Source organism: Ziziphus jujuba, chromosome 1 (genome assembly GCF_031755915.1).
Source record: "Ziziphus jujuba cultivar Dongzao chromosome 1, ASM3175591v1".
Classification (NCBI taxonomy): domain Eukaryota; kingdom Viridiplantae; phylum Streptophyta; class Magnoliopsida; order Rosales; family Rhamnaceae; genus Ziziphus; species Ziziphus jujuba.
In genome coordinates this window covers 36,613,053-36,682,289 of record NC_083379.1, presented here as the reverse complement: position 1 = coordinate 36,682,289, position 69,237 = coordinate 36,613,053, and the positions used below count along the sequence as shown (strand labels likewise).

At 32.0% G+C, this 69,237-nt stretch overlaps 9 protein-coding genes and 1 non-coding gene across 18 annotated transcripts; 5 read left to right on the top strand and 5 right to left on the bottom strand.

The window, feature by feature from the left end:
- Positions 1-9,480: 9,480 nt before the first annotated feature.
- Positions 9,481-12,343, top strand: LOC107431377 ((-)-germacrene D synthase-like). The gene is made up of 7 exons (XM_048466089.2): positions 9,481-9,705; positions 9,800-10,082; positions 10,472-10,847; positions 10,949-11,167; positions 11,267-11,405; positions 11,507-11,755; positions 11,862-12,343. The coding sequence occupies exons 1-7, from the start codon at positions 9,565-9,567 to the stop codon at positions 12,153-12,155; spliced, it is 1,701 nt and encodes a 566-aa protein (XP_048322046.2). The 5' UTR covers positions 9,481-9,564; the 3' UTR covers positions 12,156-12,343.
- A 7,673-nt stretch (positions 12,344-20,016) lies between these two features.
- Positions 20,017-25,731, top strand: LOC107431359 (organic cation/carnitine transporter 4). The gene is made up of 2 exons (XM_016042250.4): positions 20,017-20,577; positions 24,460-25,731. Exons 1-2 carry the CDS (start codon positions 20,151-20,153, stop codon positions 25,659-25,661), a joined length of 1,629 nt encoding a protein of 542 aa, XP_015897736.2. The 5' UTR covers positions 20,017-20,150; the 3' UTR covers positions 25,662-25,731.
- A 1,596-nt stretch (positions 25,732-27,327) lies between these two features.
- LOC107431323 (uncharacterized) lies at positions 27,328-28,350 on the bottom strand. Its single transcript, XM_016042212.4, has 2 exons — positions 27,772-28,350; positions 27,328-27,605 (listed from the first exon to the last, which is right to left on the bottom strand). Exons 1-2 carry the CDS (start codon positions 28,227-28,229, stop codon positions 27,548-27,550), a joined length of 516 nt encoding a protein of 171 aa, XP_015897698.3. The 5' UTR covers positions 28,230-28,350; the 3' UTR covers positions 27,328-27,547.
- A 5,189-nt stretch (positions 28,351-33,539) lies between these two features.
- On the bottom strand, positions 33,540-37,662 carry LOC107431313 (organelle RRM domain-containing protein 2, mitochondrial). Of its 2 annotated transcripts, XM_048467308.2 has the most exons (5): positions 37,416-37,662; positions 34,985-35,053; positions 34,802-34,908; positions 34,678-34,715; positions 33,540-33,910 (listed from the first exon to the last, which is right to left on the bottom strand). In XM_048467308.2, exons 1-5 carry the CDS (start codon positions 37,561-37,563, stop codon positions 33,835-33,837), a joined length of 438 nt encoding a protein of 145 aa, XP_048323265.2. In that variant the 5' UTR covers positions 37,564-37,662; the 3' UTR covers positions 33,540-33,834. The 2 variants fall into 2 exon arrangements, with proteins under 2 accessions (XP_048323265.2, XP_015897689.1); XM_016042203.4 differs by lacking the exon at positions 34,678-34,715 and having other exon boundaries at positions 37,416-37,660.
- A 1,312-nt stretch (positions 37,663-38,974) lies between these two features.
- LOC107431334 (putative beta-glucosidase 41) lies at positions 38,975-43,063 on the top strand. 4 transcript variants are annotated; one of them, XM_048469758.2, is made up of 15 exons: positions 38,975-39,101; positions 39,212-39,309; positions 39,471-39,629; positions 39,742-39,808; positions 39,929-39,987; positions 40,482-40,557; positions 40,635-40,706; positions 40,789-40,876; positions 41,134-41,389; positions 41,499-41,614; positions 41,717-41,940; positions 42,043-42,074; positions 42,171-42,273; positions 42,355-42,463; positions 42,773-43,063. In XM_048469758.2, exons 3-15 carry the CDS (start codon positions 39,513-39,515, stop codon positions 42,969-42,971), a joined length of 1,518 nt encoding a protein of 505 aa, XP_048325715.2. In that variant the 5' UTR covers positions 38,975-39,101; positions 39,212-39,309; positions 39,471-39,512; the 3' UTR covers positions 42,972-43,063. The 4 variants fall into 4 exon arrangements, with proteins under 4 accessions (XP_048325715.2, XP_024933453.2, XP_015897708.2 ...); XM_025077685.3 differs by having other exon boundaries at positions 39,010-39,309; positions 40,644-40,706; XM_016042222.4 differs by having other exon boundaries at positions 39,012-39,309.
- A 2,453-nt stretch (positions 43,064-45,516) lies between these two features.
- Positions 45,517-50,560, top strand: LOC107431388 (mRNA cap guanine-N7 methyltransferase 1). 3 transcript variants are annotated; one of them, XR_007242118.2, is made up of 13 exons: positions 45,517-45,921; positions 46,387-46,526; positions 46,622-46,690; positions 46,770-46,841; positions 47,332-47,433; positions 47,610-47,666; positions 48,205-48,343; positions 48,748-48,812; positions 48,896-48,946; positions 49,056-49,118; positions 49,429-49,651; positions 49,764-49,825; positions 49,968-50,044. XR_007242118.2 is itself a non-coding variant. In XM_016042280.4 (13 exons), exons 1-13 carry the CDS (start codon positions 45,846-45,848, stop codon positions 50,061-50,063), a joined length of 1,116 nt encoding a protein of 371 aa, XP_015897766.1. In that variant the 5' UTR covers positions 45,521-45,845; the 3' UTR covers positions 50,064-50,560. The 3 variants fall into 3 exon arrangements, 2 of the variants coding, with proteins under 2 accessions (XP_060674762.1, XP_015897766.1); XM_016042280.4 differs by having other exon boundaries at positions 45,521-45,921; positions 49,429-49,552; positions 49,968-50,560; XM_060818779.1 differs by lacking the exon at positions 49,968-50,044 and having other exon boundaries at positions 49,429-49,602; positions 49,764-49,801.
- Positions 50,561-51,450: 890 nt separating this feature from the next.
- Positions 51,451-53,312, bottom strand: LOC107431398 (uncharacterized). Of its 3 annotated transcripts, none has more exons than XM_016042300.4 (4): positions 52,862-53,312; positions 52,416-52,599; positions 52,137-52,230; positions 51,451-52,052 (listed from the first exon to the last, which is right to left on the bottom strand). In XM_016042300.4, the coding sequence occupies exons 1-4, from the start codon at positions 53,218-53,220 to the stop codon at positions 51,745-51,747; spliced, it is 945 nt and encodes a 314-aa protein (XP_015897786.3). In that variant the 5' UTR covers positions 53,221-53,312; the 3' UTR covers positions 51,451-51,744. The 3 variants fall into 3 exon arrangements, with proteins under 3 accessions (XP_015897786.3, XP_015897777.3, XP_015897792.3); XM_016042291.4 differs by having other exon boundaries at positions 52,416-52,611; positions 52,862-53,307; XM_016042306.4 differs by having other exon boundaries at positions 51,451-52,034; positions 52,416-52,611; positions 52,862-53,305.
- Positions 53,313-58,003: 4,691 nt separating this feature from the next.
- On the bottom strand, positions 58,004-59,464 carry LOC107431343 (uncharacterized). Its single transcript, XM_016042231.4, has 2 exons — positions 58,914-59,464; positions 58,004-58,251 (listed from the first exon to the last, which is right to left on the bottom strand). Exons 1-2 carry the CDS (start codon positions 59,344-59,346, stop codon positions 58,199-58,201), a joined length of 486 nt encoding a protein of 161 aa, XP_015897717.1. The 5' UTR covers positions 59,347-59,464; the 3' UTR covers positions 58,004-58,198.
- A 4,374-nt stretch (positions 59,465-63,838) lies between these two features.
- Positions 63,839-63,910, top strand: TRNAT-UGU (transfer RNA threonine (anticodon UGU)). Its single transcript has one exon. It is a non-coding gene; the product is annotated as a tRNA-Thr (tRNA).
- An 848-nt stretch (positions 63,911-64,758) lies between these two features.
- Positions 64,759-67,056, bottom strand: LOC107431272 (DAG protein, chloroplastic). The gene is made up of 5 exons (XM_048467663.2): positions 66,647-67,056; positions 65,605-65,702; positions 65,456-65,521; positions 65,168-65,344; positions 64,759-65,036 (listed from the first exon to the last, which is right to left on the bottom strand). Exons 1-4 carry the CDS (start codon positions 66,988-66,990, stop codon positions 65,172-65,174), a joined length of 681 nt encoding a protein of 226 aa, XP_048323620.2. The 5' UTR covers positions 66,991-67,056; the 3' UTR covers positions 64,759-65,036; positions 65,168-65,171.
- Between the last annotated feature and the right edge of the window lie 2,181 nt (positions 67,057-69,237).

The following is a 69,237-nucleotide window of genomic DNA, read 5'->3' as shown; positions in this document are numbered from 1 at the left end:
CATGCTCTTTCGTAAGAACATTTAGTAGTTTGGATTATATATATATATATATATATTTCAAAAAAATCTATTTAAAAAAAATAAAAAGAAATGATAATTATATCAATTAGTTTTCTCCTCAATATATATATATATATAGGGGTGCTACAGAGAGAGCCTCTCCGCACCACATGGAGAGAGCTTCCCACAATGTTAACGTCCATTTTCATTTCATGAAACGATGCGTTGGCACTGCTTTTTACATAGCCCACTAAAACATGTCCACTCTTTGATAAAAAACGCAGGTCATCCTCTTTTCTTTTCTTAAATCCCTAAACCAGCTCTGCCGCCCAATAGCTCATCCACCACTTTTTCTTCTCTATCACCCAGCAGCTCGCCATAGGCATTATAGCGCTCTTTCGCTCTAATTTTTTTTTTTTTCTCTCTAATCTTATGTAAGATTCTTTTTCTCTCTCTCTCTCTCTCTGCATTTTCTCTGTAATATGTGGTCCTTCATTACACACAATCATATTTATCTTTCAAGAAAAATCATAAAACAGGGAATCATATACATAATATTCCATAAAAAAAGTTTTAGATTCTTTGATGTTTCAATTTAATGATCAGATGGCCCCAAAAACTAACAGTGTTGAAAAGGATAAAAATCTTCATTGACTATACGAGGCTTATGATAAACCTCACACAACAGATACTGCCAGAATAACAAAGAATACAACAGATACTGCCAGAATAACAAAGAATATCAACCACCTAAAATATGATGACAACCCGTGTGGCCACCCGTGTGATAAAGGTGAAGATATCTAAAGGATATGGGATTGTGTAGAGATAAGGATAAAGGGATTAGGGGATAATTATGGTTATGTTACGTAGTACGTAGCTGTTTACTATCTATATATATGTATTATATGATCTCTGTTTGTAGTATGTGAAACAGAGCTTTTTTTACAAGGCATTATTTCTTAAATATTATTTTGTTAATCTTGAGCTTCATCAGCTTATTGTCCTTGAAATTTGTGTAGACCTGTAAAAATAGAGAGTAAGTCACTTTATACACCTATTTTTACATTTATTAGTGCAAATGCTACATGGACGTGTGTTTCTTTTTCTTTTTTTTATTTTTTTTTTCTTTTTTTTCTTTTTTTTTTTTTTTTTTTGGAAAAAGGGGTGTCAACGCACCATTTCATTAAAAGAAAATGAACGTTAACGTCCGTGGGAAGCTCTCTCCATGTGGTGCGAATAGGCTCTTTCTATAACACCCTTGTACATACGTATATTACAAGGATTACAATATTTCTTTCTGTCTCTGCATTTTCTCTGTAATATGTGATCCTGCGTTGCACACAATCATATTTATCTTTCAAAAAAAATCATAAAACAGGAAATCACATACATAATATTCCATAAAAAAAGTTTTAGATTCTTTGATGTTTCAATTTAATGATCAAATGGCCCAGAAACTAATGGTGTTGAAAAGGACAAAAATCTTCATTGACTATATGAGGCTTATTGTCCTTGAAATTTGTGTAGATCTATACAAATAGAGAGTAAGTCATTTTATACATCTAGTTTATCATTTATTAGTGCAAATACTATATCACACATGGACATATGTTTCTTTTTCTTTTTTTCTTTTTTTCTTTTTTTTTTTTTTTTTTTTGGGAAAAAAGGTGTCAATGCACCATTTCATTAAAAGAAAATGGACGTTAACGTCCGTGGGAAGCTCTCTCCATGTGGTGCGAACAGGCTCTTTTGTAACACCCCTGTATATATGTATATTATAAGGATTACAATATATTATAAGCTAAAAAGAATAAGAAGTTTCAAACAAACCTGATTGAACCCAAGATTTTAGATATATTTTTAATGGTCTTCTCAAAATATTAAGGAATTGAATTTTTTTTTTTTTAATTTTAATATTGACAGAAGTTTATATGATGTTAATTTAAAAAAAAATAAAGCCAATATAAATAGATGAAAGTTTAACTCAAATGTCAAAACACAAATGTCAAAACATGTTCGTATGTGAAACAGTATCCACTTCTTCAATCTATCAATATATATATATATATGTATACCAAAATATGCTTATTTAATCAATTAATTTAATTATTTCATTAAAGAAAGTTTAAAAAATTTAATTACATATTTCTTTTTAGTAATGTGACTACACTGGTTAACAGATACAAAAATTATTTCATGGAAAATCGATAATATTGTACCTTAAAAAGATCGAAGTTAACATTTTACATCTTAAAAATTATGTTATGAAAATTTACATTTTTAAATTTCATTTTACTTGCATTGTTGGTCTTAAATTATATGCATGTTACATGATGAACTTTTTTTTTTTTTAAATGAAAATCCATTTTGATTATCATATTTACCTTTATTATCCGAACCCAACAAACTAAACCTAAATTTCAGCTCATCAAAAAATAAAAAACCCAAAAGCCAAAGATGAAAATATCAGTTGAATCAGTGAAACACATAGTTTAATTCAAAGAGCGTTCGTATCCTTTTTCTCCAAAAAAGTTCTATGTGAATTAATTATCTCAAAAAATTATCCACCAAGTACATAAAAATTCCATTCCATGAGCTAATTACATAATCACCTAATTACTCCATAACATAAAAAAAACTTTCGAAAATTCAAGAAAATGGAGGTAATACAATATAATTTCACTAAAAGACAGTGCATGAATAGTAATACCCAATTACTGCAAATTCCACAAGCAAAATCAAACCAAATTAAAACAAGAAAAAATAACTCATTACTATCCCAATAGAACGATAAAATAATTTCCGAAAATTTCCTTCAGAATCCATCAAATTGCAGGAGGATTTGAAAAGAAAGGTACAATTCTTACACCTCATTATTCAGACCCAAGAAGGAAATTCTGAATTTCATAAAATCTTTTAGTAAAAAAATTCCAAAAAAATGATAAGCCCAATTGAAGACACCATCCATTGACTGCTGATTCAGTTTCCTTTCGCACCTCTCGACGTAGCCTTCCATCTTCCTTAATTTCTGAATCAATTCTCACCTTCTTCCTTAAAAGGAAACATCAATTGCGATTTAAATACTAGTGAAAAAATCACCTAGATCCATGAAATTCAAGACGAATAAAACCCCAAATTTTCGACTTTTTTTTTTTTTTTTTTAATTGAAGACCCAAATCTTTGACTGAGTTAAGGCAAAACAAAAACCAATTGTTGAAACCTATCCCATAATTTCTTTCCGATATTGTAATATATTGGAGATATTGAGGTTTAAATAGATTGAATTGTTTGTTGTTTTGATGGTTTTGGTGATAATGGGACCCATCAGATGAAACCCATAACGTGCTATAATCCCTGATTTTCCCCCAAAAAAAAAAATAAGAAAAAAAGAGGTGAATCTGAACAATGATGTCTTAAATGGTCATGGGTGGAAAATGATCAAGTTCATCCCCTGCATTAAAGTCACATGCAGTTTACATGTGCATGCCGTTAATGATTCGGACATAAAGTTAAAAAAGGACTCCTACTGCTTTGTTTGAGTCAGTTTAGGATGTAATTTATGTTAGAAGAAAAGTTAAAAGATGCATGATGTAAACTTTAATATAATTTAACATGGATTCCTATTAATATTCCTTATTTTAATGAAAATTTCAATAAGAATTTTCGAAATCTTATATAATTATACCATATGCAATTTTTTAATACTTGATTATCAATTTACAACAACTCTTACTAGCTTTTCATTAAAAGAATAAAACAGAAAACAAAACACAAAACAGAAAAACTTATTAATTAGCTGGCATGCGCGACAACTGTAAGTTATTGTATATACTTATTTGTAACAATGGCTTGGACATGATAGGCTGTACGCGCATTTGCTTCCTCGCTCCCTGAAACTCCTACAGCATCCACACATTATATTAGCTTAGGTTGTAATGCGATAACTTCTAAAGAAAACCAACTTTAATTATATTATAGAAAAAATAATTGCAAAAAGAATTGTCTTGTAAATTATCAGTTTTTAAGTGTTGTATGGTATGATTTAATATTAGTATTTGAATATTTGATAGATAATAATATTTAATTGTTATTACTATATAGGATTTATATAAATAAAGAGTACATTGTTTATTATTACCTCTTTATTCGTAATATTATTTTTTATTATTATATGTAACATATATTAATGAATATTTGACACAATTTTTATTTTCATAATAGTTATAATAAATGATCATAAAAAAATATAATAAATGAAATGAATAAATAAAGAATAATAAAGTTGATTATATCTATTGTTTGTGATTTGTCAATAGTCCCCAAAAAAAAAAAAAAATAGAAGACCATTTTTTTAACATGAATCCATCAGCATTGGTAAATCTAATAGATTAGATTTATAATTTTATTTAATAAAATACCATTAGGTTTAATTAGGATAAAAATGATGTTAACTTTTTAATATGAGTTAAAAGTGGTATTTAACTATAGAGCGTTAGAGGAATTAAAATTAGAATCTCAAAAGCTTGTAGACCGTTAGAGAAATTAAAATTAAAATCTCAAAAGCTAGCATTTTACAGCTTCTCAAAAACAACTGTTAAAAAATATAAATTTTTATAAAATCAAAACTTTAAAATTTTATCACACACTTATTATTATTACTGGGAAAAAAAAAAACTACAAATTAAATGAAGAAAGATCAAAGCAGCACGGAACTACAACCATAAAAAACCTTAAATATACAACAGAGAAAAAACACATAACAACAAAATATACCACAAACTACAACCATCCAAAACTAGCTCTGTCCTAAAGCCTTGTCGCCAAACAGATGAACAAAAAACCAAATTCTCAAGAGGAGCAGTTTTGTTCTTGCACGTCTCTCGTCCGTAGCACGATTATAATTTCGTAGAATCCATTAAAACGTAAACGACAAAAAACCAACAATTACACCTTTAACTTTGTCCAGTACATTAGAAAAATCTCTTTTAAACCCAAAGTTAATTCATAGCATCACACTTCACCACATTCTAAAGCTCATATAGCAGTATTCAAAAATTAATAAAAAAATTTTAATATTAAAAATATTAGATCATCTTAATATAAATTTGACTGTATATAAATATATATATTTCTTGACAAAAAGAAAAAAAAAATTATTGGATTTAAGATTTTTGATGAAACTTTAGTCAAAAGATCCAATGAGATTAGAGTTTAGATTTTTCTTTTCTTTTCTTTTGTCATTTCTTCTTCATTTTCTTTCCGATTGATAGTTAAATTTCGAAAAAGAGAGATCCAAAGTCAATTTAAAAAATAAAGATTAAATGCACTTACTATTCTCAAGTCTTCGTATTTTGTTTGTTTTTGTTTTGTTTTTTTTTTTTTTTTGTTTTTTTTGGGCGAATTTACTATTCTCAAGTGTCATTTTGTTAATGTGCATCTAAATTTATTTTATTTTATTTTTTTCATTCATTTACCACCTCAGTATCCAAAATTTGACAACAACAAATATGAAAATTTAAATTTTTTTCATTCATTGGCCACTTCAGTATAGTCTTCAAAATCATACAAATATGGAACAAAGTCTTAGAATTTGACAACAACAAACTTGAATTATTTTCATTTTTGCAAAAAAAATTTAAGAGATTTTTTTTTTTTTTTTTTTTTGAAAATAAAATTTGAAGAGTTAAAGTTGCAAAAGCGAAACAATCTTTGCTGTACAGGATTAATTAGTTGATGGAATTAAAACTAGGCAAAGAGAGTTATAATTTTCAAACAAATGTTGGACGCAATCGCACATTATTCTTGTGACATTTTCCTTCTAATATTGAAACAGATAAATTATTAGGGAGTACTGCTTCATAAAATTTTCCATCTAGCTCCATTTCTTACATGGTGAACTTAATAAGACTCCCGACATAAGAATCAAAATTATATATGGTCCAAAACATGCATGCTCACTTGATATATTGATGCAAGAGAGATAATTTTTGATAAATTGATTTTTTTATTTTTTTTATTTATTTCTTTTTTGTGGTAACATCAGCAATGTTTGCGTGTTTTATTTGAGTATTTTTATTTTTTATTATCTAATTAAATCCATTCAATTGAAAATTTTATTTATCAGAGTATTTATAGTAGGCAATGGATTTTCATTATCTAAATTGAAGTTAGGAAGACAACTGAGATTATCCAGCGACATGCTCGATGTCATACCACATTTTTGAGACTGTGAACACTAGTCATACTTTAAATAAAAAAGCTACAAATAACTCAAAAAAAAAAAAAAAAAAAGACCTTTATCATCTGGCCCAATCTAGATGCCCATCTGAACATCAACAGGGTAACACTCGACCATTTGGGTTGATTTAGCTGGGTTTTGGCTAGCCCACTTCCCTCTAAATCCAATAACTTAAGGCTCATATTATTTGTGACATTAGCTGTAATTTTTTTTTTTTTTTTTTTTTTTTTACAAAGGCCCTTAGCTGTATTTATTTATTTATTTATTTTTCGAAAGATTAGCTTTATTTGTTAATAACAGTACTTTCATTTATTGAATAATTTCACTCTCAAATTAATTACCTCCAGGTTGGGTTCGATAAAATTTCTAATTACCCCATGTATCAAAAAATAATTATAAATGATAATCGATTGAAAATAAATACCAGGGATTTTTCTGACTATATCTGTGTCCTTTAATTTATAAATATGGAATAATAAGGATGTTTCCAGCAGACAAAATTAATGAGTAAATTTTTTTGTGTGAATTAATTAATCAACTAATTATATTTGTAGTTGTTGACCACTCAAATTAGGTAACGCCGTGCTATATAGCACTGGATTCCACAAACACCATGCCATTCTTACAACAACTTTAGAATTTTTTTCTTTTAAATGATAAAAAGGATTTTTTTTTTTTAATAAATTTAAACATGTTAAAAAGACCCGAAAGCGAAATGATGTTTGCTTTACTGGATTAGTTGACTCAATGAAAAATACAAAAACAGAGCTATCTTTTCATAACAAATGGATGAAATTGCACATTGTATTATTGTTGCATAAAAACAAGAATATTCGTGCATGCCCACTTGACCAATTGGCCAGAGTAGTAAAAATTTACCAAGTAAAATGATTTTCGTTTTGTTTTTAAATCCAAAGCATCACCGTCCCTCATGATACATAGAATGAAAAAATAAAATAAAAATGTAACATCATCGTGAAGGTTAAATTTAGCAACCCAAAAAAAAAAAAAAAGAAAGATAGAAAACAAATAACTACTACCCAATTATCCATATATCTAAAACAATAAAATCATCAATTTCAATCCATCCAAACTTCCAATATTTCCAATATTTGTAGAATTCTTTTAAATTCTCAATTATCATATCACAATTTGTTTATCGTTTATCTCTTTACAAATATCCTTATATTAACCATATTTATCGTCTTTCATAATTCCCCCAAGTCAAGGGCTAATTGACCCTCCACGTGTCCAATTAAAATTGCAATGATGATCAATCCATATATATATATATTTTTATAAAACAGGAAAAGCCGAAACATATATCACACACATATCTACTCTATATAGGGCACCGCTTAATATGTTAAAAGCTTCCATGTGAGAAATGCTCTGAGAGATAAAATCATATTCAAATATAAACCCCAAACAAAGGAGGGAAGAAAAAAAAAATGCCCACCAACCCATCATCAGATCCCGATGACCTATGGTCACATCTTTTGTGTCCGGTGAGTAAATCAGCCAGAGAACCCGATTCCTTATGTGTAATGTAGTGAGACAAATACTCTTTTAGATAATTGACTATCTTACGAGTGCAACCGAGGCACTTCGTGCTGACCAGCTCCGCTTGGGCCCTGGAGGCGTTCCACACCATGGTCATGATCTTTACAGACCGTGAACCGAACTAGAGATGAATGGAGGGTGCTATTGGGTCCGGATGCGATGCAATAGTTAAGACCGTTTGTGGGCTCAAACCGGTTCGTGGCAATGGATCGGAGGACCCGGTGACTCGACCGTGGCTGAGCGTGGGATTTAGTTTGTGGTGAGAAGTAGAAATGTCAATTTGTCCCGCATAATTCGAAAATTGCGGTGTACCACTCCTAACGGGGCAGTTTTTGTAACAACCAGCTTAGCCCTGGAGGCATTCCACACCATGGTCATGATCTTTGTAGACCGTGAACCGGACTGGAGGTGAATGGAGGGTGCTATTGGGTCCAGATGCGATGCAATAGCTAAGACCATTTGTGGGCTCAAACCGGTTCGCGGGAATGGATCGAAGGACCCAGTGATTCGACCGTGGCTGAGAGTGGGATTTAGTTTGTGGTACCGTGGCTGAGAGTGGGATTTAGTTTGTGGGGTGAGAAGTAGAAATGTCAATTTGTCCTGCATAATTTGAAAATCGTGGTGTACCACCTCTAACGGGGTAATTTTTATAACAACCTAGACCACCCATATGAGATATTGTCCTCTTTGGATTTGGAAAATCCTTTTACAATCCAGTCCTCAAAGTTTTGGGAAAGGTATCCACACCCACTTATAAGAAGTATTTTGTTCTCCAACTGATGTGGGACTTTACAATTTTTTTTTCCAAAAATCGGTATCGGGGAATGGACTTAGGATAAATCTTTAAGTCCCGAATCGGGGACAGGCCAGGACCGGGGAATAAAGAACCCGGCCCGAACTCTCCTCGTATATATTTACTTTTTTTTATTTTTTATATCTTATATATTTAGACTATTATATTTTTTAAGGATGTATTTTATTATAATTGTAAATTTGGATCTTGATATATTTCATTGTATTTTTATTATATTTTAATCATTTTATTTATGAAGAAAAAAATTTATATAAATTTTTTTAAAAAAATTATATCAATTATAAAAATAAAATAAACAGAAAAACTGCTCTGTTCCATTCTCGATTGGATATCCACGTCCCCGCCCTGCCTTTAAATTCTCGATTGGATATCCACGTCCCCGCCCTGCCTTTAAAAATAGAAAAAAAACTGCAAAGATAAGATAAAAAATTTTCTATAGGAATGAAAACGGGATTTTAAAAATCGATCCGCGTCCCGTGACATTCCTTATAGAAAGTATACGGTTGGGCTGGTCCAAGCCGTGTTCTTTCGCGTATGATTGGCGAGTTTGTTCAACTCTCTCTCTATCACTGCGTTTTGTCTTATCGTTGAATTTAAATTTATTATTATTACTTATTCATCAACCAAGTAGATTGATGAAACTAGAAAATTAGCGAAGTTCCGTTTCTGGACCAACCAAGTCTGATAGCAAATTCTAGTCTTTAGTGGGATCTCACATGTAATACGACAAGGATTAACAAATATTTTTTTATTTTTTATCTTTTTCCAAAATTTTCAATCCGCATACAATTCAAAGAAATGTCGATGAGAAGATGTCTATAAATAGGAAAGCCATTAAGCAAACTCTCATCGTACAAGACCAGCCAAACCATTGAAGCATAATAGCTATCGGTAAAGCTTAAAGCCATTTTCCAAACACCCCCAGTGCCTTTCGATCCCATACAAAATGCTTGTTCAAGCTTCAGCTGCTGGAGCTATTCCATCCATTAATGGCTCTTCCAAACCTGATGTTGCTATTCGCCGCTCTGCGAATTTCCATCCTAGTGTTTGGGGGAATCATTTCCTCAGATATGCTTCTGAGCCTATGGTAAAATCGCTAACCACTTGACCCAGTTTCTAAAGATTCTTTGGAAACAATGGGGTTTCTCATTTTAATTTTTATCTATTTTTTCTTTTTTTAGGAAGTTGATATTAAGACAGAACAGCAAGTTGAGAAACTGAAAAAGCAAGTGAGGACGAAGCTTGACACCGCAAACAATCCTTCACAAAAGCTTGAATTGATCGATTCTATCCAACGCTTGGGTCTGTCCTATCATTTTGAGAGCGAAATTGATGAAATTTTGGAACAAAAGAAAAACCCTGATCATCTTCACAGTGGCGATGGATCTTATAACTATGATGACCTTCATATTGTTTCTCTTTGGTTTCGGTTACTTAGACAAAGGGGATATAATATATCGAGCGGTAGGCATTTTAGGTGCTATAACTTACTTTCCATGCACTACATATATATATATATATATAGTCTTTTTTCACAACAAAATATCATGAGTCATGAGTAAGGATAGATTAATATTTATATTTCATTTTTTCATATATGTATATAATTTTATAAAATAAAAATATTCTAATGTGATAATTGTCATATTGTATAGATATATATATATATATATATAAATTTTATAATATAAACATACATATCATAGAAAAATTATGTATAATACACATCATGTAAATGCATATACATATATATACATGCAAACGCTACTTCTAAAACATTTTTTAGGAAAAAAAAAAAAAAAAAAAAGACCAAATTAGTTTGATTAAAAAATGTGTTTCGTATGGAAAAGCAGATATATTCTACAAATTCACTGACACCCAAGGAACGTTCAATAAGGAGCTGGTGAATGATGTTAGAGGAATGTTAAACTTGTATGAAGCTGCACATTTTAGGGTTCATGGAGAGCAAATACTAGATGAGGCACTGGCTTTCACTACCACTCACCTTGCTGCGCATGCCACAAACAGTTCCAGCCCCTTTCTCGCAGCACAAATCAAGCATGCATTATTACAGCCCATCCGAACTGGGTTGCCAAGGATTGAGGCAAGACATTACATTTCTATCTACCACCTAGACCCTTCTCATGATGAAGCTCTACTTTCTTTTGCCAAGTTGGATTTCAACATTTTGCAAAAAAGGCACCAGAAAGAGCTTTCTGATATTTCCAGGTATATAAATATGCTTTATTTGCCAAAAATTTGTAAGTTATAACTGTTAAATTTTTTTAAAAAATAGAGGATTTTTGGATGGATTAATTAAAATTAATCAGGTGGTGGAAAGAATTGGACTTTGCAACAAAGCTACCTTTTGCAAGAGACAGAATGGTAGAAGGATACTTTTGGAGTTTGGGAGTATATTTCGAACCCAAGTATGAGCTTGCAAGAAAAATTTTAACCGAAGTGATTGCCATAACATCAATCATTGATGATATATATGATGTTTATGGAACATTTGAGGAACTCCAAGTCTTTACGGATGCAATTGAAAGGTTTGCTTTAGTTTTCACACACACGTTTTAACACCATAATTAAGTAATATATATTTAAGTAATATATATTTCTCATGGTGAATTCTTTCGGTCTTTCAGATGGGATAGGAGCTGCGTGAATCAACTTCCGGACTACATGCAATATTGTTATGAAACATTATTAGATATATACCAAGAAATTGAAGAAATAGTGACCAGAAAAGGAAGATCATATTCGGTATACTATGCTAAAGAAGAAGTAAGTTATATTAATTGGAGAACACATGCACATATATTGCCGCCACTTATTTGAATATTGTGTTTAAATTAATTTTATTGTTTTTATTGTAATATATCCAGATGAAAAAATTGTCCCGGTCCTACCTAATTGAAGCCAAATGGTTCCATGACAAATACACACCAGAATTCGATGAGTATATGGGGGTCTGTCTAGAATCATGTTGTTACTCACTGCTTACAACCACTTCCATCCTTGGCATGGGAGAAGTTGCAACAAAGAAGGCCTTTGATTGGGTTTCAAATGGTCCTAAGATTGTAAAATTTTCATCAATCATTTGCAGGCTCATGGATGACTTGGTTGACTATAAGGTTGGAAAAATTAACAAGTTTAAAAATTTATAATTAATATAATACTAACTATATATAATAAAAAAAAATTATTGTCCCTAATAAACGGAATTATTGTGGCATGAAGCATGTGCAAGAAAGAGGAGATCTTGCATCTAGTGTGGAATGCTACATGAAGCAACATGGTGTGTTGGAGAAAGAGGCTTGTGATGCATTGCAGGAGAAAGTCGTTGAAGCATGGAAGGATATAAATGAGGAGTGCCTTGAACCAATAGATGTTCCAATGCCTCTGCTAATGAGAGTAGTGAATCTTGCAAGGGTTATGGATGTTCTTTACAAGGATGGTGATGGATACACGCAAGCAAAAGGTTCCACCAAGAAACTTGTTTCATCTTTGCTCGTAGACCCTATACCAATGTAATTGCCATTATATTACAAAAAGTGTATCCTGATCTCTCCTTATACTAATAAAGATCAGGGTTTAATAATAAAAGCAATAATGAGGACCTGGTATTATAAACCCTTTAAATAATACAGATCCAAATTGATTTTAGTAATATGTCCATATTTATCCTATATTTATAACAACTATATCTTTTTGTTTATTTATTTTGACGAATGAATGGAAGATGGACTTGGTTTCTTTTTTAATATTGGACTTGTTGAGCCTAGCCCATATTGGGTGAGTCTTAGGCCCAACTGAACCTGCTTTAGATGATTAGAACATGAAAATTTTGCTATTAAAATTTTTCTTTGAAAATTTTGTTTATGTAAGTATATAAATATAAACTATATTTATATGACCATGATTTTCAAGTAAAATTTCGCTATTAAAAAAAAAAAAAAAAAAAGGAAAAAGAAAAAGAAAAAACAGCCCACTAAAACACGTCCTCTCTTTCTTCCTCCCTTTGAAAAAAACGCAGGTCATTCTCTTTTCTTTCCTAAAATCCCTAAACCAGCTCTACCGCCCAGCAACTCACCCACCACTTTTCCTTCTCTGCCGCCTAGCAGCTTGCCGCTCACTCGCTCTGCTTTTTTTTCTCTAATCTTATTTAAGTTTCCTTTTCTCTCTCTCTCTCTCTGCATTTTCTTTGTAATACGCGGTCCAGCATTGCACACAATCATATTTATCTTTCAAGAAAAGTTGTAAAACAGGAATCACATACATAATATTCTATAAAAAAGTTTTAAATTCTTTGATGTTTCATTTAATGATCAAATGGACCCAGAAACTAATTGTTTCAAAAAGGACGAAAACCTTCATTGACTATATGAGGCTTATTGTCCATGAGATTTGTGTAGACCTGTACAAATAGACATTAAGTCACTTTATATATCTATTTTTTAATTTATTAGTGCAGAATACTATATCATACATAGTCGTGTGTTTCTTTTTCGTTTTTTTCTGTTTTTTTTTTTCCTGTTTTTTTTGAAAAGGGGTGCCAACACACCGTTTTATTAAAAGAAATGGACGTTAACATACGTGGAAAGCTCTCTCCATTTGGTGCGGACAGGCTCTCTTTATAGCACCCCTGTATATATGTATATTACAAGGATTACAATATATTAAAAAGGATAAGAAGTTTCAAACAAACCTGATCGACAAGATTTGGAGGTATATTCTTAATGGTCTTCTCAAAACACTAAGGAATTGATTTTTTTTTTTTAATTTTAATATTGACAGAAGTTTATATGATGTTAATTTTAAAAAAAAAAAAAAAGAACCAATATAAATAGATGAAAGTTTTAACTCAAATTTCAAAACACAAATGTCAAAACATGTTAGTTATGTGAAACGATATTCACTTCTTCAATCTATCAAAATATACATATGCTTTATTTAATCAATTAATTTAATTATTCAATTAAAGAAAGTTTAAAAAATTTAATTGCATATTTCTTTTTAGCAACGTGACGACACTCGTTAACAAAAGTTTATATGATGCTAATTTTAAAAAAATAAAATCAATATAAATAGATGAAAGTTCTAACTCAAATTTCAAAACACAAATGTCAAAACATGTTCATTATGTGAAACAGTATCCACTTCTTCAGTCTATCAAAATATATATATATATATATATCAAAATATTCTTATTTAATCAATTAATTTAATTATTTCATTAAAGAAAGTTTAAAAAATTTAATTGCATATTTCTCTTTAACAATGTGACTACACGGGTTAACAAGTACAAAAAGTATTTCATGAAAAATCGATAATAGTGTACCCTAAAAAGATCGAAGTTGACATTTTAAATCTTAAAAATTATTTTCTGACAAAGCATTGTTGGTCTTAAGTTATGTGCATGTCACATGATGACCTTTTAGAGTCAGTACCGTCATTTCATTCCCATATTTTTTTTTTTTTAAAGGAAAATCCATTATGATTATCATATTATTTTATTATCCGAACACAACAAGCTAAATTTAAATTTCAGCCCATCAAAATAAAATGAAATAAAAAATCGAAAAATCAAAAATAAAAATATCCAGTTGAATCACTGAAACACATAGTTTAATTCAAAGAGCGTTCATATCCTTCTTTTTCCAAAAAAGTTCTATGTGAATTGATTAATTATCTCAAAAAATTATCCACGAAGTACATAAAAATTCCATTCCATGAGCTAATCATAATTACCTAATTACTCCATAACATAAAAAAACTTTCAAAAATTCAAGAAAATGGAGGTAATACAATATAATTTCACTAAAAGAGAGTGCATGAATAGTAATACGCAATTACTGCAAATTGCACAAGCAAAATCAAACCAACTTAAAACAAGAAAAAATAACCCATTACTAACCCAATAGAATAATAAAATAATTTCAGAAAATTTCCTTCAGAATCCATCAAATTGCAGGATTATTTGAAAAGAAAGGTACAATTCTAACACCTCATTATTCAGACCCAAGAAGGAAAATCTGAATTTCATAAAATCTTTTAATAAAAAAAAATCCAAAAAAATTGCAAGCCCAATTGAAGACACCATCTATTGACTGCTGATTCAGTTTCCTTTCTCACCTCTCGACCTATGCATAGCCTTCTATCTTCTTAATTTCTGAATCAATTCTCACCTTCTTCCTTAAAAGGAAACATCAATTGCAATTTAAATACTAGTGAAAAAATCCCCTAGATCCATGAAATTCATGTCGAGTAAAATCCCAAATCTTCGACAATTTTTTTTTTTTTTTTTAATTGAAGCCTCAAATCTCCGACTGAGTTAGGCAAAACAAAAACCAATTGTTGAAACCTATCCCATAATTTCTTTGCCGATATTGTAACATACTGGAGATATTGAGGTTTAGATAGATCGAATTGTTTGTTGTTTTGATGGGTTTGGTGATAATGGTAACCATCAGATGAAACCCATAACGTGCTATAATCCCTCATTTTCCTCCCAAAAAAAAAAAAAAAATTGAATCTGAACAATGACGTCTTAAATGGTCACGGGTGGAAAATGACCAAGTTTATCCCCTGCATTAAAGTCACATGCAGTTTACATGTGTATGCCGTTAATGATTCAGGCACAAAGTTAAAAACAGGACTCCTAGTGGTATGTTTTAGTCAGTTTAGGATGTAAAATGTTAGGAGAAAAGTTATAAAGATTCATGATGTAAACTTTAATACAATTTAAGATGGATTCCTGTTAATATTCCTTATTTTAATGAAAATTTCAATAAGAATTTTCAAAATCTTATATAATTATACCATATCCAATTTTTAATACTTGATTATCAATTTACAGCAACTCTTACTAGCTTTTCATTAAAAGAATAAAACAGAAAACAAAAAATAAAACCAAAACACAAAAAACTTATTAATTAGTTGGCATGCACGACAACTGTAAGTTGTTGTGTATACTTATTTGTAACAATGGCTTGGACATGATAGGCTATACGCACATTTGCTTCCTCGCTTCCTGAAACTCCTACACCATCCACACATTGATATTAGCTTAGGTTGTAATGCGATAACTTTTAAAGAAAACCAACTTTAATTATATTATAGAAAAAATAATTGCAAAAAGAATTGTCTTGTAAATTATCAGTTTTTAAGTGTTGTATGGTATGATTTAATATTAATATTTGAATATTTGATAAATAATAATATTTGATTGTTATTACTATATACGATAAATAAAGAATACATTATTATTACCTCTTTACTTGTAATGTTATTGTTTTTATTATTATATGTAACATATATTAGTAAATATTTAACACAATTTTTATTTTCATAATAGTTATAATAAATGTTCATAAAAAAATGAAATAAATAAATAAAGAATAAAAAAGTTGATTATATCTATTGTTTGTGATTTGTCAACAATCCAAAAAAAAAAAAAATAGAAGATTATTTTTTTAACATGAATCCATCAGCATGGTAAATCTAATAGATTAGATTTTTAGTTTTATTTAATAGAATACCATTAGATTTAGTTAGGATAAAAATGATATTAACTTTTTAATATGAGTTAAAAGTGGTATTTAATCATAGACTGTTAGAGGAATTAAAATTAGTATCTCAAAAGCTAGTATTTTACCGCTTCTCAAAAACAACTCCTAAAAAATATAAATTTTTATAAAACCAAAATTCTAAAATTTTATCACACACTTAAAGAGTTTTAGATTGTTTGATAATCAATTTTAGCGCTCCAAAATAAATTCAAAACGTAGCTTTGTAATATCAAGTTGATGAGTTCTAGATACTATCAAGGTGTATATTCAAATTTAAAGACCATTTAAATATTGTAAAGTTTCTCAAGACAATCAAAATTTTCTTTAAAAAGTTGAAATTTAAAAAAAAAATTAATATTATTAATTAATAGCCATTTAATATCTTTTGTGTTCATTACCGGTGGAAAGCAAATTTTGAATTGGCTATATGTTTATGACATCTAAATTTAACAATATTAATTTATATATTATATACAGAATAATAATCCACATTTTATATACATTGGTGATACCCTAACTACTTACATAACCTACTCTTATAATATACTATTCATCAAAAAAATAAAAATAAAAATTCCTACGATATGCTGACATCAATTTTACTAATGTACCACATTTTAATTCATTTAATTATAAAACTCAGTATTATTATTATTATTATTATTGGAAAGAAAAAAAAAAACTACAAATTAAATGAAGAAAGATCAAAGCAGCACGGAACTACAACCATAAAGAAACCCAAAATATACAACAGAGAAGAAACACATAACAACAAAATATACCACAAACTACAACCATAGGACATCACACTCAACTTAAGGCTGGCAAGCAACCATCCAAAAATAGCTCTGTCTTAAAGCCAGCTTGGCGCCAAACAGATGAACAAAAAACCAAATTCTCAACGGGAGCATTTTTGTTCTTGCACGTCTCTCGTGAGCAGCCCGATTACAATTTCTTGGAATCCATTAAAATGTAAATGACAAAAAACCAACAATCACACCTTTAACTTTGTCTAGCAGTAGGATACTCTCCCAACATATATTAGAAAAATCTCTTTTAAACTCAGAGACAACATTCATGGCATCATCCTTCACACACATTCTAAAGCCCATATAGCAGTATTCACCACAGCCAACTAAGCAGAATACTTTTCCTAGCATTGACACCATAGGCCAATAACCATTGTTGATGTATTTTTGACTTTGATGTGATTAAAAAATTAATAAAAAAAATTTGATATTAAAAGTATTAGATCATCTTGATATAAACTTAATTAACTGTATAAACTTAATTAACTGTATATATATATATATATAATTCTTCTATTGTTAGGACTGTCCGCATACGGACTAGAGAAAAACCGATGTTTTTTTTTTAAAAAAAATCTTAAATAGCATCGGTTTTTCTCTCACACATACAGAAAAAGCCGACGCTATGTATGTTTTTTTCCCAAAAAATATCAACTTATCTCCAGTATATATGTGTATATATATATATATCATGATAAAAAAAAATAAAAAAATTATTGGACTTAAGATTTCTGATAAAACTTTACTCAAAAAATCCAATGAGATTAAAGTTTAGATTTTTCTGTCTTGTTTTTTTTTTTTTTTTTTTTTGGGTCATTTCTTCTTCTTCATTTTCTTTGCAGTTGATAGGTAAATTTTGAGAAAGAGAGATTCAAAGTCAATTTAAAAAATAAGGATGAAATGCACTGACTATTCTCAAGTCTTCTTTTTTCTTTTTCTTTTTTTGGGCGAATTTACTATTCTCAAGTGTCACTTTGTTAATGGGCCATCTAGGTTTATTTTATTTTGTTTTCTTTCATTCATTTACCTCCTCATATAGTTTCCAAGATAATACAAATCTGGGACGAAATTCCAAAATTTAACAACAACAAATTTGAAAATCTAAATTTTTTTTTTTTTTATTCAGTTGCCACCTCAGTATAGTCTCCAAAACCATACAAATATAGGACAAAATCCTAGAATTTGACAACAAGAAATTTGAACTATTTTCATTTTAGCAAAAACTTTTTAAGTGATTTTTTTTTTTAAATAAAATTTGAAAAGTTAAAGTTGCAAAAGCCAAACAATGTTTGCTGTACATTATTAAAGTTGATGGAATGAAAAATAGGCAAAGAGAGTTATAATTTTCAAACAAATGTTGGACGCAATCGCACATTATTCTTGTGACATTTTCCTTCTAATATTGAAACAGAAAAATTATTAGGGAGTACTGCTTCATAAAATTTTCCATCTAGCTCCATTTCTTACATGGTGAACTTAATAAGACTCCCGACATAAGAATCAAAATTATATATGGTCCAAAACATGCATGCTCACTTGATATATTGATGCAAGAGAGATAATTTTTGATAAATTGATTTTTTTTATTTTATTTATTTATTTATTTTTGGTGGTAACATCAGCAATGTTTGCGTGTTTTATTTGAGTATTTTTATTTTTTATTATCTAATTAAATCCATTCAATTGAAAATTTTATTTATCAGAGTATTTATAGTAGGCAATGGATTTTCATTATCTAAATTGAAGTTAGGAAGACAACTAAGATTAACCAGTGACATACTTTAAATAAAAAAGCTACTCGTAACCCAACAAAAAAAAAAAAAAAAAAAAAAAACCCTTCCGCATCTGGCCCAATCTAGTGACCGAGCTGATCATCAACGGGGTAACACTCGACCATTTGGGTTGATTTAGCTGGGTTTTGGCTAGCCCACTTCCCTCTAAATCCAATAAATTAAGGCTAATAACAATACTTTCATTTATTTGAATAATTTCACTCTCAAATTAATTACCTCCAGGTTGGGTTCGATAAAATTTCTAATTACCTCCAATATCAAAAAATAATAATAAATGATAATCGACTGCAAATAAATACCAGGGATTTTTCTGACCATATCTGTGCGTTTTAATTTATAAATATGGAATAATAAGGATGTTTCCAGCATACAAAATTAATGAGTAAATTTTTTTGTGTGAATTGATTAATCAATTAATTATATTTGTAGTTGTTGGCCATTCAAATTAGGTAACGCCGTGCTATATAGAACTGGATTACACACACACACCATGCCACTCTTACAACAACTTTGGAAAAAAAAAAAAAAATTTAAATGATAAAAAGGATTTTTTTTTTTTTTAATTTAAACATGTTAAAAAGACCCGAAAGCGAATTGATGTTTGCTTTACTGGATTAGTTCATTCAATGAAAAATACAAAAAAGAGAGTTATATTTTCATAATAAATGGATGCAATTGCACATTATATTGTTGCATAAAAACAAGAATATGTGTGCATGCCCAATTGACCAATTGGCCAGAGTAGTAAAAATTTTACCAAGTAAAATGATTTTCATTTTGTTTTTAAATCCAAAGCATCACCGTCCCTCATGATACATAGAAAAAAATAAAAAATAAAAAAAATGTAACATCATCATGAAGGTTAAGTTTAGCAACCCAAAAAAACAACAACAAAAAAAGATAGAAAACAAATAACTACCACCCAATTATCCATTTATCTAAAACAATAAAATCATCAATTTTAATCCATCCAAACTTCCAATATTTCCAATATTTGTAAAACTCTTTTAAATTTTCAATTATCATATCAGAATTTGTCTATCGTTTATCTCTTTACAAATATCCTTATATTAACCATATTTATCGTTTTTCATAATTCCCACAGGTCAAGGGCTAATTGACCCTCCACGTGTCCAATTAAAATTGCAAATGATCAATCCGCATATGTATATGCATATGTATATGTATATATATATATATATATATAACAGGAAAAGCCGAAACATATGTCAGACACATATCTACTCTATATAAAGCACCGCTCAATATGTTAAAAGCTTCCATGTGAGAAATGCTCTGAGAGATAAAAGTCATATTCAAATATAAACCCCAAACAAAAGGGGGAAAAAAAAAAAAATGCCCACCAACCCATCATCGGATCCCGGTGACCTACGGTCACCTCTTCTGTGTCCGGTGAGTAAATCGGCCGGAGAACCCGAACCGGAGAAGCTATGTATCGACGACATGCTCCAAAAGTACTGCGGCGAGTTCGGGGCGTGGCAACTGAGGCACTTCGTGCTGACCAGCATGGCTTGGGCCCTGGAGGCGTTCCACACCATGGTCATGATCTTTGCAGACCGTGAACCGGACTGGAGGTGCATGGATGGTGCTATTGGGTCCGGATGCGATGCAATGGCTAAGACCGTCTGTGGGTTCGAACCCGGTTCGTGGGAATGGACCGGAGGACCTGGTGGCTCGACCGTATCTGAGTGGGCTTTGGTTTGTGGTGAGAAGTACAAGGTTGGGCTGGTCCAAGCCGTGTTCTTTGGCGGCTGTATGATTGGTGAGTTTGTCCAACTCTCTCTCTATCTCTGCGTTTTCTCTTATCGTTGAATTTTAATTTATTATTATTATTACTTATTCATCAACCACAAATTAATATTATAAAAAGTAGATTGATGAAACTAGAAAATTAGCGAAGTTCCGTTTCTGGACCAACCAAGTCTGATAGCTAATTTTAGTCTTTAGTGGGATCTCACGTGTAATACGCCAAAGATTAACAAATATTTTAGTAGAATGCAAAATCTAGTTTTTGTAAATACATGCATCCCTTCTTATTTTATAGTTATCTATCTATCTTGCATTCGAGCAAAAAGGTCCCACTTAATTTATGCATTTATTTATTTTTTTGCTGAAATAGTTTAGCATGCTAATTACAAATTATTAAAGTAAAAAGAAAATCTTTTATGACGTGGTTGCTCACATAAATAAGTAAAGAATGTTCATTAGGTTTTTTTCATCTAAAAAAATCTATGTCACATCATATTGATAGATAATATTTTTTAAAAAAATTTGGGACTAGAAGAGGATTGATATTGTTTAACAAACCCTTTGTTGAATCTCTTTTTGATTGATCAATGTGTGTATAAGTTATAAACTCTATTTTCCCCATCAATTCAAAGTATTTTCTTTCTTCTCTTTACTTTCCCAATGTACCAATTAATTTTATTTAAAGTTCCAAATATAATTTATTAAAGAAATTATATATTGGCTATGCATAAATACCATATTATTCAAACTTCAACAGTAAACCATGGAAGACGCTCTTAAATTTTATTTGTTTGATAGATATCAAATTATTAAACACTCTCTTAAATTTTATTTGTTTGATGTATATCAAGTTAAGTGGTCCCTTAAGTGCACTGCATGCCAACTTAGTTACTTTTGTTTTTGATCTGTTTTCTAGAAAACCAAAGACTTTTTAACTTGGATATTCTTTTAGATTCGTTTTCCTGTGGTCCTAACATATTTACATCAAGATGTCTACAATATCCTTGTTGTTTGTATATTCTGTCACTTTTTATTCTTGTTTTTTTGTTCCTTCGTTTGGTGATTTTTTTTTTGTTTTTTTTTTTACAAATAAATTTTTGGCCCTTTGTTCAGAGGAAAATATAGATGTAAGTAACATGATTGTCTTGTCTCTTTTTAACTAAAGAGCAATTTTTGATCGGTTATCATATTCGTTTTTATGTTCTCATTTGTACGTTCTAAACGCATAAAAAGAAGAAACAATAACGAAAAGAGTTAGAAGCATGCTTATGAAGTTTGAAAAAGGAAAAGCAGCTGAAGTAATAGCGTGAATAAAGTGAGAAAATGTAGGCTCTTTACGAAAAGGAATAGGACTTTTTCTTTTCTCTCAATTTGTCTGTTTGCACCTGACGTTTGCAAATTTATAATATGAATATTTTCTTTTTTTGTCATTTTCCTTTGTCATTTTGCTCATCATGAATTCTGAATTGTCAGCCCTATCTATATTCCTGAGAAGTCATTCATTTTGATCTTATCCTTCTTAGTAATATTTGTGCCGATCGATCGAGTAGGTTGTTCGTAATTTGGAGGATGATGATATTAATTAATAAAACTTTTCAAAAACCCCATTTAGGAATTTGACCCACTGTACTATTGAAGGATTTCAGAATATATAATATGCACTTCGTATCCACGTTACTCCCCATTTCAGGGTTTTAGTCCATTTTAGACCATGGTTCTTGTGCTTTATAGCTTGTCTAGGTGTCCAAATTAAAAGTATGATAAAATTACTTGCAAATTTTTTACTTCAAATTAAGTATGACATATGTTTAGTATTCAGCCAAAAAAAAGAATATATATATATATATATATATATAACATATGTTTGCACGTTCATATATTAGGAAAAAAAGATCTCGATTGGTCACAAAAAAGTTGGGAGGCCCTGAAAGATCAATAGCTTTCACTACCTAAAAATTGATATATTTAAAAAGCTTGTCGTATAGCTTTTCGACATAATGGCCTACAAGTTTCATTTTCATGTTCCTCTAAAATGGCAAAATTATAGATTATATGTGACCTTTTTGAAGTTACCAGAAGATTGCGTTATGGGTGCAAAAACTTAGGATAGGAAAAATTGTTTCCACGAAATAGGCTTTCCATTTTTTTTTTATTTTTTATTTTCAATAGAAATCCACTATTTGTCTACTTCAAGAGTGCAATCCACAACATTTTGTAGATTTCTGTTTGGGTCCCTTTTGCTTAACCTATTTTGCTTTTAGCTTTTCCTTTGTGTTCTACCTTTGATGCTTATCCTACTTTTAGCTTTTCGTTTGTGTTCTACCTTTGATGCTTTTTCTCTTATGCCCACATACTGCACCCATTGAGTAAAGCAATAGTGGGTATCACATTATACATGCTTTTCTGCTAATTAACATTACCACTTAGGTATTTTGGTTAAGAATATGCTTATTTGCTTGCAATAGCTCTTTCCCCACGTTCTGGATTTCTTCATGTGCACCAATTGTCACCCTAATCATTTTAGCTGCTGGAATCTTCTCTTTGGATAGAAAGAGATACTTTACTTTAATTGTAAAGTAATTTATTATATGCAGATAAATAATAAAGATAATCATTAAGCATAAAGGAAGGCCAAATTATAAGCTTGTCCACTCATTATAAAATAAAAAATAAAAAATAAAAAATAAAAAGTTATGAGCTTAGCCGTTTCTAGTTAAATAATATCCAAACTTCTATCTGCCCCTGGGCATTATCTTTTTATTTTATTATTTTATTATTTTATCTTTTTTTAATTTTCTTTTGTTTGATAAATCTGGACATAATCTTCGTATACCGTAAAGGACGTTCCTAAATGTTTAATTATAAAATCAGATGTTTTAATTATCAAATTAGATATCTAGCTAACTTCTTTATCCTCGGTATTATGCCATATCATTGTCGTGCACCACTGTGAATTAGGCAACCTATTAGCTCAAAACTGTATATGTATATATATATATATATATGTATGGCTGATCACTCTAATTTGTAGTATTTGTGATTTCATTTCAAAGAAGAAAAAAATGAAAGAATATAAAGGGGAGGTGTTATGGCATTGGTTGGTAGGTAGCTTTCCTGGCTTAGATTTTTTTTGCTTTTTTTTAAGTGAAATATCTTGGCTTGGATTTGGGTGCACTTGTCTTGTTCTGCTTTTTTTCTTCTTTGTTTTTTTAAAAATTTTTAATGAATAGGTGCAGGTTTATTCATTTATCTGTACGGATAATAGTAAAAGAGGTTCCCAACCACAAAAGCCGCTATTAATAGCCTGGGCCTTCTTTGATTGGAAAGTTTTATTTTTTTTTTATTGTTTTTTGTTGAATTATGTATAATTAGCTTACTTTTAAATTTTAACAACTACTAACACCAACTAATATTTAAAATAAATAAATTAGATACAATTAACTAGAAACAAACAAAAACAAAAAAACCAACAAATTAGGTCATGTTTTGTAATATACATGGTTTTTTATTTTTTAATTAATTATATGTAATTTGTTTATGTCAAATATTTGTTAATGTTAATGATAGTTAGACTTTGAACATCTCAATTAATTAAACCTTTATTTGAAAAAGGCAATTAATTATAAACTTGATAGAAATTAAAAAAAAAAAAATGAAAGCCAACACAATTTAAAATTGTGTTCAATTTGTCTCATTACTAAGTGTATAGAATGAAGGACTATTTTGTTGTAATAATGGCCATGCTATGCGTTCCTTGACCGCTGCAAAATTCAGTCTTCATGAACATATATTATGCTTCAATGTTGCATAAACATTGCATCAATATATAATATGAGATATTCATTTGGGGTTTAATCAATCAATTTAAAGCTCATAAATATCCCCAATGTTTCAGGTGCCGGAATATTCGGCCACCTATCAGACTCATGGTTGGGAAGAAAAGGCTCCCTCACAGTGGTATGCATTTTGAACACCATCTTTGGCTGCTTGACAGCATTCTCCCCAAACTACTGGATCTACCTCGTACTCCGCCTTCTGACGGGCTTGAACACAGGCGGGGTGGGCCTATGTTCGTTCGTCCTGGCCACGGAGCCCGTGGGCCCAACGAAGCGAGGAGCAGCGGGAATGTCCACCTTCTACTTCTTCTCCACAGGGATTGCAATTCTTTCGGGAATAGCCTTCATTTTCCCATCGTGGCGTGTCCTCTACATCGCTTCCTCAATTCCATCCCTCCTCTTCACCATCACTATCCTACCTTTCGTCTCCGAGTCACCAAGGTGGTTCTTAGTCCGCGGACGAGTGAACGAGGCCGTGCGGCTCATGCGTACCATTGCCCAGTCCAATGGCAAACACCTTCCTGATGAAGCTGTCTTAGCCCTTGATGAAGAAGCAAAAAGTACTACTAGTCCGAACAAAGATGATGATGATGAGTTGGAATTGGAATTGGAATTGGGGAATAAAGATGCAATAACTGGTTCTCTGATCGATGTGATAAAGTCACCGGTCACTCGCATTCGTCTATTCCTAGCAGTTGCCATCAATTTCTTGTGCTCTGTGGTGTATTATGGTCTTAGTTTGAACGTCGTCAACTTGGACACCAATCTTTACCTCAGTGTTCTGCTCAACGCCGTAGCGGAAATGCCTGCTTTTACAATAACTGCAATTTTGCTGGACAGGTTGGGAAGGAAGCCATTGACTATCGGGACATTGTGGTTCAGCGGCTTCTTTTGCTTTATGGGGAGCACGGTGAGAAGTGTTGGAATATGGAAAGTGGTGAGAATGGTTTGCGGGATTTTGGGGATATTTGGGATGGCTGGGACTTATAATTTGCTGTTTATTTATGCCTCGGAGTTGTTTCCTACGGTGGTGAGAAATGCGGCCCTTGGATGTGCGACGCAAGCCGCGCAAATGGGGGCCATTTTGGCACCTCTTGTGGTGGTTTTGGGAGGCGGCTTACCCTTTTTGGTGTTCGGTGCGTGTGGGTTGGTGGCTGGGATACATGCATTCTATCTGCCAGAGACACTCAATCGGCCATTGTATGACACTATGGCTGGGATAGAGGACGGTGAGAGTGATCATAGAAGTACTACTGTCTGAAAAAAAGTGTTGAATTATTTCTACACTACAAAACTTGATAGAGAAATATATTCCAACTTTTTCATATGGATATCATTTTGAGTTTCCAAATTTTCATGCTAATGCTGCAAGGTGTTCATTATTTGCTTCATCATGGAATAGAATTATGATAGAATATAATTATGAGAGACAACATGATAAAATTCCAGCTTCACCTAATGAAAGCTACCCATTCCAACAGCATTTTCAAAATAATGAATAAGAACTTTAATTTCACCATACATATGATCTTGCCATGATCTTTTTAAACCAAGTCTCCAAATCGTAAAGTAGTTTTTAGTCCTGAAATATTGTGCTTTCCAGATATTGTAAAAAGCATTTATTATGCTCTCCAAATTTTGAATTTGACTTTTTTAATTTATATACACAACTGTGACAAATTTTCAATTATGCGGCTTATGATTTATTTTCAAATTGGAAAGTTTCTTATTTCAAAACATTAGATATGGTGATGAAATTTATTCATAATGGTTGTGAGTTTGCAACGTTTTTCCCTTGAGCCGATAAGTGCTATTTTGGGCCTTACGTATGGGTAGGCCTGGTGTTCCATTTTGGTGAAAAGAAGCTGAAACTGTTCTCGCTTTAGCTCAAGCAATAAACAACAGTCAACGATTCCATATATTTTAAATTCATTGTGTGTCAGTAACATATATCACCCAATACAAGTCACCAAGAGCTGCGTTTTGGTCCTACACTTTAGACTATGTGCAATTCTATTCATTTAGGTTTTATCTAGTCCATCTCATTTGCTCATCATTGCTTCTGAAACAGTTTATAAGTAAGTCAACCAGTGGGGAATCGGTAACTGGTTCAGCGGCTTCCTCTTTTTTTTTTTTTTTTGGTTAAAGTACAATAATCTCTTCGGGGACAAACCTATGGCAATGATCAAGGGTTATAACTCACATGTTCTAAGCCTAATAATAAATTCACCCTCTCCAATTTATTAAGAAAATAAATAAATAAAAAAATCTCTCTTATCCACCATATTTTTACACAAAAATACCGTTCCTCTTATTCATGATCGTCTCCACATTTATATTCTTAATTCAAAAGTTTCAACATTTTATTACTAGATTGGCATCATCCCCCAAATCCAGTAGGAAAAATAATAGGTAATTCAGTGAAAAACTTGAAAAAACCAACTCACTGGTAGTGAAACACCACGTATAAAGATTATAGGCAGTCTAAAAACTTTTTAAAAATCTAGTGGTTTATGCAACAAGGATCATTACTCTTCTGGGAGGCGTTAATGCACTGTTATTGACAGTGACCACTAACCAGAAATGTCCACATATACTACAAAGATTTTTATTAATTCTTATTTCCAACCTGAATAAATTATACTCTAAATTTTACCCCAAAAATATATAAATTAGAATGCAACTTGAGAATCATTGTTTAATTTATTTATTTATTTTACAATTTTAAAAGAAATCAATAATTGTAGATGACTTTTCGTTTGCTGCAAATAGACATCATTCACAGTTATCTCATATCATACAATTGCAACCCACCAACTACAGCATTAAATAAAAGCTTCCACTTTTTTTAACCAATTCCCAAACTTTTTGCACCCATTTTTCATGTTTTTTTCTTTTCGTTTTTTGGGCAAACAAGAAAAAGCAGGTAAAAGAACAGGGCAAACTTTGTAGCTATTATATTACAAATGCACGATAGGGCTACACCATGGAATTGATTACAACTTTGCAATTTATAACATATCCCCCTAAACAAAAATCTAGCATATGTACTAATTTTTATACACCCAAATTTCAATTCATTCTATTTCACTTCTATGGATGAAATATTTATATTCAAAAAAAAAAAACTTAATTTGGACAGTACCATCAAAACATAAACGGCGTCGGAGAGAACGCCGGAATTACCGCCGGAACCGAAACCCGCCTGCGTATTTCAGCAAAAATTCACCCGAATCATTTCCATCGTTTATTAAAAAATATATTTTATATATTGATTAATTTACCAATTTTTTTTTTTTTAAAAAAAGGCATAATTTTGCGAATTCAGCTTCAAAAAAAAAAAAAAATTAGAAGACGGTTGATGAAATTACCCGTAATCCTCATTGAAGGTACGGACATGAACACGAGCATTCTTGGTTTCACTCTTCCTCTTGACGATGCGCTCAGCTCCACCGGCCGTACGATCTTCCTTGCCCTTCATGGCGACCACTTTGTCCTCGCAGATCGAACCAAGCGACGGCTTCCACTCAACCGCGACAGCCGCAGCAGCCACAGACGCCGAGCCCGAGTGGCCGAGCCTCCCGCGTTTCCTTCTATGGCGCTTCCTCAACGACGACGACGACACGACGAGCGGCTTCGCTGCGTCGTCGGCGCGTGACGCCGGAGCCGCTGGAACCGACGAGCGGTCGGTTATGGGAAGCCCCCAGCACGCAACGAACTCGAAGAAGAATTTCATCACGACAGTTGGTGTACGAGTAGTTTGTACGGTAGCCGGAGAAGAGGATAAGAATGAGGACTTGGAATTGGAGATATTTACAGTTGGTGCCATTTTACCTCGTACTCAATCATTCTTCTTCTTCTTCTTCTTCTACTACTTCTTCTTTATTCGTCGTTTTTTAGTTTCTTCTCCACCGTTGCTGGGCGTGGGCTTCCTAAAAAGTTCGGTTAGCTGCAGTGGGAATTTTATAGTTCCGAGAGATTTTGTCTTGATCTGGTTTCGAATAAGAATGCCCATGGTTTTAGTGGTAATTACAGACCATGCCCCTCCTTTAATTTTTAAATGGAAACTAAACAATTGCTATCCAGTGGTGGGCCCGCCGGTTTCATAACGTGACACGGTGTCACCTTCTCTCCTCCATCCCCACACGATATCGTCTACTCCACATGTAGAGGAAAGTGTACTATTACGTCACTATTTCTTCTTTTTTTTTTATTATTATTTTTTCTCTTTCTATTTTTCTAAAAACAGAAAAAAATAGACGTTAGTAAATATGAATATAAACATATTATTTAATTTCCTTAACCTTATCTACAACATCTTGCACGGTTGCATGAGCTAGAGGAAGCAATTGCTATAGGTGGGATTGTATTCGGATCAATTTGTTTATTAATTATGTTGAACTGAACTGAACTCAACTTGTTGAATTTAAATATGAAATCGTTTATTAATCATATTAAAAAAATTTTATATAAATACAATTTATTTAATAAATAGATAATATGATGTTAACTTGTATATTAAATGGTTCAATTTAAATTAATATAACTTATTTATACAAAAATAATTAATTTTTTTTAAATTAATTATTTTAAATAAAATAAAAATAATTTAGTTATTAATTAATTTTAAATTAAAATATATAGGTAAAATTATATAATTATATTTATAAATTTACACTAGTATAATATATCATATGATAATATGGCAATCTTATATAAACATAACAAATCTAACACTATTTTTTTAAAAATAATAAAAAAATAATTATATTTTTAATTTTTTACATCTCTTACACTTTTAAGGCATATTAATTTCTATCTTTTGGTATCCATAAATCTAGATTTACATTAAACATGTTACATTTAAGTAAATAAATATTATTTTACTAATTTTATTTCTTTATTTTTAAGTAATACAAGAAAATTACTATCACAACTTTAAATAAATTTGTTATTTAGTAATAAAAAAGTATTAATAAAATATTTATTAATGGTAAATTTCATATATTAAACTCATAATTTAAACAGGTTATTATCAAATTGGGTTTGATTGATACAATAATTAATATATTTAATTAAATGTATCAATGTTACATTTAAGTAAATAAATATTATTTCACTAATTTTATTTCTTTATTTTTAAGTAATACAAGAAAATTACTATCACGACTTTAAATAAATTTGTTATTTAGTAATAAAAACGTATTAATAAAATATTTATTAATGGTAAATTTCATATATTAAACTCATAATTTAAATAGGTTATTATGAAATCTGGTTTGATTGATACAATAATTAATATATTTAATTAAATGTATCAATTTAGATTAATTTTGAATTAAATAGATCAATTTAAAAATGATATATTTAATAATCATATTAAACGAATTGATCTAAATGCGATCTAAATCCATTTATAGTAAATTCAAATTCATTAATTTCATTTCGTTTTCGAATTGTAACTTTATTTCGTTTTCAAATTGTAACTTTTTCGAAATGTAACTTTATTTCGTTTTCGAATTGTAACTTCATCTCATTTTCAAATCATGTTATCTTATTATATTACCTAAGTTGCCAACCCTAACATGACTAACAAAAATAAAAATATTTGATATTGCAGTTTTTTTAAGTCATTTATAGACTTGATTTTAGAAATTGCTTCTTCAAAATAAAGTGTAATTGAACCTTATTTGATTACCATACACATGGATAAGTAAGGGCATGCACTGTGATGATACATGGAAGAAATATATATAAATATAGGAAGCAGGTAAGATTTGGATAAACCACATGCATAATAATTAGATATATATAGTGGAGTCATGCCCATGATTTGAGTGAAGCTCATTTGGATATCGTGGATGACTTACGATTACTTAATTTGGTGAAAACAATAATTCAGTGGAGCTAATCAGAAAATGTTGAAATGGGTATTGGGCCCTAAGTAAAGGTGCTTAATGTAAAGTTAAAATAATAAAGAAGATGCAGTTCACCCTTTTTTCTTATCCTTAAGTGGCTGCTTCTTCTTTTTGTCATTTCAGGATCACACTGTGAAAATGGAAGATATTTTGACGATTTTATTGTCACATAAATGCAGTATATATTATAAAATGTAGTGCGTATGTATGCAGAGATGGATGGATATAGATTTGATGCATATACATGTTTCATGTGTGTTCTTCTATACGCCATACTTGACATTGCATGTGTATATTGTACAAGTTTAGCGGAAGAGGCCTACTTTTTTTTTCTTTTTTTTTTTTTTTTGGGTAATGGCCAACCATGATGCCACTTACTAGCTTTATATTTTGAATATATGAACTTAATTAATTTGCTAGTGTTGCTTCTTCTTTTTTATCAATAATTGTAAGCGTTACACTATAGTATATTTTTATATAAAATGATTTCATGAGGTAGGTGGCTCTTTTAAATTGCTTTTTTTTATTTATTATTTTTGTTAGGATGTGATTGATGAATGGTGAGGTGGTCTAGTCAAGTGGGTAAGTAAATTGGATTTTAGATGAAATAAATTAAGAATTAAGAAATACTAATATATATATATATATATTTGTGTATTTTTCCTCATGTGATTTACATTAGACCTCATACCTTTGATTTGTCAGAGACAGTTACCATTATTAAATCAGATAGTATTAGTCATCCATTTTCACAATTACTTTCTTAAAAGGTCAGGATCCTTTTTTATTTAGCTTATCCTTTTGGCATCGACTGCCACATGACAAGAGAGTTGCCTGCGGTGCATACCAACAGGATTAATCAAGAAATTGTTGGAGAGCCATTAATTTTTTTTTTCCCCCCATCATCTGAAAAAAAAATCAAAATTAGACTTTCTCTATTTTCCTTTTTTCCTTTTTTTTGTATATATGTATCAAAATCCACATGACTTAAACATGGCATAGCATGGTATTGCATGCATTGTCACTCGGATGTCCATCACTCTATTTAACCTCATATATATATATATATATATATATATATATTCAATATCACTATTACCTTTGGACAATGAAACTGTCCATACAAGTGCTCATCAGCTTCTTTATCAAACCCTTAATCATATTGAAATCTTAGCATAAAATTGTGCTCCTATTTGTTTCAAGTTTTCATTGGGTATGTGTATGCCTTATTGAATGCAAGAAATCTCTAGAAACCTTGAGCGAAAAACTCTTTCAATTTTATTTCCATGGTCTCCAATGGCATAAATAGCTTCAAATTGAACCACATAAAAAATAAATTATATGGATATTTGGAAATATATAATTTCCCATGAAAATAAAATTTATTTCCACCACAATTTCATATTAATTATGCTCCAATCTCTCAGCTCCAACACATACATTGTCACCAGATTGATGTATATGTTGACCTGATTCAATTCATTTAAATGTTTTTCCTGCTGCTAGAAAATTCTCTGAGCTACTCAATTCAGCTTTGGAAGGAAAGCAACAGGTCAAGAAGCTTACAATACAACCCAACAAAAAGTTGACAGGACAAAGTTGTCTTGCATATGAAAACGCTATTAGGTTTTTGAGGGTTTGGAGAAACGAAATCGCATTGAATTTTATCGTCTTCTTTAAATATTGAAAATTAATTGATTCCTCCCCTCAAAATCTAATTTTATTAAATTTCCAGCTAACTAACAACAACGATTTGTTTGTCCAAATTGGCTGACACATACATTTTGATTCGAAAATATCCAATGTTTAGTTACTTTCCCTGCTATAAATTCTCGTTTGAGTTGCTTCGACGGGAAGGCGAATCTATATGGCCATTGGTCCATGTCAATGAATTATGTGCTTGGTATTCATTGGTGGCTCTGCACACCTGTACTGTTTATTTACAATCCTTTTCAGACAATGAAATACTGTGCCTTCTTCAATCTTCATTTTTCATTTTGTTTATGCCTAAATTCATCTCCTATCTTATCTTTTAAGTCAAATTATTCTTTCTAACACACTCAAAAAGATGAGAATCAATCATCAAAAACAAAGAAGATTTGATTTGTTTTTTGTTTTTTTTTTTTTTTTTTTTAAAGTTCTTCACCATTTCACACTATTTAAGATCAGATTGAATCGGATTGGATTTGAATTTGGAGTTAATTAAGTTTAATTTAGTCAAAATCATGAAAAGTGAGAAGTACGGCATTCCAATGTGATAAAGCAGATCAATCAAGATATTCACGCCACCGTAAAGATTAGTTCATGAATCTATCTGTTCATTAACAATGACTGGTATGATAAAAAGGTTAATCAGAATAATAAGCTTATATACTTTGCAAATTTCTTGCAGTGATTCCAGGACCCACCCATCCGACAATTTCCAAATCAATTGGTCACTGCATCCATCACAGACACCATCACATTAATATCACCTATACCCTTTATTTATTCTTCTACATACTTTTTTATAATTTAATTTAATTTTTTAAATGTTTTATAAAAGATGCATTTCCATTGACTTGGGAAAAGGGGAATTCAAACTTGGAGTTATTACCCAAGTAAACTATGAAATTTGATGGTTAAGAAAGTTAAATATTTTATGAAGTGATGTATCATGAATTTTATTTGACAAATAACAATTAAATTCAATTTTACTAGAAAAAGAAAACAAGTAAACAACATTCTACATCTCAAGTTAAAAGTTAAAAAAGGTTTTAGAAAGTTAAAAAAAAAAGGCTTTATGGCTCAAGCACTGGGTCTTTTATTGTTCACATAATCTAGAATATTAAGGTCAATTCATCGTTGAAATCGTACATTACTAATACTAACGCAAAAAAGTACTTTCCGCTCCAAAAAAAAGAAAAAAAAGAAAAAAATTACATTTCCAACACAAAAGTACCTGAAATAACTAAAATCTAGAGCATATATGTGACCGAAAAAAAAAAAAAAAAAAAACTTGAAGAGGTAGTCGATAAGTAGTTGTTTGTGTTTCTTACCTGTAAATTAACAACGCGTCTGACAATTATGGATTTGTCGGATACCAAACAGCAGAATCCAGTTCCAAAATTCAAACCCTCACCTCATACAGACAGAAGAACAAAGGAACTTTAACAACAAAAATATTTTACAAAAACAACAAAGAACCAGACACATACCCAACTAGAAAACATATTATAGGATAGCAGAACAAACCAATCCATCGTACTTTTCGGACTTATTATATATAAATTTGATTATCTCCATAAAAGGTAAACACTGTTACACATAATGTCTCAAAGACAAATTTGAAGTTCACATATTTCACAATTTAATGCAGTTTAATTCTTATATTAAGGCCGATCTCCACCACAAGCTAGAGCATCAACGCAGACTGCAACCTCATCGACGATTGTCAAATGGCAATGGCTAATAAGAGTTATCCAAAGAAGTAGTTGTTCCTTCCGAATAGTAGTCAAGGACGGCCATATGAAGAAGTCATGTTGTTCTGAATCTGACCAGGTGGTGGTCTGGGTCTAGCATATTCAGCAAATATAACCCAACCATCCAGAAACTGTGGAGCACAACAAACACATTAGAGTGGGAAACGGACTTAAAGAGTTACCAGATGGGTAAGATATAGAACAAAATATAAATTCAAAATGCAGAAGCTACTAATTTATAGAAGATATGAAGGATTTCTTTAACTTCAAACGCTGCAAAGGAAAATAATGATATTTCACTTATTTCACAAACTACACGTCCTAAGATTCAAAATCCATGTATACTAATCTATAAACTAATTTAAATTCCGTGACTTCAGACTCAAGATAGTTGTTCTATTTGATCAAACCAAAATAATACTAATAAAAAATAAAAAATAAAAAAACGAAAAAAACAAAAAGAGATAATTGGTCTATGAAAACAAGTAGCTATTTGAAAGGTAGTTTGGACTTAAAACCGGAGATTGGAAAAATGTGCTGGGAAGCGTATATGGCTTGAACTAGTCTAATTGAGATATACAATGTTCCCCAGTTTGATGGATAAAGATCTTCATGAGTAGACCATGTGCTTCTTATTTTAATTCATTCTTTTGGACAGGATCTGGTGGCATCCTCTAATAAGAATGTTAAATTACTTTAGAATAAACTGTGCATGACATGAACATGTACAGAGCAAGAAATAATGAAGACTATTAGTGTTATCTTGTCAATAATCCCAGACATATCTAATTGCCGTCTGAAACAAGGAAAAAAATTCTAATGATCATCCATGGGTTCAACATTAAAGATAATTCCGAATAGATGTCCCAGATGCAAGAACATCAAATCTCACTCTCACCATATAGCTAGGTGAGAGTGAGATTTAGCATCAAGTGCCTGAGACAGACAAAAGACGAGCCATCAACTGACTTTGCCATATCTCAAACGAACGAAAGATTAAAAAAAAAAAAAAAAAAACTGACCTTGCCATCCATTCCCTCTATGCCTTTTGCAGCATCTTCTAGTGTAGCATATTTTACAAAACCAAATCCCTTAGAATACCCTGATACACGATCAGTCACCACTCTCGCTGTAAAAATCATAAGGTCTACGGTTAGTAATTCAAAATAAATAAATAAATAAAAGTTTTAAAGAACAAACCATACCATGAACTACTTCACCAAACTTAGCAAATTCTTCATGTAGTTTTTCTGTAGTAGTACGTTTACTAAGCCCTGCAAAGAAAAACAAATATTTGATCAAATATAAATAACAGAATATAAAGAGGAAACATAATCATTTGAAACAGCTGCTATGCTTATAGATTATTAAATATCATTTTGTGTATGTTAACCAAATAAAAAGAAAGAGGGAAAATGAAAAATAGATAACAAGATATCTAATGTTCTGGTTGGCTCAGAAGTCTAATTGACATCAAATGCTATAAGGAAGTGGAGTAACAAATGAAAAGAATAAAAAAAGGGCCTCAAGTACAGAATAGTTGCAAATTTCCTAACCTCATGATGTAAATTTCTTTCTATTTTTGCAAATTCTCAAACCACCAAAAAAGATGTGGAAATATAGCAAACACCCCCCACCATCAAAAATAAAAATCCAATAAAATTTTGAAATTAAAACTGAAAATCAGAGGAAAATATAATGAATGTTAATGGATCCCAACAACTAAAAATGAATAATGAGTCAGAGAAATTATTTGCATAATTTTTAACCCTGCTCTAACAAACAAAAACATTGATTATTTCAAATACTATAGAAGATAAAATAAAAATGAAGCAATCTGAATTATTCTGGCAACAAATGAGAAATTCAAAGAGCAAGGTGAAAATGAAGCAAAATCTGAATTGTATCATGTTTAAATCAACATCCAATTCTTATCTGCCTGCATGTCAGAAGTCAAATGATTGCATCAAAACTGCAATATCTCCAAATAATTTAAGGATCACACTGAAACACACATACACACACATACAAAAGGAGATGGTAGTAGAATAAAGGCTGGAAGTAGGTAACATCAAAGATGCAAGTATATTTACCAATTCTACCAAATGACCTTTTTCTCTCTCTCATGGACCAAACAAAAAGACTAAGGGTAAAATTAGGACTTAAAAAACTTTTTTCAATTTCTGGCAAGTGCCAACTGCTAAGAAAGCACTAATATAAGTTTTCTTTAAACAAATTACACAAATTTTTACTGTCACCATATTCTTCTCAAGCCACTTAAATTTCAAAATGTAGACATAAATGGAAAAACACTGCTAGTCCCAAGTATTTTGAGAAGAGCCTGTCTGAATACAAAATTTCATGCTAGAACTCTTAAGCGAAAGCATAATCAATTTAAGGATCACACTGAAACACACATACACACACATACAAAAGGAGATGGTAGTAGAATAAAGGCTGGAAGTAGTTAACATCAAAGATGCAAGTATATTTACCAATTCTACCAAATGAACTTTTTCTCTCTCTCATGGACCAAACAAAAAGACTAAGGGTAAAATTAGGACAAAAGACTATTTTCTAATTTCTGGCAAGTGCCAACTGCTAAGAAAGCACTAATATAAGTTTTCTTAAAAAAAATTATACAAATTTTTACTCCCACCATATTCTTCTCAAGCCACTTAAATTTCAAAATGTAGACATAAATGAAAAACACTGCTGCACATGATATTTTGAAATTATTCCCAAGTATTTTGAGAAGAGCCTGTCTGAATACAAAATTTCATGCTAGAACTCTTAAGCGAAAGCATAATCAACCAACTCAACTTTGGGCACAGTTTTCACAAGATAACAAGATTGAATATATTTTTGTGAATTCATCAACTTTTGTTGACAGTAAACCTTTTGAAATCATATAAATACAGCCGTATGAACTTCCTTAAAATCATATTGTATAACATCACATAACCCATCCAAATAATTTCAACTATTACCCAGCAATACCATCACTCCATGACCAAAGGAATTCAAAAATATTCAAATACACAAGCAAAATCACCAAATCATCAGTTCTTAATGACTAAGAATATTAACAACCAATCATAAAAACTGTAACCGTCGGTATATAACAAATATTCAACGGCAACATCAATTGTAGAAGAGCCCCACATTCCCAAATGCCCAAGCATTGGGTTTTCTGTTCAATTTCCATATTGTAGAGTCTGAAATTCCCAAGAGGAAGAAACAAACAAATTGAAAAGAAAGCAGCAATGCAAATAAACGTTATCAAGGATTATGCAATTCAAATTAACCAAAAAATTATAAAAAAACATCAGTGAAAGAAGCAGAATAGTCATCAAAACCTCAACTTTCCGCTTCCAGTGGTGCACAACTTATGAAGAATTTAGAAGCAAAAATACATTTTTATACTTTTTTTTTTTTTAAATTATTGATTTTCCACACTTCCAAGCTACCAAAATACCCAGAGAAAGCCCAAAACTCATCCAATTCCAAGCAGAAAACAAATATAACGACAGCCCAGTTGAGAAATAAAAGGGAAGATTGTAAAATAATAAAGGGTAAAAAGAAGAAACAGAAAAAAAAAATGAATAAAAATAAGAAAAGAAAAGAAGGAAGTGCCTGAGATGAAGAGGTTGGTACTGGGTTCAGGCTTTTCTCGAGCCTGAGCCGCAGGAGGCGTCTGTGGAGGAAGGAAAGAAGGACTTGAAATCGACGAAAAGAGCCGTCTCAAGCCGCGAGGTGCCGCCGCCGCTGTCCTCAGAGCCATCGCACTACTGGGTTTAAGCTTAAACCCTGCCCCTCTGAATTTGCGAGCGAGAGAGCCAAAAGAGAGAGAAAATGCGAGCAATAGGAAGAGAGAACCTAATTGTGCACTTCCTTCCCTCTTTTATCAAATGGGGGAATATGTTTGAATGACATAATTACCCCTTACTATACCAGGGAGGCTAGATCTCCTTGAAGGAAAAAGTAAGGGTATTTTTGTCCCCTTATTAAGTACATTTCCAGCCTACACACATCCAACCCCGTTGGGCCAAGAAGCTTCATTGCGGATCCAATATGGAGCAGACGGACCCAATTCCCACACTGAATTCGGCGTCGAGAATTGGACTGTGTAAGCTGTTTGGGAACCTAGAAAATTGGCCCATGAAAATATTTAAACCAAAGATTTTATAAAATTAACTACAAGACTTGTCAATCTTAAGAAGAAAGAGATCAGAATTTGCTTCGTCACAATTATCTGTAATCGGCATGTTATCAAATATAATAATAAGGGAATATTCAAATGGCAACAACCTTTTTATTAAATGTGCAAAATTACCTAAAACGTGCAGCAGACTAAACCCTTATATATAAGCAATCCAATTGACCGCCCTAATGGCTAATATAATATGTTACAATTCTTATCATCAAATCCAAAATAAAGCATTCCTCCCAGACAACCTATGCTAATGTCTATTTCTTTCATATGCAAAGGTTATCACATCAATTTACCCAATAACCAAAAAAAAAAAAAATCCAAAATAAAGTGTTTAGTATTCATTTTTCCTTCTTCTTTTTTTTTTTTCTTTTTTCCCCCTCCTTTTTATGTTACAACAAACATACTTTTATGTGACAATCTTTTTGTTAACAGAGAAATCCAATTATAATATCAAATTGAACAATTTTGAAGCATTTTTTATCCATGGAAAAAAGATATGGAAATGTATTCACTGAGGTGAGAAATCAGTCTTCTGTTTGTTTATTTTTCATCACACATTTCATGCTTGTAAAGCCCACTTTAAAAAAATAAATAAATACATAATATATCCATCTAATCCCACTTTTATTTAATTTACCAAAAAAGAATCCCCACTGTTCTTCATGAAAAACTCTCTATATATATATATATATATTGCCCTTTTTCCAATCCAGCTTCCAAAGCCCAAAGACCAAGTTGTCCACGCAATTCATGCATACAGGCCCATCTAAACAAGATATGTACGCCAACTGGTGGGGGTTTGTCCCTTGTTCTTATGGGTTGGTGTTGGGATAGAGTTCAACGCCTCAAAAGTCAACCAATCCAATGCACGAAAATATGCCATTATCTTGATCACAACGACAAATCATTTAGAAAATATTTGTTTATTTATTTATTTATTATTATTTTATTTGGGTTTATAATTATTGAGAGATCCTGTATGTTAGCTGAAGGAAAAACAAATATATGAGTCTTCTTCCTACCAACTAGAAACTACAGTTGAAAAAGACACTGCATTTTCCTATTTTTTCAAGTTTCAAAAAACCAGGATTTTTATGGAAAAAGAGGTACATCTTGCTTATTAAAAGTGTAATCTTTTTTCTTTTCAATTTTCGATCCTATTTTCTCCTCATTCTCTGGCAGAGTTCCTGAATTGAAAACAATCAACCTATTTCAGAAAACAAAAAATCCTCCATAACGTGTATATAAAGGGCATTACCAACCTCCTCAAGGCACCCCTTTGGCCTATATCCCACGGCACCTTCAAGTTCAAGAGTGAGATAACCCATTTCTTCTTCAACCTTATTCTTCTAGTTTACAACTAAGATAATGTTTTCATATATAAATATATAAACTTCTTTTCTCTTAAAGAATCCCCAAGAAACTATAAATATTTTTCACTTTTTTTATTTTTTTTGTTCAACAAAATCAACCAGGCTGAAAAACTCACAGCTTTGCATGTTGCTGAGACTTCACAAATGACACTCACCCTCCTTCTTTTCTTGACAACCCATTTCTTCTCGAGCGGTGAATCTCTTAGCAGAAATGATTTCCCAAATGGGTTTGTTTTTGGAACTGCTTCTTCAGCTTACCAGGTATGCCTTTTCTTTCTTTTCTTTTTTATATATATATATATATTTTTCCCCCATTTTCCTCTGTTTATGTATATACAAACAGTTTAGGAATTTGGACTCTTGTATGTGGTAGTTTGAAGGAGCTGTGAATGAAGGGAACAAAGGAGCTAGCATATGGGATACTTTCACAAAACAACCAGGTATGAAAATTCGAATTCGATGGCTATAAACCTTTTTATAACTTTGGAATTGTATTGACATAAAGCATTAGCTATAGGAATGAATAATTTTTTCTTCAATTTGTTTTGTATATGTAACAGGGAAGATTTTGGACTTCAGTAATGCAGACACCGCTGTCGATCAATATCACAGATTTAAGGTGAACCGCAGAGATAACTCTCAGTCCTAAACATTTTTAATCACACAAGCATAAGTTTGCTACTTCTAACTTCTCTGTTCTTTTCTTCTTAATCAAGTTTGTTGTTTTTCATTTCAGCCAAAAAAAAAAAAAAAAAGGAAAGAAAGAAAGAAACTTTGTTGGTTTTCAATTAAAATAATATTGAATTTTATTAAAAAAATAGAAGTTGTCCATTTAAGTGTGCCGGAAGGGTAGTTTATAATTAACATGGCAAAACCTCATGCATATAGAAAAAATTAGAATTAATTCCATAGTATTAGTGGGCAGCACATGAGGACAAGGATAATATTATTGAGATTAGGATAAGATGATGTATCACCGACTAGAATGATATGGAAAGTTTTAAACAGTATGCAAAGACAACATTTGGTAGATTAAGAAATATTAGATTAAATTTAATATCCTCACCTACTAAAACATAGATGGATTTTTATTTTATTTTTTATTAATTACAGAGTGATATAGACTTGATGAAGGATCTGGGAATGGATGCTTATAGATTTTCAATATCATGGTCAAGAATTTTTCCAAGTAAGATAATTTGGGTTCAAAATTTCTTTAATAATACTTGTTAATGCCCTGTCATGTAAAGTTAATTTTTTTAACAGATGGAACAGGAAAACCTAATGCAGAAGGAATAAGCTACTATAACAGCCTTATAGATGCTTTACTTGAAAAAGGTGACCCACTAAAACCTCCTTAGAATTCACCTTTTTAATAAAGTATTATAATATTGAAGGTTAAGCTCTGTTTTTTGACCAGGTATTAGACCTTTTGTAACACTATATCATTGGGATCTCCCACAGATGCTTGAAGATAGATATGAAGGATGGTTGAGCAGACAGATAATGTAAGTAATGAAAAAACTTATAAATGAAAAAGGGAATTTTTTGAGACAAGACTGATTAAGATTTGCATTAGCCTCTCAATTACTCAAAACAGAAAAGACTTTGAGCATTATGAAATTACATTTTTTTGAGATAAAGACTGATTAAGTTTTGCATTGGCCTCTCAATTACTTAGAAAAGACTTTGAGCATTATGCAATTACATTTTTTTGAGAAAAGATTGATTAAGATTTGCATTAGCCTCTCAATCACTTAAACAGAAAAGACTTTGAGCATTATGCAATTACCTGCTTCAAAGCTTTTGGAGATAGAGTAAAGAACTGGATCACCTTCAATGAACCTCGTGGTTTTTCACTTCAAGGTTATGACATAGGCATACAGGCACCTGGAAGATGTTCTATAGTTGGTCATTTGTTCTGCAAGAAAGGAAATTCATCCGCTGAACCTTACATAGTTGCCCATAACATTCTCCTCTCTCATGCTGCTGCTTATCATAACTATCAGAAACATTTCAAGGTAATCTTATTTGCAAGTAAACTTCTTCTATGCACATTTAATTTCATACTTTAAGTAAGAATAAAGTTGTTTCTCTGATTCCACTTTATTTATCTACTTGATGACCCAGGAGAAGCAAGGAGGTCAAGTAGGAATAGCACTAGATGCAAAGTGGTATGTACCTATATCAGATAAAGATGAGGACATTGAAGCAGCATATAGAGCAATTGATTTTAGCCTGGGATGGTAATTTCTTGTGGATGTTGTTTTGAATTCGAGACACTTAAAAGAGTTCCAATTTCCATTTGTAGACACAACTAACACCAAAAAAAAACAAAAATGGATTAGGTTCCTTGATCCACTCATCTTTGGTGTATACCCTCCTTCAATGAAGAAGCTTGTGGGTGAGAGACTACCAAAGATCTCACCCGCAATCTCAAAATTCCTAACAGGGTCTTTGGACTTTGTTGGCATAAATCATTATACCACATTATATGCTCGGAATGACAGAACCAGGATACGAAAATTCATACTGCATGATGCTTCATCTGATGCAGCTGTTATTACAACACGTAAGCTTTCAAAATTCACAAAAACTTGTACCCCTACCACTTAACATGTGTTTCAGAAGATGAAAAAGCTGATGAAGTTTTCCATTATCTTCCACATTGTAGCATACCGACACAGAGTTGCTATTGGCGAAAGAGTATGTCCAAACTAATCACTAAAAACTAAGAAATTTAGTCATATATATATATATGCTTGAGATTAATAATGAGCCATGGAGTTCTTCCTTTTCCAGGCAGCTTCTAGGTGGCTACGCATAGTACCATGGGGAATCCGAAAGTTAGTAAGATATATAAAAGACAAGTATGACAACCATCCAGTGATAATTACAGAAAATGGTGAGTGGTTTTTTGCACTTTCAAAAATTTAATCTCAATACTCACATGGAAAAGTCACATTGTTTAAGTTCATGAAAACAGGTATGGATGATCCAAACAGACCTTTCACATCACTACAAAATGCTTTAAAAGATGAAAAGAGGATAAGATTCCACAGAGACTATCTCTCAAACCTCTCGGCTGCTATTAGGTAAAAGATACTCCCCAAATCAACAGCTTATTATATGTTCACAATATCTATGACTAAAAAATATATATATGTTCACAATATCTAATCTATTTTTAATCTCAACATTGAAAAAAATGATCAAAGATGACAACAATCTCTTAGTCTTAGACACTTTATATGTATCACATGCTTAGGACATGTTTTATCTATGGGAAATTAAAAAGCATTAAGGAATTCATTCAAATAAAATCCATTTCTTCAGATTAATTTACAACATTACCATCAAAACCAAATTACAGCTTTTAACAGATTAGTAAATGAATGTGACAGGGAAGACGAGTGTGATGTTCGTGGTTATTTCGTGTGGTCATTGCTGGATAACTGGGAATGGAACTTAGGCTACACTGTTCGGTTTGGACTCTACTATGTGGACTACAAGAATAACCTTACAAGGATTCCAAAAACTTCAGTTCAATGGTTTAAAGGAATTCTCAGACCTGGGTTTCAGAAATTGAGCTACCAGATTTGATGTATTTTTTGTTTATAGAAAAAGCAGGTAGTTATATCATGATGGAAAAATTGTAAAGCAAAATTCTTGTTGTTGTAAATGACCATTCAATTTTTAAAAAAAAAAAAAAAGCATAAAGAAGTGAAGTAACTGCCTAATGTACCATTTTTATTTGTCATAGATATACAACAAAAACTTGAGTATCTGTGGATTGGATTATTTTACGCATGAAATTAATAAGTTGTAAACACGCCAGAGACTGTCAGAGTCCTATATAATGAAAACGGTTTTCTCCAATTAAACAAACAAAACTCCTTATAATTTGGTGAACCTGCTTGACTTGAATGTACATCTGATGCTTCCCTCCCACGCAAGGTGTGATGGTCTCACTTTTGGAATGGTCTAGTGGCATTTTCATAAATATTTGAAGGTAGGGATCTTTGATCCCGGACGATGGGAATCTCTTAAGAATGTCACTAGGATGGTACATGTCAAATGGCGGGCCAAGTATGAAGGTTTGGTGGAGAAAACCCTATTATGATTCCTCGTACAAAATGATATCTGTTGCTGCCAGAAAGGAAATAGCTAAATAAGCTCTTTAGGGGGGTGGTCTGTATCTGGCTCTCCAAGGCCCCCGGCTCCGGCTTTAAGCTTGAGCTAAGTGAGCCTCCCATGGGCGATAGCAATCTATGGGGCCGGCATAAAGTGCCACGGAAGTGGTCTTATCTCTCCGAGGGATAGAGGGTCCAGAGAACAGTACCGATAGGCGTTATGAGCTGGTATTGCGCGTCACTCCTATACTAGAGGCTGAGTGTAGCATTCATTATGCCGTTTCCTATATTGACTATGCCAAAGACACACGTAGACCTTTGTTATAAGGTTGTGGCAAATGTGCCATTGAGCGAGAACTCGGGTTTTGCCTCGCTCAACAGGGTCGGAAGCTAAATAGGCACGGACGGGGCGATACCATGTTATCGGGTGGCATTTGTATGTGGGCTTCCGATCTTGTGTTGCTACCTTGAGTGGCATGTTGGCACGATACTGGCATGCATGCCCCAGGATCGTATGCTATTCGAGATATGCATGGACCAAAACCCGAATGAAGAGCTAGGTTGCTGATTAGATCTTGGCACACAGTCGAGCTACAGGCTACAGAGTGGGCATGAGGCCATCGGGCTAGTTGTTGGGCGGCTTGAGCCTTGATGACCATGAGAACCTATAGATGGGGCGAGCGTCTTGACTAAGAGCCTTGATGCTGAGAAGCAATCTTAGTTGCCTATATGCGAGACTCGTAAGAGTAGTTCTCGTCGGTGAACCACAGGAGTATACAATTGGTATCAGATGGGTCGATATATGAACTCGGATAGTGAAAAAGCTGGCCTTGACTAGAGAATCTTGATGCCACATGATCTATTCCCGTTGCATAAAATGTAGTACCATGACACAAGGCATATGAAAGGCAAGCCAATTAATAATCACTAAACATGCATATTATTTATTACAAATGTTGTAATTCTGACCCTATTTCATTGTTGAAAGCTCAGTCTAAATGGTTTCCAATTTCCATTTACATGTAAATAGTACATCCACTTTATTTATTAATTTTTTTTCTTTTTATATTGAGATTCAAACTATAATAGTTTTGCTGCTTGGCTGTTCAATGGGGAAATTATACCCACTATTAAACAAATTTTTTATATGAAATACTATTTATTAGAGATTGCTATTAGAGCATTCTCAATGTAATTTTTAAAAATAAAATAATATTTTTTTATAATAAAAAGCATATTTAAATATAAAATATACATTCTTAAAAAAAAAAAAAAAAGAAAAGAAGAAGAAGAAGAAGAAGGTCATTTAACAATGATTTTTATATCATATTTTTATAATTATTTTTTCAATAAATATTTATTGGTAAATTTATTTTCCCTAATTTTTTTTATTAAAATTCCCTTTCAATTATTTTATTATTTCTATTTACTTTATCAAAAAAATAAATTAATAATTAAAACTAAGAATTTGGTTAACACTAAATTATATTAATATAATATTAAATATACATAGCAGATTTGGATCTTTAAATGACAATGGATTTTAAAAAGTCTAAATTATATTGGAGCATATTTATAATGGCCGGCTCTTTAAAATAATGAATATAATAGCCTCTTTAGGATGCTATTAGACAGTTTATACAAAATTGACATGATGTATGAACTTGGTAAATATGTATGAACTTGACAAATATGTTTGGCCAATTTTTCATTTGGTAGTTTAAATTTTTAAAATAGATGGTAAGCCAGTATGGTATTATATGAGGCTGGTGATATAATAAAATCGTTTTACACGTGTTAAAGGTCGAAGATTTATTTTTGTTAATGGGTAATTAAAAATGAAATTGATCTAAAACGACATAACGTACACGTTTTGTATAACTACAGCATATACGCTGTCGTTTTCTAAAACAGAGAAAAAGGATAAAAAAAAACAAAATCAGATGCCCGCAGGACTATGATAAGGAAATGCTCTTAACCTATGAGGGGGTGTTAGGTCCAGGCTGCTTGTGTACTTCTACGAGACTACCACTACCTTCTCCACCAAAAGCATAAAATCTACGAGACAGATTACTGGAACAACCTTTTCAAGCTTTCTGTACCTCCCCTCCATATTCTTTATTGTCTGTTTGATCGAACTCGTAAAACAAATAAAGATACTTTTTTTTGTTTATTTATTTTCCGCCTCTGGTCTGTTTTCTTAGCAAAGCAGTATTTTGAGGATTCACCCAAAAAAGAAGGGGGAGAAAAAAAGAAAAAAAAGAAAGAGCAGTATTTTGAGGCCACATTTGTTCCTTTCTTGTAAAACCCAAATAGTGTTTGGTGTAAATTTTGATCATTATCTATGAAACGAGGTTACTCAGAATCGTCATCCACCTCTCTCGGGCCACCTCAATCCAGATTCAAACACAACCCAGAAGGTAATATTTTGTGATAACAATAAGTTGAACCCACACATGGTTGTTTGCTGGTTTTTGATTGCTAGTTTCTTTTGGTAAATTGTTGGTTTCTATCTTTTTCTGGTTTAGCTGTGGGTTTTTGGATCTGGGTTTTTTGAAGTTTAGATGGTTTATTCTCTTTTTTGGTGCCCGAGAAACTGAACCAAAAAAAAGAGGAATTTTATGTATTTTTTTTATTCATAAAATTTTTCGAGTATTTGAAAAACGTAATGATTTTGGACTCGGGTATTCTTAGGTACTGAAAATTAATTTTAGTTGAGTTGCTGATAAAACTGGAAGAGAGATTGTATATCCTTCTGTTATAGACGCCAAAGTTTTTTTTTTTTTTTTCCGTTTTTTAATTCTTCGTTTTCTTCCATACTAATTGAATTAAAGCATGGCGTCAGGGTTTGAATTGAATACTGGTTTTACATTGTGGTTGTATAGGTGATGCACAATTTTTAGAGGATGAAAGCACAAAGATTTTTGCTCGTAAAGTGGCCGACCATTACAGCGCAAGGACAAATCAAACTCTTGAAGAACGAGAAAACAGCCCAATCATCCATTTAAAGAAACTTAACAATTGGGTCTGTCTTGCAATATCCTAAAATGCATCATCGAGCTCCCATCAGACTATGATTTGTTTTATAAATTCATTTTAGTTTCTTCTCTTACACAACAGATTAAAAGCGTCTTAATTCAACTCTATGCTCGCCGTGGAGATGCAGTTCTTGACCTTGCCTGTGGCAAGGTATTTGACATCCTTAGTTCCTTATGTCATATCCTTCCGTTTTTCTTGTTGCCTTACTTGAATATGTTATGCTCACCAGGGAGGTGACCTCATCAAATGGGACAAGGCAAAGATTGGATATTATGTTGGAGTTGATATAGCTGAGGGTTCTGTAAGTACTGATATTTGCTCAATATTGGGATAATTGTTTCACTTTTTTGTGATCGCTAGTAACATTGACTTAGTGCTTAAGGCACTGCTGTCGTTAAGTGAGGCTGTTTTAGCATTCATCATTCTATATGGTCCTTTTGTGCGGCTCTTAAAATTGATTTCTCTAGGCATCTTTTTTGTTTCCGTTTCGATCCAAATATGGACATTATTTCCGTGGCAAGATTATTTAATGAAAATTTTGAAGTTCACTAGTTCTTCTTCTTCTTCTTCTTCAATTTTTTTTTCTTTTTTTTGGTCCTCCTACTTATTAATTTGTTTTGAAATCTAAGATATATCAGTATGTACTTGTTTACAGGTGGCTATAATCTGCCAAGAAACTAAGATTTGATTTTGAATTGTCATAAGGGTTGAACTCCCACGACGCACTGTTTCTACTTGAAGATGTCACCTTTCATCAACCATGTTATTAACATGTTTAAATTTATGTACAGATAGAGGATTGCCGTACTCGCTACAATGGTGATGCTGATCATCATCAGCGCCGTAAAAGGTTCACTTTTCCTGCCCGCCTCATATGTGGTGATTGTTACGAGGTAATGTACTTTTTTATAGAGACCTTATTGAAAGATGTTTCCTTTCTCAGCTGATCGCCTTTTTTTTTTTTTTTTGGGTACTCAAAATCCATATTCGTAAACATAAAAAACACTGAAGAATTATGTAATGATTCATTTTCTAACATAATTTTATGTGTCTACGTGAATGTTTTCAGGCTCGCTTAGATGAAGTTCTGGCAGATGATGCACCATTTGATATTTGCAGTTGCCAGGTGACTGATATGATATGATTAATAGATCTTACATTAATGGTAGTAGAGGCTGTTGTCTGCATGCTGTGTAAAAATCCAAACCGAGATATGGAAAGCATTTTCAACCTGCGCAAATCACGTCTGTTTTTAAAAGATGGTAACTTGATTTCAGCATGTCGAGTCCACAGAATATTAGAATGAGACTTTGCTTGGCATGTTATATTTTAATAGTTCAGACTCTCTTTCTCTCTCAATCTAATTCCTGTAAAGGAAAAAAATTGGAATATGTTTTTGCACTGTATTATAGATAATTGGGTTTTTTTTTAATTTTTTTTAATTTTCCTGTTAATTATTATCAGCATTTGATAACTATAGTCCTACCAGCTCAGAAACTATTGTTCCTTGAAAATAAAAATTTTAAGAAATGCCAGTAAGTTATGGTTATACAGATAGCAAAATGAGAAAAAATGTTTTTCCTTTGTTGTAAATGAACAGAATACTGAAAATATTTCTTTTCTAGTCTACTGAAATACTGAAGCATGGTTACATAATTTTGTAGTTTGCAATGCATTATTCATGGTCTACTGAGGCACGTGCACGACGGGCCTTGGCCAATGTATCAGCTTTACTTCGTCCCGGTGGTACTTTTATTGGTACAATGCCAGATGCCAATGTGATTGTCAGAAAGCTCAGAGAAGGTATTCCCCGACTCCTAATGAATTTTACATTTTCTTTTGGTGTTTTGAAAGACATCGATGAAGCAAAAATGTCAGACATGTTTGTCAATCTTTGATGCCAAAACTTTTTTCTCAAACTATCATGTTTATATTCTTCTCAGGCTGAAATATAAATAAAATCTAATTAATGGAAAGAGAGTTTAGTCAGTAAAATGATCTTGTATTTAAAGTTCCTATTTTAACAGAATCCTCCACATACTGCCACCTAAGCTTGTATGCTAATCCACAAAGGATAGTTTTTATGCTAGATCAGATAATTTGTTATTTGAAAGCTCTCAATGTTTCTTAGTTATAAATCAGCAATAAGATTATTAAGCTTGGAAGACCACTTTTGTTACTCTTGACCGAAGATTGTGAATATGCAGCTGGAGGATTGGTCTTTGGTAATAGTGTCTACTGGATCCGTTTTGATGAAGAGTTCTTGGAAAAGGTGAAAATTTATTCCCCATTTAAATATGTATAGAGAATTGTAAAGTGTGTTCTCATTTGGCAAACCTCTTTTATATGGATCAGAAATTTAAATCTTCAAGCCCCTTTGGAATCAAGTACAAGTTTCACCTCGAGGTAAAACTCTAATTTATTTCATTTCTGTTATTGATATCAGTTCTTGTAGAATTAGAGTTACATGTGTCTCAATTTTTTTTATGATTTTTGTTGTTGATGCCTCTTTTAGGATGCTGTTGATTGCCCTGAATGGATTGTCCCCTTTCATGTTTTCAAATCATTGGCAGAAGAGGTTAGCATTGTTATTTTCTGTTTCCCACGAGACTAAACCCAAATGATATATTTATTATTAATATGTTTGTGGAAGCCTTTTTTTTGCCTGTGCTTTTGTGTGTTATAACTGCCTTTAAAAATGACCACTCTCTTTCTTTAACTTGGAAATGAAGACACAGCTATATATTTAAGCTTTCAAGTTAAAATCTCTTTGCTTATCGAAAAAGCAACAGATAAGTGAAGATCATTCTTTTTACACTAATATTTTCATTATTTATATGCTATGTATGCTGACTATGTTTATTTGTGTAATTTCTTTTCTTTTGCAGTATGATTTGGAGCTAGTTTTTGTGAAGAATTCACATGAATTTGTACACGAGTATATGAAAAAACCAGAATATGTGGAGCTCATGAGGAGGCTTGGTGCCTTGGGTGATGGCAACCAAGACCAGAGTAAGATGACTACTTGTAATTCTGTTTCCCGTTAAGTACTTTGCTTTGGGGTAATTTCCATGCTGGTAGCGAGATCTTATTCCTTTGGCTTTTCTTGTGGTATAATTTATTTCTATATTGTTTTTACTCATTCAAAAATTGTAACCTGGTCAATAAGAATAATTCAGAAGATTTCTTGAACTTAATTTTATTTTTGCTTTATGGTGTTCAGGCACGCTGTCACCTGATGAATGGGAAGTAGCTTACTTGTACTTGGCATTTGTGTTGAGGAAGGTGAGTTAGCATGTCACTTTTGCAAAATGATAGTGTATATCTCGTTTCCCTATATGCTAGTATCATTTTTATGCATAAGCATGTTTTGAGGGAGAGAGTGGGAACTGTTTTGAGACTGAGGCTTGAACATGTGTTGTTTTAGCGAGGCCAACCAGACCGGACACAAGCAAATGCAAAAAGAGACAAAGGACAAATGCATATATCGAAAGAGGACATCACATACGTAAATAGCAGTTAGAGCAATGGCCAATTATGTCTTGGAGGGCTTTGCATAAATCCATTCTGGAAGTGGAGAATAACAAAGGGCTTTGTGGCATAGAGCAGCAACCTGCTTCGGCAAATGGGAGGGCACTTCTTATCTTCCTCTCCTCTTTCACAAGCTTCTTGAAATGGAGATAACTATTCAATTTTGCAGATTCATATATACTAATAATGTAATAATGTAATTTTGACTTTGTACCCACTGCTTCAAAGGACAAAGTCATATATAAAAGCATTTGATGGAATAGGAAGTTTTAACTGTGACTGCTAGCATAATGTTGCAGAATTCTGAAGTCACTTAGTTTGGCTGCACTGTAATCACCACGATGATACAATAGTCATGTGAAATTCACACTTAGTTATATCATTGAATTTGCCCCCTTTAATGTTTCTTATTTGTTTGTTTTTCAAGATGGGGGTTTAGGATACTTTTTGTCTTGTTTCGAGAAAATAGGCAAGCCACTTTACATTTTACTGAGGTAACTATTCAATTTTGTATTTTCCACTCTACAAATAATCCAAACTCCATTCCTAATTGGTCAAAAACAGAAGAAAAAAACTCTGCGTCCGAAACATGAATTTGAGCCGCTTGGAAAACTCACACTGGTTGCTTCTGATAAGAAGGAAAATGAAAGTTCCTCATGGGGTCGATTGAAACGCAAATGGATGAAATGTACGTTTATGTTCTACATAAATGTAGATAGCTACCTCAAAACTTCGACCAGGAAACATAAAACTAGTCCACAAGAGGGACTAATTTATTGGTTTTTAGTTCCTGCCAAAACCAATAAAAATAAAAATCCTAGGAAACTTCTTTCGTTTGGCATGGGGTTTCAAAGCACTTGCATAATCTGTTGTTTCAGAAATAAGGCTACTGGAGTCGTCATCAAATATTTAATCATTATTTTTATTTCATCAGGCTCTGAAAGGCATTGTAGCTCCAAATTTATGAAAGTCAAATCAAAGTACTGAATTATTCCGGCTTCATTGAACCATTTAGAGGGCCAATTGCCAAATGCATTTTGAAAACTCTAAACAGAAGACATTTTTGTTCGGCTCCATGTAATCGCCCGGTTTCTTGGTTTTCTTTTCTTTGTTGTCGAGACCCATTTGCGACCAGTAAACCAAGAAAGCACTATTACAGACCTATTTGATAAAAAGTCTACATTTTTATTTTTTTTTTACTAAATTGCATAAAATTTAATTTTGAAAATAAACCACAGCTTAAAATTATTTTGATTTTTTTTTTCTTTTTTTTTCTTTAAATTTGTAATTAATTGATATATCAAATAAACTTACCAGTTACCACGAATCAATATTGACAAACAACATATAATTTAGAAAAAAATAATAATAAAAAACAATTTAGCCAAAAACACATATAGCATTACCACTATTTTAAATCACACGAGACACGGCAGTACATTCAGCATCGCAAATAAATTAAAAGTAAATTTAGACCAAAAACATAATTTGCCAAAATGTGAGATAAAACTATATTAGTCGTTGGTGCATAATAACAGTAATTGATTACTTCTACCATTAAACTAATACCATATTTTTCACCATCATATTGTAACACCTTTATTTAATTTCAAGGCTATCTGCGATTGAGAAACACTTTTTAACTTGTGTGGGTTCGACAAATTCCTCAAAATCTAAACACGTTTCAGCAACACGACCATGATGACGAGTACTGACAATCCCATGAAAGTCGATCCAAGGGTCCTATCAATTCCAGTCGATTTTGTATCTCCATTGACATCTGGTGGAAGTTCAAATATCCTATTGAGAAAGCTTGAGACGTTGCTAACCATGTCCATCACTTTAACCTTAATATTCTGCAGTATATTCATGAACCCACTTTCTGTTTTCCCACATTGGCTCGAATCAGTCATCTCATCTTCCATTTTCTTAAAAGATACAGGATCTTCTTGCAACTCATCAACTGCAATGGAGGTTGGTTCTAGGTTTAACAGAACACACTTATTGAAACTTTCAAAAGTAACTTTTAACATTGTTCTGTAAATTGACAAGAAAGAACTCTTACCAGTTTGCTGCGAGGCGATGAATTGTTTAAGTTCAGAATTTTGCAACATAGCATTCCACATATTTGGATCAGAAGCAATAGAAGCAACAACATTCTGGATACAAAACGAACTAGGAAAATTAGTTCCCTCATGGATTATTATCAGTCATTTCATGTCAAACCTAAAAGCAATGTTAAAAATTATATTGGAGTGAGATAATAGAGGATCATCTATAAACAAGCATTAAACTTTTCAGTCAAATTTTTATGTAAAATAGATATCAGTGATTGAATAATCACCTGAACTTCAGTGCTTGCACTTAGATACCTAAATGCCTGAAGAGCTTGTGTTGGTATCGAATCTTTTGGTTTAGTCTCAACAATTAGACAAGATTTGGTCTCTGAATCGCCGTTCGAAAACAGAGACATCCCAGCCACCTCGTCAGTTGTATCATTTTCCGCAGATCCACAAGATTTAGGCGAACTGAGATATACCCTGAAAAGATCTCAATCTCAAAAACCCCAAAATAACATACAAAAACCAATTGTTTTTCTATGCAACCTAGACCTGTGTTTCAGTTTCATTTTGTACCCATAATATTTCATTCCTCTAATCAAATTTCAGGAACAAATCCCATCCCAAATTGAGTTTCCCAAATTACCCAAGTGGGGTTATAATCTAATAAACCCAAAAAAGCATTCAAAATTATTTTTTTTTGGGGTCATTTGGGCAGGGAAAAACATACTGATCAAGAGCATCTTTCAATTCAACGGTGGCTTCCTTGGCCTCCTGGAATGTAGGAACCGCACCAAATACAACCCTAGGCATCGGCTTAGCCATCAACAACTCATCTTCACCAACGCCAGCTAATTCCCAGTCGTTGATCTCCCAAGCCGGCTTCTGTGCGGACGCCGCCACATCAGAAGAAACAGCAGAGTTCACGCTCTGCGAAGATGAAATCGACGCCGAGACTGGGACCGAAACCTTCCGTACGGATTGCTCAACTGGCGGCACGGCAGCCGACCCCCTGAAACCGCCTTGCAGGGCGCCGGTGAATCCGGCCACCTTGGCTGCAGCAGCTCTCATGGCTCCTCCACCTCCCATGGTGATAATCCAATCCCCCTCTCTCTCTCTCTCTCTCTCTCGCTCTGCGGTGAGGATTTTTATGGAGTTTTGGAGACGGAAAGGATCGGGAACTATAAAATAACTATTTTTAAGCAATTGGGCCCCACTAACGAAGATTATCAGATAAGGCGCATTTGAGTCTCAATCTTCGGAGAATACAAAAGCAAATGACTTCGTCTGGAAGAAAAGGAAAAAAAAAAACAAACACAAATCAAAATTTCGAAATTACCATTTTGATGTCCTTTCTACTTCTTCTTTTTTTTTCTTTTTTTTTAATTTCATTTTGGTGTTTCTTCTGTTCATTTTCACCGTTCGATCAGGGAATTGAATGCTGCCACCTGCGCGTACAATCAACTCATTGATTTTCTTTTTCTTCTTTCTTTCTTTTTTTTTTTTTTTTTGTTTTTGGATTTTAAATTTTGAAAATGATTTTTTTTTTCTTTTGGCTTTGAAAATTGTAAAAAGAAATGTATTTTGGAAAGACTTCTAGATGATTTGTTTTTTACTTGCTGATCACATCAAATGAAATTATGGGGAAAAAAAAAAAACATGTTCCTAAATAGTAAGTGTTGTTCCTATTTTTATAGAAGTTTTTTTTTTTTTTTTTTTAAAAAAAAAGATTGAAAATTTTCTTATTTGGATAAAATATATAAAAGTTTCACTTTTCGAACACTTTTCTTGATTGAAGAAAATGTTGGAATTATCTTAAACCCATATTAAGTTGTTCTTTGTTAAAATTTTATTTCATTTCTATTTAAATTCGATCACAAAGATCGTATGGTAAATGGATTACCATAAGGAATGCTTCCGAGCTAGGCCCGGTCCATAACTAATAAAAATGTTGTTTTGATTTGGGCCTTTCATGTTTTGTTTCGCATTTCTTTTTTTTCTTTTTCTTTTTCTTTTTTTAGTTATTTTCTACTATTATTTTTCCAAGGTAAGTGTTCTGCCAGTTTTCATCCGAAAAAAAAAAAAAAAAAAAAAAAAGTATTATGCTACTTTTTTTTTTTTTTTTTTTTTCAAAAGTGTCATGCTACTTTTTTCTAATATGATAATCCAAGAGGATTTAATCAAATAAAAAAAATGACGCCGCTGTATGTAGTATCGACCCAATAAAGAGGAGAAATGAAGATCCACAAAAATAGTTGGTGGTAAGACACTTTAACTACTCTTTTCATAAAAATAAATAAATAAATAAAGACACTTTGACTACTCTTTAACAATGTTCAAAGTAATCACATATCCAGAATATGAGTAATATTAATGGTCATTCACAGTAAAACTATTCCAACGAGCCATCTCACTTGTTTTAAATGAATGCCACTTCTGACTTCTCCTTTATAAAGTTTGATTTAATAATAGTAACCCCAAAAAAAAAAAAACAAAAAACAAAAAACAAAAAAGCAACAATACAACACTAAACAAAATCAGTCATCAGTGACAAAAACATCCTTCAAACTAGCCCACGCTCGATTGAGGAAACAACCAAAAAAAAAAAAAAAAAAAAAAAGAGGGAAATAGAGATAATTCTTCATCTCCTTAAATAAGTAGTTTCATTTCCCAATCTGTCGACCCAATAAAACCTGCATGACCTGTATGCTTCACTTCTAACCGGTTATACATCCAAACATTCAATTAGGCTAAGGAATTATTTACCAAAAAAATATAAATAAATAAAAAAAAAAGCTAAGGAATTCAACATTTTGGTTACTATATTATTGAAATTGCATCAGATGTTCGATTACCAAAAACCAAAGTCTTACACTATATAAAAAATAAAAATAAAAAGACACTACAAATATTGATTGTTAATGTTAGTTATCCTTACTACGTATTTTATTCAAAAGGGATTTTACGTATTACCCATTTTATACCTTTTTATAAAGTTCTAACTCTTCTGATATTCCCTTTTGGTCCAATTGCTCAAACTCTATGTATTTTCTCCCCAATCAATCAATCACTTTCTATGTGCATAAATAATATGCTAAGATGACCTTGGGTTGCTGTGCCATCGGCATCCAATGCTACTATTTTAAATTTATTTATTAACAAATAGTAATTAAGATGATCATATATGTGTGTGTGTGTATATATATATATATATAATTTTATATTTTTTTGAGGTAGATGAACGGCCAATCCGGTTAGTAATACCATACCAAAATGTTATTTTTTTTAATGGACTTCAAGTAATATGAAATTGTTGATATATGAAAGATTGAAATTGGAGAGGTAGCGAATAAAAACACAAAGAAGGTTTTAAGTCACGGACGGTTTATTTGAATAAGAATTAGAAACCAATTGCTCCGGACTATCGCTCCCTTTGTTAAGTTGATTCGATCTGCGATTTGACCGCGATTATTAGAAACTGACATGAGGAACAGGACAGAACCTTTCATTAGACAATAAACATGAAAGGACAAACTAACCCACCACCACCACCAGATTCTTCAATTTTTTTCGTTTTTCATTGAATTAAAAAGCATATAAACAACAATAATAAAACAAAAAACACAAAACAATAGCTCTAATAGGAAATCCTCTAATCAATTGGTCCTACGATTGATAACATCTAGACAATTGAATTGTCAATATTTTGGAGAAAAAAATCGTATCAAGGGCCCAAAGATCATTGCTATTTATGACAATGGACATAATTCTCATTTGTCTTTTTTCTTTTTATTTATTTTTGTTTTCAACTTGGAAAAATAAGAAGAAAAAAAATCTTAAATTAAATAAAGAGTTTATGGCATTTTTTCTTCTAGTGAAAACAAAAGCATTTATTTTCTGTTCGCAAACAAGAAAAAAAAAAAAAGCATTTCTTTTTCACGAGAGAAAATGTTTAGTATAAATAAATATTATTTGGTTGACATTTGCGAGTATTTTAAAATATAAATAAATAAATATATATATATATATATATATAAATGTTCAAATAACTTCTTAGTTCTAAAAGTTCATTGATCCTTATCAATAGAAGTGAGTGTGATAACCAAGATGGACATAGTTGCTAACAGCTGGATACTTTCTTTTATATATATAATAGTTATCAAATTAGAATATTTTAATTTTATAATGTTGAAATAATATAAAAAAGATAAATTGGAGTGAAAATAAATTGTTCTAATTGATTTGATATTTAATTTTATAAAATTAAATATCATCGTTAAATCAAACTATACATATTCAATAAAATATATATATATATAACATGAGATAAAATAGCCTTACTTTTCACCCCCAAAAAAAAAAAAAAAAAAAAAAACAAAGGCCCTTACCTTTCACCGAATTAGACAAGAAAAATCCATTTTATAATATATTGCACTATCAAAACCCAAACAGGAAACGAAGGTATAAAATAATGAATGGAGCGCAAATTGTTAGGCCAATGTGTTGGACACAAAAAATAAAATTAAAAAATAAAAAATAAAACCTCTTTTTTCAATATTTTTGTAAGCTTAGCTTTGATAAATTTGACTGCTAAATTTGGGAGTTTTGTAACTTTGCTCTTTTTTGGTTTTCTGTTTTTTTATTTTTTATTTTATTTTATTTATTTCTTTCTTTTGGTTAAAATAGTTTTGGAACTTTGCTGATAAAACGAATGCAACCAATACATATCTCTGCTGTCACTCATGTTGCCGAATTCAGCCTAAAATATTCACAAGTTTTTTGCAAAAAAAAGGTGCATGAAAGAGGCAGAGCACACAGTAAAGCCGAAAGCAGGGACAAAAGTGCGGCCAATTCAGGTTCACCCCACCAAGCATGAAGCTCCGTGTGGGTCCACTCAACAAACTGAACCACCTTGGGCTGGCCCCACATTTTCCCGCATTACATAAAAAGGTATCGACTGGTAAATTTTCTCTCTCTTTCTTTTTTTTTTTTTTTTTTTTTTTTGGAGTAAATTTGAAGATTACAACAAATCAGCAGTATCAAGCAGAATTTACTTCAAATCATTCAAGAATCTAAGATTAAAAATGATATCTTTGATTAAAAGAGCTGTCTGTACGATATAGTATCATATTCTTCCGTGAAGGGAGGCTTTTTATTTATTTAATTTTTCTTTTCTGTAGCAAAGGCCCTAAAACTATGAATGTTTAAGGTAGTCACACTATTTGGATAAGGAATATTGTGTATGTGAAAGGCCAAAAATAAGGCTAAAAGTGTATACAATTTAACGCTGTCATGATCTAAATATGTATTTCTTCGCTATCCAGTACAATTGTTTATCAATAGTAGCCAAAAAATTCACCCAAAAAAACCAAAAAATCAATAGTAGCCAAAAAAAAAAAAAAAAATACTGATCATTTCTCTAGTGTTCATTGGTTATTGATGATAAATAGTAGTGCAATGTTAGAATTGCTTTCATCCGTGGAACAGTGGTTTCTTTTTAAAGAAAACAGTACCACTTTGACTATAAATCTCAATTATATACTTCAAGCATGTTTCTATAATACAATTCTTTTTTTTTTTTAAAATTTTTTAAAACAAAAAACTTGTGGTTTAAGTAAAAAATAAAATAAAATTATGAAGGTGTCCTTCAGCAAACTCTCTGTCTGTAAACTCTCTGTCTGTCTTCAACACAAAGGGTAATGAAATTATTAAAAATGACATGTTGATGAAGATCCTCTGTCATGTTTTTTGGAAACAAGAATTTAGAAATTGTTTTTTGGGGAATAACAGCTGTAATGGAGAGACAATGGGATGTTTGATCCTTTGCTTTGGTTCTCATATAATTCTATACCATTTACTTATAAGGTTAGAATAAGAAGGGGACGAACGAAAAGTTAGAAGATTAGAACATTATGATTCCCAAGATTTTCACATATTTTACCGTTTTCCTATTCAACTTCCAATCTGAAAGCCACCTACTTAATATATTTATATTATGTAAAATTAGAATAGAAAAATATTACATTACGTTGGAAAAAGACAAAGTTGAAAACAGGTTGTCATTTTTCTATCTCAGAGCCTCAAATCCCCTCTCCTTCCTCACATGATTCCTCAGAGCACCTGCAAAAACCACATGATTAGGACTCTGGAGTCCACCATGCAAACCCCATAGCAGAAAAAACTTGCAAGCTTTGACTAAAAAATAATAATGACCAAAAATCACAAAATAAATCAGCTAACAATCCAAATACAGATATTTCAAAGACTGTACCTAAAGCTCTTAGTACTACTGGCCCTATATTGCATATTAGGTCTTTTTTTATGATTTTTTACTCCAAACAATAAAAAATTGGTTATTAACTTACCAGTTAGAAGCAAGAACAGGGTCTAGAACAGAGAAAAAGAAAATGGCAAAAAAAAAAAAAAAGAGGGGAAAAAAACAAGCAGATTAGGAAAAAAAGGGCAAAACAAAAGTCTCTGTTATCAGTTTCTGAAGCATCAGCTTTGAATGTTTCTGTAATTAACCGAGACATATATGACAGGGCATTAAAATCCAAAGCTGTTTTTAACCAACAAAACAAATATAACAGAAAACCCACGTCCTTACAAACTGCTACAGGTGTTTATAAACCAGCGAAACTGTGAAAGTACAATCTTCAAGAAAATAGAAAAAAAAAAAAACCTACCTCGGAGAAAACGCAGAAATCAGTCAAACTTTCAAAATAATAATAATAATAATAAATTAAAGATAATTGAGAAAGAGACCCAGAAATCCTATTTACCTTGGGGTTTACAATCAGGTGGGTCTTCAAAGAGCGACAAAGAGAGCTGTTTGTGAGCGACCACAATGTCAAAGAGTATGAGACCTGATCTTGGATCATCGACAATGATATCTTTCACAGGCAGCCATAGAAATAGCTCTTCTTGGGTCAGACCCACAACTCCTATTAGACTTCCATAGCTGAGGTTTGCCCTCAGAACGCTGTCAAAGACGACCCTGTTCTCGAATTTGGTCATGCAAGGACCATCAATGAACACTTCCAGATAACCATCTTCAGAGAGGGTATAGGATTTGACTTCCTTGGGAACCAGACCTGCTGGTAAGCCCTTTGAGCGAAGAAGGTCGTGAATGGAGGAGGAGAAAGAGAAGGGTAGAGTTTGGAAGACCATAAAGGTCCATAGAAAGACTATGGTGTGGATGCTCAAGAAGGTCATGGGGCTTTTTCTTTTTTCTTTTTTTCTTTTTTTTTTTTTTTTTTTTTTGGGTTTGTTTATGGTGAAGAAAGAGAAAAGAGAAAGAGAGGTCTGGCAGAGGAGAGAATGAGGGTTTAAGGGGGTGATTTTTGGGAGAGGTGGAAAGTTGAATGACTGTTTAAAAAAGGAGGATAGAATATGAGTTTACCATATTGCCCTTGATTGGTAACTATAAGGGATAGTTTACCATTTATAAAAAAAATAATGGGATATTTATTTATTAATCATATTCCTATTTTTACGAAGTGTGTATATATATATGTTAATAGTGAGAAAATTCAAATTTAAATTACTATTCAAAAATTACAATGATTTTTATCACTAAACTATTTTCTTTTAACTTTATTAACTTTATAAATAGAATCTAGGTTAAATTGTTCATATTTTATATGAATAAAGGAAATGGTATTTTGAGTAGGGTCTTTTGCTTGGTAGTGTATTTAATTGTTTCATCAAGGATGTAGGCCATAGTTCCGTACAATTTTTCAGTGTGTATTGTAAGGATTTGATTTCTTGTATTGAAATTCTGTACATGTTTTTGTTTGCAAGACAAACTTTGAATTAAATCTACCATCAAAAAATTTTATTACATTTCAATTTGACTTGGTATTTTAAGAATATTTGGAATCACGTCTCCTACCAACTTGTTAACCTGTTTAATAATATACATTACCTAATCATGATAAATTAAGTCTAACAATAATTGTTTTCTTATACATATAACAAAGTATATGGTAAAAATATATTTATAGCATTATATATATATATATATATTTATATAAAATTCAAAGAGTAACATAATTAACACAATAGCTGGCATTTAACCATTTGAATTATGTGATTTTACATCCATGTATAGTTAAAAGTTAAAGTTTTTTTTAAAAAAAAAAAAATTTATTTTAGTAACATATTCATGAAATAGTTATGAATAAAACACATTGGAGACATTTTTTTTATTTTTTTATTGAACACTAGAGACATGTTTGTTATTTACATTTCATAAAAGAAATTGACAGCGGAAGTATTAATAAGGAAGCCAAAGTTGTTATACCATCTCCAGAGCTTGATTAAGAGAGAATTTAACCCGAGGTTAGAGTAGAGAAGGGTATTTTGGACAAAACAGCTAATCCAGCATGGACAGCGGAATATGTGCATGTATAGAATATAACGGCTGCATCTGCAGTCAAAAAGTCAGAATCCAGGAGGTCCTAACATCATTTCTGTAACAGAATGGAGGGTGAATATGTAATTACGTACTCTCAGAGTTCACGTCGATTCTGTACACCCTTTCGGATCTAATACATCGCTTGGATTTTGGGAAGGAAATTACGAAGCAATCCACATTTTTATGACCGAAAGGGACACTGAAGTTGTTTTTATTTTCCTTTTTGCCACTGAGGGGTCACCTGGTGGCAAAGTGCACAAAAAGTTTCAAAACGTAATAATTAGGTGACCAATCGGAGAACAATGGACGAGTGGCCCCCAGCTAATTGATTTGACACACGTGGACCAATGAATGACTGGATACTTGGCATTTCCAGTTTTATCAATGTTAATTTTTAATGGAGTCCAGTGCAAAGCCGAACGGAAGGTGTACAGCGACTGAGCGGGAAAGCCAGGTAGCGGGTTAAGAATTGGGCCCACGTGTGGGGTGTGCAGGCCCTCACGCGTGACATGTGTGTGACCTCTTCTATTATGGTGGTTGTTTCTTTGAAAACGAGAAAAGGATGTGGATATTTTTGTTTTTCTATTAAAAAAAAAATATCTCCATCCTATATTTTTCTTTCTTTTAAATAATAAATATTAATGAAAAATCAACTAGTTCACATCTAGAAAAATATTATTGACCTTTTATAATAAAAAGTGGGTCTCATATTAATTTATATTACTAATTGAAGTCCATTCTCATATGAAAAACAAGAAGAACAGCATTGGTAGATGATTACACAAGTTATAAATTATAAAAAAAAAAAAGAAAAAGAAGAAGAAGATAATTACAAGGTATAAACAAGTTGGCTCAAGCTAGCTCATTTTTGTTTTTTTTAATATTAACCTTGTAACTGATAATAAGTATATTTGGACAATTTAATCTAAAAAGAATGTGAAAAATAAAGGGAATGGTTATTTAATTTTAAATTTGTATTGTCAACATACACATGGTTTTGAGTATCTTACTGAAATTGTACATTACACCATACGTGGCTACGGTAATAATCATTTTGTCTTTATTGAAAAACTTAAAATTTGTAACAAAATTTTGTTACGTGGATCTCAATCTCATATCCCGTGATTGATTTCCTATCAGATACGAAACATTAAAAATATAGATATTGAAGCGTAGTACTATATATATATATATGAAAATTAAATGCATTTTAAATCTTTTTAATTTCAATTTACGTCATTTGAGGTACTAAATTTTAAAATTTGTTGGTCCCATCGAAGATCATTGACGATGGTTAACGAAGCCTTCCAATGCGTGTTGAACAAGAAATTAAAAAAGATAATTAATTGTAATACCAAAAACCAGAGATTATTGAATATTATGGGGAATTGAATCACATGTGACACTCATGTAGGAAACTCCGTTAAGCAAAATTGTAATTGTCAATGAGACCACTTTTTTGTTTTTTTGCACTCTAATATATATAGATAGCTAGTTTTTTATCTATAAAATTTTGAATATTTTGCTTAGAAAACTCCAATTACATGTAATTGGAAAGTAAAAAACAAAGAAAAAGTGTACCGATCGATACATGTAATCCAAAGTTTAGCAAGAAAAAAATTGGTTAAAATTTCTAAATTAGAGATTAACGGTATCTATAGGTATTTATTATTTCATAGAAAAAAATTAATTTTATCAAAAATTTATTACATAAAGGGTACGAGACTATGAGTTCATCTCCCATTAAAAATAAAAAAAATAAAAAAATAAAAAGAAGAAGAAGAAGAAGAAGAAGAATAAGAAAGAATAAAAGTAAGGTATGAGTTGTAATTAGAACTTTACAAGAAATAGTATAAAAGCAAATAAAATAATCAATGGAGATTATCATTTTACAACCTGCTATTTTGCATAGTTTATTTGACCTAAAAACAATAATAAATAATGGTTGAGTCTATTTAGTTGCAAGAAGACAAATAAATTGAATTTAAATTGGTAGTTCTTTCTACCTCGTTGGTCTATGCATGTATGTTCATTATTCTTTATTATTATTATTTTTTGATCAGATGTATGTTTACAATTTCTATGGACGAGTATATTTATTAGAGTATTACAAATAGTAGATGAAAATAAAATAGTCAATGAAGTTGTTTTTTAATTAAAAAAAAAAAAAAGGAAAAAGAAGGAGGTGTATTATAAAAATTACTTTAAGAGGAATAAAAAAAAAAATGAACAGACGAATTTAATAATAACGCATAAGCAAAATTGTATAAGGAGATGGTGGGTCTCTCGAAGAGATAGCTGAAAAGAGACAGCCTTATCACGGGTCTCAATTCTCTCAACCAAAAAAGGCAAGAACGCAATCTTTGCCCTGCGTGCTAATCATTGTTTAGATTTCTTTAATAATCTATTATTTGTTTAATATCTCATGCCAAAAAACTCTGATGTTTTTTCATTCCTTTTAATACCCTTCTTTTTCTCTATCTCTTTCCTTTTCCTTTTTTGTTTTGTTTTTGTTTTTTTGGTAATTTTGTTTGTTTTTGTTTTTAATAGTGTGATTCAGTGACATATATGCACTTAACATATATTTATGCTGATTCCATGTTTTCCTTTGAGATATTATTGGGTATGATTGCTTCAACAAAATGATAAGCTTTTTTTGTGCATTAATAATGTTGTAAAATGTAACCGTAATAAAAGCATTAAGGAAAAGCAAAAGCTAGCTAGGATGGTAAGCTTTTCTTAGCTTACAAGGAATATTTGAGATATTTTTGCGTTTTGTGCTTGCTGGCAAACAAGGGACAAAATCTACTTTGGGGAATTAGGCGGTCTCCTTCTTTCTTTTGTCAAATCTCACTACTACACGAATGACAGCACCTACCCTTCCTCTTTTCTTTTTCCCTTTTTTTTTTTTAATTTAATTTAATTTAATTTATAATTAATTGCCTAAGCTGGAAATATTTTGACCAAAAGTTTATAAATAAAGTCAGGGGGTCACACTAGCAAAACTTGAGAATATGAGCGCACCAAATGGGCCAAAGCACCATCATTGAAATGAATTACCAATACAAAAGTCCATTTGCAGACATAATAATATCAAACCCATTACACCTTGATGCCCTCAATCCTGATCGTGAAATTTCATACTGCCAGTAAGAAGATTGGGATTAAGAAAGACGATTTTCGAAAAGGGAAAGGCTAGAATCAAATTTAAACCTATTTTATAGTGGTAACTATCTATTTATTTTATTATCCATTAAAAATAATAGTATAGTATTCGCTCCCCGTAACGCCTCTATAGCTCAGTGGTAGAGCGTCAGTCTTGTAAACTGAAGGTCTGTAGTTCGATCCTGCATGGAGGCATACCTTATTTTACTTCACCTCTCCGTTGTGTTAATTCACTTATTCCCAAAATTGCCCTTTTTCTGTACTAATCCCAGCTCCCAAACACAGGTTGGAAAAAGCAAATAAAGATATATGTTTCAGTTTCAGACTGCCAGCCACAGTATCCGTTGGGTTTCAACCGTGCCTCACAATTTTGTTTCGTTCGCCTTCTTTAATGGCATACTCAAAAAGGAAAATAGGGGTTGACAAATAACGGTGCAAATTGGAGGAAAATTTCCAAAACTGATTGTACTTCAACTTGGTGATGTCAGAGTAATTGTATCTTTGTCATGGTCACTTCCTCCATTTTCTTGGATTTCTCACAAAACTACTTGGGAAACATAAGCTTTAAGGGACTGCAATCAAGAAAAGTCAGCAAAATATCTTGATTTAGCTCATGTTTAACGCAACTCTACATCCACAACGTACATTCGAATCTTTCCCAACAACCAAGCTACAAATGGTGGCAGCCCAAGCTAATCAACTGAATGAACACCATAAATTTCCAAGGCACCTGGTACAACACCTTGCACATTGACTACAGTATCCAACGAGATCTATTAAACTCTATTATTTTCTTGTCATTAACTCTTTGACACAATCAAATTTTCCTTCGATACTAGTTGCTATGCTTGTAAAGAAAATATAACAGTTAAAGACAACGGAAAAAGAATGATAGATAATTGGCACAATGTGGCATCTGGTTTGTGAGATACTAGTGTAATGCAGATGTCACTATTATATATGCTATGAAGTAAGAGACAATTAACATTCATCTAAGAAAATCAATCATCGAAAGACACGAAGAAGGAAAAAAACATGGACAATTAGAAAACAGTACCACTACTATTTGATCTACATAAATCAAGTTTAGAATTGAAGTCTGATGCAAAATTACCACGAGAAAGGTAAACCTTGTCAATTAGAAATTTCTACAACTATGAGATCCACTATAACAAGCCATACAGAACCATTGCTAAACCAGGCTAAACACAACCAAAAATCTACGAAACAAAGCGATTACATGGTCGAGTGCCTCCAAATGCATAACTAAATCTGTGGTCAGTTCAGATCTCATCTGTCATTGGAGTAGCACATTAATGACCTGTCAAAGAAAAACAATGAAATACGATTAAAAGTCATGTAATCAAGATTTTTAAGAAAACAATATGTTGACCAAAAAGATGTGTGTATATATATATATATTTATATATAACTGAATGTCAATTTGAATACCTAATTATGACCCTGATTCTGATCTAGTTGCTCCTTGTCTTGACCTTCTTTGGTCAGGAGGAGGTCCATCTCGCCTTCTTTCATATCTTCTGCTCTCATATTTTGGTTCTCTCCTTTTCTTTGGTTGATAAACAGGGTAGTTTCCAGGAATTATCTCCCCATTAATATATTTATCACCTATAAAACCCCAACATGAAAATATGAGTATATCACAAAAACCTTACTAAATTACAGTGGTAAAACAAAACCCTTTGGAGGTATTATACTGTCAAGTCAAAGACAACCAACCTCCATAATCCTTATTTTTAACATCTATATATGAATCAGGCAGCACCCAAAGTACACCAGGCAGTCCTACATCAGGAAGAACATCAATTAGCCCTCATAGAAACTTATTGCCCAAATTCACAAAACATGAGGAAGAGAATGATAGGTACCCTTGAATTTTTCAGATGTTTCTTCGGATACAGTGCATTGAAATCCAGTGTAGGTTGTGGTGCTGAAAGCGTACATATTCTTCTTTGCTTCTTCCATGCTGTAACAAAGAAAAGCCATATAAGATCAACAATGGAATTCTCGACTAAGTAACCACTATTTGGTTATGCAGTAAAAAAAAAGTTACATAAACCTTGACTGAAGCATGTTATTTTTCTAGGTTACTTTCCTGGACAGGGTTTAATGTTCCTACCTGATCATTCTAACAGCCCTTCAAAAGCAAATGAAATAAACACCGAAGAATTCAAGTACCTAACGAACTTGAGCATAAGCAAAAGTTTGGACCAAATATTTCTTTCCAAATTGATAAAAAGGAAACATGAGAATGTGTTGAAAACCAAATTGGTTTGGTCGTTTAGACTGAGTTCGAGAATATATCAGCAGAACCTTCCATTTCATCGAATCAAACCAAGTTTCTATCATCCCCATGTCATCTATTACCGATCAACAGCGAATCCCGAATCATGTCATCAAATTTGTCAGTTTGGGCGACAAACAACATTGCGTAGAGATTCTTATTTTTACAATTTCAAATTTAAAACGGATTAAATGGGCAAATTAAAAACTTATAAATGCACATGAAAAGCAAATGCAAGACAGGAAAACAAAACATAATGAATGTTCTAAAACCACTAATAAATTACCCTGAAGCTGCTCACAAGAAAGAATGTCTCACCCCATGCTCACTAACAGAACAATAACCCCAAGTTCCAACACAATACATATTGTATGTGGAGCTTCCTAAAATAACATTTAGCAATAAAATTTTCTAGGAGCCACAATCTATTTTCAGTGAAACAATGAAAGTAAGGCCCCTCTTACACCACAAAAGTTCCACAGAAAACTATAACAAAAATAAACTCTTTCAGCGACATTGTTACAAGAAAAATCATATTTTCCTCAAGACAAACAGAACCCAATAAATTATTTTCCTTGGAAATAACAAAGAGCTTAGAAGTTAAGCGAGAGAGAGAAAGCAAGTACCTTCCAAGCACAGTAGCGAGAGTATTGAGGTAGGTATCGATCATTTGCTCTCTGGTGGGAGCAGGGTCTTTGGGAAACTCCATGACGATGAGCCAGTGGTTGTAGTCACAACCCGGTAACATTATCGTCTCCCTCTGCTCATTGCTGCTACTCCTTCTCGACGAGTAATCGCTATCGGTCGCTGCCCGAACGGAAAGCTTGGAAGAAGCGGAGCGAGCGCAGGTCCGAGTCAGCGAGTTGAATCGGAGGGAACCACAAGGTAGATGGAAACGGGGAAGGAAAGAGGGTCTAGGGGTTGATAGTAGGGTTTTGGGTGTGAGAGAGAGATTGGTCGCCATTGCCATGTTAGAGAAGAGAGACAACAGACAGAAACACAATTGCAGAGATAAGGAGGAAAGACGATATTTTTATGCTGAGGAAGCTTAAAAAGTACAATTTTAATTGTTTTACATTCTGGCTGAACATGAGTGGGCCTGTTTTGGGTTTATACGGCCCATAACAAAAAAGTTTTTTTAAAAAAACGAAGATTTTTTTTTTGATTTTATTTTTGAAAAAATCAAAGTATTTAATTAAAAAAAAAGCATTTTAATTTTAATTAAAATTTTTTTTTTGAGAAATCGAAGTATTTTTATCTTGTTCATTTTGCAATACCCAAAAAATAATAATAATAAATAAATAATTTATAACAAAATCATTTTGCAAAATAAATCAGTGGAAGCACCACTTAGAATCATTTTTGTGATAATCTATAACAATATAAGCATATATATATATATATATATATATATATAAAATAAAAAAAGAAAAAAAGAACAATGTTTTTGAGTTTTGAACTTTCTGCTGATGCCATGTTAGTGATTTCTACAGAGTTTTCTCTATCTATATTTATGTACATAAATATATTATACTGGCTAAACGTTCGCTGAAAACAAAAATAATGTCAAAAATGAAAAAAGAAAAGAAAAAAAGAAAAGAAGAGGCTAAACTGGATATTAGAAGCTTTATTATGCTAACAAACTTAAGAGGTGTCAAACATGTCTGAAATTCAGTCTTCGATACTATGTCAAAAGCTGCAGAAACTAAAGGATGCCCATCACAAAGAAACTAAAGGATGTCAAACAAGTTTTGTGGCATACTGGAGTAGGCTACCAAACAAGACAATAGAAGAGGCTTCAAGAACATCAAACGATGACAAAATTTGGAGAAGCGAAGATTTTTACAGTAGCTTGAGGAGATGGTTTTTGCAAGCTCAACAACTCTTCTAAAATCTTTCCATCAACCTGGTAGCTCGTAATTGTAGAGATGACTATTAGAACAGTTTGATATATATATTAAATCCACATCTTAATTACCATTTAAGTTTTTGAGATCATTAATAATTTAATATGGTATCAAAGTTCAAAATTCAGAAGATACAAGTGAGACTTAAGCTTTTGGATCAAACATAAATTAACAAACAATGGAGACCTCAACCCTTCTTCCAGCAAAAGCCTTTACATCTATTTCCTTGAAACATTTTTGCAGACAATTGCATGGCAATGCATTCAACTCCCAATGGTTCAGTTCATCAAGCATGTCTGAAATTTCTCCTTTAGGCGCTGCCTATGGTTTAAAAAAATAGACAAGGACCATAGATAAGTATTGGAAGAGATAGACTTGTAAAACCAACTGTAGAGTTCGGGTTTAGCAATACTCACCCAACAAAGGCTAAGGGGTGATATGAACTCTACAGTTGGAAATTCCAAGTTCAGGGAATCTTTTAAGAGGCATGATATTCTGGGATTCTTGTTCTGCAAAACCCACTATCGATATTAAGTTCTTTAAATTTCGAAATGGAAGTGGCATTTGCCTAGGCATACTTTCTTCTCCATATGGAACCTTGGAGCAGAAAAATTCATAAGAAAATTCTTTGAACGAACTTCAATTATGCAAAAAAAGAAAAAATAAAAAAAAAAGGAAATGTTAGAAAGGAAGTTGATAACAGAATGTACTGAGTGCTTGGCTTTATTGTTTTGCAGTGATTCAAATCATGCAACAGTGAACCTAGAGCACCTGTTATAACATGGTCTGTAAATATTTTGTGGACTTCAATGGTTGCATCTACCAGATGTATTGCATTTCGAATGGATAATACTGCAACATGCTTACCACTATTATCACTGTTGATAGGTGAGGAGTTGACATATTTATGCCTAGCTTGGACCTTCCATATGGTTGGCAGTTGAGTAATTTGAATTTCCTCATCATTATGTCATCGTCATTTACAAAGAAATCACCATGAAAAAGTCTGTTGATCCGTTGGAGTTTGGGGTTTCAGACTTTGAGGAATTGACGCTTTTGATTTGGAAGACGGGCGTTGCGTTCGGTTCGAAAAAGGCATGGTTTTCAGTATGTCTCCAGATAGGGCCCCCACTAGTCCGGCTAGCTAGTAAGCGGTTCTTTCCGGCGAGAAGCGGGCCTAAGGTAAGGTAAAGGGCCAGGCATGGTGGGGTAGGAGCATTCTGTCGGCAATCGATTTGACCAAGAAGTCTTATGTCCTCCAAGTCGCACGGCCCATGAGCTTTTCATTCCTCTTTCGTCCTTTCCTTTTT

Bases quoted from the DNA above. Each gene is read 5' to 3' on its own strand.
- LOC107431343 (XM_016042231.4), bottom strand. From the start codon at position 59,346: ATGACCTTCTTGAGCATCCACACCATAGTCTTTCTATGGACCTTTATG. The intron at 58,252-58,913 runs GTAAATAGGATT...TGGTTTTTGCAG, and splicing joins ACCTGATTGTAAACCCCAAG to GTGCTCTGAGGAATCATGTG.
- LOC107431388 (XM_016042280.4), top strand. From the start codon at position 45,846: ATGAAACGAGGTTACTCAGAATCGTCATCCACCTCTCTCGGGCCACCT. The intron at 46,527-46,621 runs GTCTGTCTTGCA...CTTACACAACAG, and splicing joins TAAAGAAACTTAACAATTGG to ATTAAAAGCGTCTTAATTCA. The intron at 47,434-47,609 runs GTAATGTACTTT...GAATGTTTTCAG, and splicing joins TATGTGGTGATTGTTACGAG to GCTCGCTTAGATGAAGTTCT.
- LOC107431377 (XM_048466089.2), top strand. From the start codon at position 9,565: ATGCTTGTTCAAGCTTCAGCTGCTGGAGCTATTCCATCCATTAATGGC. The intron at 10,848-10,948 runs GTATATAAATAT...AAAATTAATCAG, and splicing joins GAGCTTTCTGATATTTCCAG to GTGGTGGAAAGAATTGGACT. The intron at 11,168-11,266 runs GTTTGCTTTAGT...TCGGTCTTTCAG, and splicing joins TTTACGGATGCAATTGAAAG to ATGGGATAGGAGCTGCGTGA.
- LOC107431359 (XM_016042250.4), top strand. From the start codon at position 20,151: ATGCCCACCAACCCATCATCGGATCCCGGTGACCTACGGTCACCTCTT. The intron at 20,578-24,459 runs GTGAGTTTGTCC...CCAATGTTTCAG, and splicing joins CTTTGGCGGCTGTATGATTG to GTGCCGGAATATTCGGCCAC.
- LOC107431272 (XM_048467663.2), bottom strand. From the start codon at position 66,990: ATGGCAATGGCGACCAATCTCTCTCTCACACCCAAAACCCTACTATCA. The intron at 65,703-66,646 runs GTACTTGCTTTC...TCTTTGTTACAG, and splicing joins CTCGCTACTGTGCTTGGAAG to CATGGAAGAAGCAAAGAAGA. The intron at 65,345-65,455 runs GTTGGTTGTCTT...GGGGTTTTATAG, and splicing joins TAAAAATAAGGATTATGGAG to GTGATAAATATATTAATGGG.
- LOC107431323 (XM_016042212.4), bottom strand. From the start codon at position 28,229: ATGGCACCAACTGTAAATATCTCCAATTCCAAGTCCTCATTCTTATCC. The intron at 27,606-27,771 runs GTAATTTCATCA...TGAAATACGCAG, and splicing joins ACCTTCAATGAGGATTACGG to GCGGGTTTCGGTTCCGGCGG.
- LOC107431313 (XM_048467308.2), bottom strand. From the start codon at position 37,563: ATGGCTCTGAGGACAGCGGCGGCGGCACCTCGCGGCTTGAGACGGCTC. The intron at 34,716-34,801 runs GTCAGTTTTTTT...TGTCTGTCTCAG, and splicing joins TAGAGGGAATGGATGGCAAG to GCACTTGATGCTAAATCTCA. The intron at 33,911-34,677 runs GTGAGAGTGAGA...TGTGCTCCACAG, and splicing joins CACTCTCACCTAGCTATATG to TTTCTGGATGGTTGGGTTAT.
- LOC107431398 (XM_016042291.4), bottom strand. From the start codon at position 53,220: ATGGGAGGTGGAGGAGCCATGAGAGCTGCTGCAGCCAAGGTGGCCGGA. The intron at 52,612-52,861 runs GTATGTTTTTCC...AGATCTTTTCAG, and splicing joins TTGAAAGATGCTCTTGATCA to GGTATATCTCAGTTCGCCTA. The intron at 52,231-52,415 runs GTGATTATTCAA...TTTTGTATCCAG, and splicing joins GTGCAAGCACTGAAGTTCAG to AATGTTGTTGCTTCTATTGC.
- LOC107431334 (XM_048469758.2), top strand. From the start codon at position 39,513: ATGACACTCACCCTCCTTCTTTTCTTGACAACCCATTTCTTCTCGAGC. The intron at 40,558-40,634 runs GTAAGATAATTT...TTTTTTTAACAG, and splicing joins ATGGTCAAGAATTTTTCCAA to ATGGAACAGGAAAACCTAAT. The intron at 42,075-42,170 runs GTATGTCCAAAC...TTCCTTTTCCAG, and splicing joins GAGTTGCTATTGGCGAAAGA to GCAGCTTCTAGGTGGCTACG.